At 39.1% G+C, this 70,982-nt stretch overlaps 6 protein-coding genes across 7 annotated transcripts in view; 1 reads left to right on the forward strand and 5 right to left on the reverse strand.

Moving 5' to 3' along the window:
- Window positions 1-5,382: 5,382 nt before the first annotated feature.
- On the reverse strand, window positions 5,383-7,352 carry LOC109060052 (putative threonylcarbamoyl-AMP synthase). Its single transcript, XM_042770692.1, has 5 exons — window positions 7,156-7,352; window positions 6,898-7,060; window positions 6,582-6,747; window positions 6,089-6,183; window positions 5,383-6,009 (listed from the first exon to the last, which is right to left on the reverse strand). The coding sequence occupies exons 2-5, from the start codon at window positions 6,962-6,964 to the stop codon at window positions 5,924-5,926; spliced, it is 414 nt and encodes a 137-aa protein (XP_042626626.1). The 5' UTR covers window positions 6,965-7,060; window positions 7,156-7,352; the 3' UTR covers window positions 5,383-5,923.
- Window positions 7,353-7,425: 73 nt separating this feature from the next.
- Window positions 7,426-9,872, reverse strand: LOC109060031. The gene is made up of 5 exons (XM_042769661.1): window positions 9,681-9,872; window positions 8,038-9,510; window positions 7,856-7,948; window positions 7,664-7,768; window positions 7,426-7,553 (listed from the first exon to the last, which is right to left on the reverse strand). The coding sequence occupies exons 1-5, from the start codon at window positions 9,835-9,837 to the stop codon at window positions 7,426-7,428; spliced, it is 1,956 nt and encodes a 651-aa protein (XP_042625595.1). The 5' UTR covers window positions 9,838-9,872.
- A 1,080-nt stretch (window positions 9,873-10,952) lies between these two features.
- On the forward strand, window positions 10,953-15,406 carry LOC109060032 (cis-aconitate decarboxylase-like). The gene is made up of 6 exons (XM_042769797.1): window positions 10,953-11,205; window positions 11,579-11,642; window positions 11,882-12,069; window positions 12,283-12,375; window positions 12,956-13,161; window positions 14,206-15,406. Exons 1-6 carry the CDS (start codon window positions 11,188-11,190, stop codon window positions 15,131-15,133), a joined length of 1,497 nt encoding a protein of 498 aa, XP_042625731.1. The 5' UTR covers window positions 10,953-11,187; the 3' UTR covers window positions 15,134-15,406.
- An 11,424-nt stretch (window positions 15,407-26,830) lies between these two features.
- On the reverse strand, window positions 26,831-29,667 carry glod5 (glyoxalase domain containing 5). The gene is made up of 4 exons (XM_042769800.1): window positions 29,465-29,667; window positions 28,130-28,282; window positions 27,874-28,029; window positions 26,831-27,057 (listed from the first exon to the last, which is right to left on the reverse strand). The coding sequence occupies exons 1-4, from the start codon at window positions 29,516-29,518 to the stop codon at window positions 26,935-26,937; spliced, it is 486 nt and encodes a 161-aa protein (XP_042625734.1). The 5' UTR covers window positions 29,519-29,667; the 3' UTR covers window positions 26,831-26,934.
- Window positions 29,668-30,672: 1,005 nt separating this feature from the next.
- On the reverse strand, window positions 30,673-41,712 carry LOC109060033 (E3 ubiquitin-protein ligase RLIM-like). 2 transcript variants are annotated; one of them, XM_042769798.1, is made up of 4 exons: window positions 41,551-41,712; window positions 40,628-40,821; window positions 33,806-33,910; window positions 30,673-33,705 (listed from the first exon to the last, which is right to left on the reverse strand). In XM_042769798.1, exons 2-4 carry the CDS (start codon window positions 40,794-40,796, stop codon window positions 32,075-32,077), a joined length of 1,905 nt encoding a protein of 634 aa, XP_042625732.1. In that variant the 5' UTR covers window positions 40,797-40,821; window positions 41,551-41,712; the 3' UTR covers window positions 30,673-32,074. The 2 variants fall into 2 exon arrangements, with proteins under 2 accessions (XP_042625732.1, XP_042625733.1); XM_042769799.1 differs by lacking the exon at window positions 41,551-41,712 and adding an exon at window positions 41,338-41,540.
- A 3,775-nt stretch (window positions 41,713-45,487) lies between these two features.
- Window positions 45,488-70,982, reverse strand: part of LOC109060054 (neurite extension and migration factor-like) — a 62,376-nt gene continuing 36,881 nt past the window's right edge. The window contains 3 exon segments of the mRNA XM_019077204.2: window positions 45,488-52,716; window positions 52,719-52,897; window positions 60,944-61,050. Of these exon segments, the coding sequence (XP_018932749.2) occupies window positions 49,021-52,716; window positions 52,719-52,897; window positions 60,944-61,001 (3,933 nt within the window). The 5' untranslated portion in view covers window positions 61,002-61,050 and the 3' untranslated portion in view covers window positions 45,488-49,020.

Raw genomic sequence — 70,982 nt, forward strand, 5'->3', positions numbered from 1 at the left:
CACAAACTTCTGGAGGGCACATAAGATTGAACTAGTGAGCTTAGGTATGTTGGTGCCGTGCCAGTGGGCAAGCATCAGTACCTTGAATTTGATGAGAGCGGCTACTGGTAGCCAGTGTAACCTGATGAGGAGAGGAGTAACGTGAGCTGTTTTTGGCTCATTGAAGACAACCCTTGCTGCTGCATTCTGGATCAGTTGCAGAGGCTTGATAGTACATGCAAGAAGGCCCGCCAGGAGAGCATTGCAATAGTCCAGTCTGGAGAGAACAAGAGCTTGGACAAGAAGTTGGGTGGCTTGCTCTGACAGAAAGGGTCTAATCTTCCTAATGTTGTATAAGGCAAATCTGGAGGACTGGGTCGTTGTAGCAATGTTGTCTGTGAAGCTTAACTGATGATCCATCACAACTCCTAGGTTTCTGGCTGTCCTGGAAGGAGTTATGGTTGATGAACCCAGCTGTATAGAGAAGTTGTGATGAAACGATGGGTTAGCTGGAACCACCAGCAGTTCAGTCTTAGTAAGGTTGAGCTGAAGGTGATGGTCATTCATCCAGCTAGAAATGTCACTCAGACAGGCTGAAATGCGAGCAACTACCGTCGGGTAGTTGGAATGAGAAGTAGATTTGAGTGTCATCAGCGTAGCAGTGATAAGAAAAGCCATGCTTCTGAATGACAGATCCTAATGACGTCATGTAGATGGAGAAGAGAAGAGGTCCAAGTACTGAGCCTTGAGGAACCCCAGTAGCTAGTTGTTGTGACTTAGAAAACTTCACCCCTCCAAGACACCATGAAGGATCTATCAGAAAGGTAGGTCTTAAACCACAGGAGTGCGGTTCCAGAGATGCCCATCTTTCTGAGGGTGGACAGGAGAATCTGGTGATTAACGGTGTCAAAAGCAGCAGACAGGTCCAGCAAGATGAGTACTGAGGATTTGGAAGCTGCTCTTGCCAGTCACAGGGCTTCAGTAACCGAGAGTAGGGCAGTCTCAGTTGAGTGGCCACTTTTGAAGCCAGATTAGTTGCTGTCCAGGAGGTTGTTCTGTACAAGGAACATAGAGAGCTGGTTGAACACAGCTTGCTAAAGTGTCTTTGCAATGAAAGGAAGAAGGGATACCGGTCTGTAGTTTTCTAGAAGTGCTGGATTTAGAGATGGTTTCTTCAGCAGTGGGCTTACCGGAGCCTACTTAATTGCTGAGGGAAATGTTCCAGAGTAAAGAGAGGAGTTGATAATGTGAGTAAGTGAAGGTATGACTGAAGAAGAAATCGCTTGAAGGAGGTGAGTGGTGATCGGATCCAGTGGGCAAGTAGTAGGATGACTGGACAGGATAAGTTTGGTAACGTCCGTCTCTGAGAGTGGAGAGAAGGAGGAGAGAGAGTGTGCATTAGTCGTTGTGAAGTTATCCTCAGTCTGCGGTGTGGAGAATTGGTCACTGATGGTTCTTGTCTTATTTGTGAAGAAAACTGCAAAGTCGCCAGCTGTAAGAGTCGATGGAGGAGGAGGTGGAGGCGGATTAAGAAGAGAAGAGAAAGTTTTGAAGAGTGTGCGAGCATCATAACAGTTGTTAATTTTGTTGTGGTAGTATGATGTTTTAGCAGTGAAGACATTTGCAGAGAAGGAAGAGAGAAGAGACTGATACACACTGCGGTCGGTAGCGTTTCTTGATTTATGCCATTTCCTCTCTGCAGCCCTGAGTTTAGAGCGATGTTTACAGAGAACTTCGGACAGCCAGGGGGCAGATGGGGTGGTGCGTGCTGGTCTGGATGACAGTGGGCAAAAGTTGTCCAAGCAAGAGGTTAGAGTGGAGCAAAGAGTGTCAGTAGCACTGTTCGTGTCCAGAGCTGAAAACTGCGAGAGTGAAGGAAGTGAGGATGAAACCACAGAGGATAGGCGAGATGGAGAGAGTGAGCGCAGGTTCCGTCGAAAGGTGACCTGCGCTGGAGTGTGTGCTGCTTCAGGAGTAAATGCTAGGTTAGCAGTAATGAGGAAGTGGTCTGAGGTGTGCAGTGGAGCAACTAAAGAGTTGTCCACAGAGCAACAGTGTGTGTAGATGAGGTCCAGTTGGTTGCCTGATTTGTGTCGCTGTAGTAGACACTCGCTTGATATCAAATGAGGCGAGTGGAGTGTTGAAGTCAGCAGCCTGGGGTTTATCTAGGTGGATGTTGAAGTCACCAAGCAGTACCAGAGGAGTACCATCTTCAGGAAAGTTTGATAGCAGCACATCCAACTCCTCCAATAAGTTTCCCAATTGACCTGGTGGATGATAAATGACCACAAAGTGGATTTTAACAGGGTGGGTTACAGTAATTGCATGTGATTCAAATGAACCATTACCTGTAGGTGATGGTTGAAGGTCAAATTTCCAATCTTTTGATATTAGGAGACCAGTACCTCCACCCCTCCCAGTCGTACGAGGAGTGTGGGAACAAGTGAAATTAGTGGAGAGGGCTGCTGGAGTGGCAGTGTCTTCAGGTTTGATCCAAGTCTCAGTTATTGCCATGAGGTTAAACCTGGAATGAGTAGCAATAGAAGAAATGAAGTCTGCTTTGTTAACAGCAGACTGGCAGTTCCAGAGACCAACTAATTATTGTCCTATTAGTTGCATTGTCTGTGTCTTTTATTTTTATTATTATTGCAAAGAAAGGCTTAGAAATGCTTTTAAAAGTATTTTAAAACAGAGAGGATAATGATGGTTATGGGAGTGGATGTCTGACGTATGAAAACATGTCAAACATGTCAACACTTCACTTTCCTGTGCTACACATAGGCAGGTATCGTTTTGTTTAATGACTAAGAGCTTTGGAATGACTTTGTATTTATTTAGTAAGGAAAAAGGAAATAGATTGCATAAAACTAGCAGGGTCACAGAAAGTTTTAATGTAATCTCATCAGTTTTCAAAAGTATGTCAAGTGTAATTCTACCACAAACACTTTTGCAAATGAACTGATATGGAAGTATCTGTGTATTTATGTGCTGGACAGTTTCTAAAGTAAATTCTTTCTTCAGTTCCCTATCCACCTTATTCCTGCGCCCCATGATGCTTTGCGCGAATTATGGGTGTTACGTCCGTGAGGCTGTGAACACTCAGTGAAAGGCTCGCTCTATGAATGCTATTATACATTTTATGAAAATGACATTTAAAAGTTTAAAAGCAAAAACAAGGTACTTTCAACAGACTTTGAATAACCCCTATTCTTTCCACAGCCAATATCACTGTAGTAATATATATCTGTATTATGTAACATATGTTGCCTTAATCAAAAATGTTCATTAACTTCAGCATTGCAAGATACTATTTCAAAGTGATTTCCGTCATTTTGACAGATAATAAATTGCATTTACCTGTGAAAACAAACAAACCTGGAAAGAGACGTGAGGATTTGAGAAGAAAAACAAGAGATTCTCTGTGCATTCCAGTGAATTATCGATGGAATATATGATAAATTAAATTGGGAGAACAGACCACAGATGTGCAGTATATGAATTATGCATACATTTGCGATCAGAATTATTCAAGGCTACAAGAAGACACTGTAAATTCCTAGACAAAGCAACTGAGAAAAACCATTTATAAACTTCCACAGACTTGCAGGATTACCTGATGAAAGGAGGAACAACATTTCACAAGAGTACAAGAGTGCATAGTACAAGAAGAACACTAGACACAAATGGCCTTCATGTCAGTACACCTTGCCGAATGCCACTCTTGACCAAGAAGAACATAAAAGGCCTTGTTGTGTCTTGTTATGGGTGCTTTGCTGTTGCAGGGAGTGGAAATCTTGTCTGTTTGAAGGGCACTATGGATTCTTTGAAGATGCCTTGGTGCAGAAAATGAAGCTTGATGATGAGTGAACTCTCCTGCAGGACGATCATCCCAAAGTACACATCCAAATCTACTTATGCTTGGTTCAGGGGTCAGTCGTAGAATATTCTTCAGTGGCCTGTTCAGTCCACTAAATCTTCAGATAGGTCTTTGGTGAGATTAGAAGAAGCCAGTGGAAACATGAAAACCAAAGATTATCAGCCATAATGGGCCAAGGTTCCAGTAGAGAGGTCTCAGAAGCTTCTAAGCAATTAAGAGCAATGTTTATTTAAGGTTAGAAAGAATAAAAGATTCTGCACAACAATGTAACTCTTGGGGGTTGAATACTTTTGTACTGGAATGTTTAGAGCCAATTTTATTTTTGTTCATTTTTCATCAGCTTTACACTCAAGAGGCGAGACACTGCAGGTGAATAGGGTAAAAAAATTAACTAATAGTTATCACCTTACTTACCAAGTTGATTGATTACATTGATAATTGCAAACATTTTTTGTATTACAAATTTTCTAAAATGTTATATTTTAATATGCAAATGAGGCATTATTTAATGAAATATGCGCTAATTTGCATAAATTTCTAGTACAGAAATCTGAACACTGGATGAAGTTAGTTTTAAAATTCTTGTTTATTTTTTTTGACATATTAGAGTCAAATGTTTTTACAGAAGGAATTCTGGGTATCTCTTTTTGTCACTCCATAATTCAGAAAATACTTTGAACAGCTAGAAAACAATATATTTTCAACGTTTTTTGGGGAATAAAATGTTTTATATAATCAATATAATCAAGAAAATTACATATGAACAAATCCCTCTGTAAAAACCTTCAGAATAAAGACAGGAATAAATATGTAAAGTTTGGTGTGCTAGAGTGCCACTAAAGTGGAGATATATGGCTCAGAGTTGGAGAAAAAACTCATTTTGAGAAAACGGCCTTTAAAAATATATATTGTAATTGAAATCTATTGACACAGAGAGAAAAAGTGCTATAAAAGAAATACTTAACAGTGTCTTTTGGATGTTTTCTTTCCATAAGTCTGAAAAAACACTTTATGAAAAGCCAAAAAGCCCAAAATCTAAATATTGACAGGTGCATGAAAAAACTCTGTTTTTGCCTGCAGTGTCTCCCCTTATTTTTGTTCATTTTTCATCAGCTTTACACTCAAATGTGTATTAATAAACTTTCTTTAATAGTTTACTGGTTCTTTGGTTGAATTGGTTTCATGACCCTTTTTTCATGGCAGCAGAATGTCTTGCAGGTCAAGGGGGTGGAATAATTTTGATTGCAACCATATTTATACAACTATCATCTCCAAACTATAATATATGGTTTCCTTTTTTTTTTTGATTTGGTCTGCACATTGCTGTATATTTACTGCATGCAGTGCATTGCATATTTTCTGCAAATTCTTAAATATCTTGCTTTGTGTTTATTTTTTATATTGTCCCTTGTGTGTTCTGTATTTGTTGTCTTAACTGGTTTTATAGCATGAACGCTTAATAGCTTGCTTGGAAAAGCATTTTAATATAAGCTCAGTAAGCTTTGATTTTCATGACAAAACAAATCTTCATGTCAGTATTTTATTAGACAGTTATAAAGCACATTTGAAAAAAGAAATCTCATGCATACAGTTTCTCAGTTCACAATACAAATACAAGCATACTTTGCAGAGATAATATTTAAATACATTTTCACTCTGGTTGAATTGCTCATTGATTTCTAAGTGCTTCTGTTTAGTATATTTACTCTTGATCAACAAAGGCATGATCCACTGAAAGAGTACATAAATAGCAATAAATTAATAAAAAATTACAGTTCAGTATTAGAACACTTTTCAAACTTCACAAGCATTGGCAAACATATAATACATTTACACATCTGTAACAGGTTTATGTAGCTAATGCTTACTTAATACGGGCTTCAACAATGCTCACTTTAACATGTTTTCAGGGTGATACTCACAATAGCTAATAATGTAGTGAAGTGATATCAAAATTGCTTTATATACATGTAAAGTTTAAGTTCTATCTTCATATACAAATTGAAACATCCTTCAAATTGAACAAAGCAAGTAAAAGTGCTGTCAATGCTGATGTTGGTAGTAATTCTACAACATGTTGCTTTTTACTCGTTCAAAAATCTGCCTCACTTTCAGTGCAGGCACACAACCTTCACGAAGAATGCTGATAGTTCCTAAAGATGAACAAAATGTTATTAATAATAATGGAATATAATGATAATAGGATATCAGGTGTTTGGGATATCAGCTTACCTTCATCAATTTTGAGGCAGTTCACTACAGTTGATGCCACCAACTCATTAGATTCACCATCACACAGGACTCCATCAATCTTGTGACCAAGACGGCTGTTTCAGAACAAAAGAAAACAATACTTTGATTATGCTCACTGCCACAGCGAAGACGTTTAGTATTGCAAATTAGTTATTGTTTTAAAATAAAATGTCAAGACAAGCAGAAAACACATCCTTCCTAATAATAAAGTTGGCTTCAGAAGAAGTATACTTTAATATAAGAGGTAAACCTTTAATTACAGAACACTCTGCTGTAATTAAGTGAAAGAATCAGTGCGCCTAACAATAGAGTGTTGTGGTTTGTTCTTGTTAAAGTTTTTTGAAGGTAGCAGAACAGCCTGGATTATGCAAAAAAAAAAAAAAAACATATTCACAGTGCATTTGTTTGGCAGAGTTTGTATTCACTTGCAGTACTTAGCCTCTAGCACTTGTTAGGGCCTTTATAAACTTACTTGATGACCATATCATGGTGGGTACTGTCAGCTTCTCCACTGGGATTGGCTGATGTAATGGCCAATGGGCCGGTGAATTCACACAGGTGAGCAGTAGTGGTGTGGTCAGGTACTCTAATCATAATGCTATCTCTGGTCCCCACACGGTCATATGCAGGACCCACACCTGCGAAAAATATAAGCAGTGAAAATGACTGGAGATGATAGAGAATCACAGATTTTGCTCAGTAAAGTTTTCTTTTGGTTTGGTGATATCCCATTTTTGATAATAGAGTTCGGTGTAAATGCAAAATGTTGTATCTGTTAATAACCTTACCAAGTTTGAGGAGCCATTCGCACTTTGGGACAATGCAACTAATGCCTCCGGGGTAGACATTTCTCATGAACTCCCAGAGCAGAGGGCTGAAAGGAGGTTTGGCGGCCACAAGCTGCTCCACACTTGAGATACAGATGCACACTGGCTTCTCTGCAGGACGGTCCTAACAGAGAGAAAAGTTTGTGGGTCAGTTTACAAGAGCGCAGGCATTTGATGATTTGTAAGACAATATTGTGTTGCTTTTCTGCAGGCATGTACTTTGATAGAGTAGATCTTCTCAATTGCACTGGGGTTCTTGCATGAAGCAGCCAAGGCATAGACAGTATCTGTAGGAATGCCACATACTCCATTGTTTTCCAATGATTTGGCAATCTTGAGGAGTCCGCTGGTTTCCCGAGAATTAGCGATGAAACATGGATATGTGGTCTCAGATTCCTTCTTTTTCTTGTTTTGGATAACGCAGATCAATTAGTCAAGGAAGTTTTTTTTATGATTATGAATGTAAACATAATCTTCATAAACATTTTGTCATAATTGAACTAATACCTTGATAAGGGAAGGTCCAACTGGAATCAGGGTTTTGGAGAAGATACTATTCACAAGGGATGCTAGCATGCCATACAAACATATGATGGCGAAAACTGCTAGCATGGCAACTAAAGAAAGAGTTTCAAAGCAGTGTGAGGTAACTTTTACATATTATTCATGTAGTTTCATCTTCATCTTCACAATACGTTTTCTTACAAAATGTATTTGTGTACAGTACCTTCTAGCTGATAGGGCAGTCGTCCAAGAGCAGAGAGGAGAAAACAAACTATGATGACCTCCATGATGGTGGTCAGTGCCAAAAGAACAAGATTGTTGTAGGCCGCTGTAAAGAAAGAGTCCAATTCGCAATGCTTAAAAACACAGGAATCAGTTGTGAGAGTTTATGATATGTATTTGTAAACAGACCTACCAACTAAAATCAAGAAAGCGTTAATGACCAGGAATGCTATTGCTCCAGCTGCAAAGCCATTTGCTGACTCTGTGGATATTTGCAAACGATGTCCTGCAGGAAAAATAGATCTTAGATTTCTACTCAAAATTGTAGCCAAGTATTTTTTTTTATTCTATCTATGAATTAGTACATTTTCATACCTGCAAACCTAAACCAGCTCCAAGTTGCCCAAATAGCCACATAAAAGGAGGGAATGACAGAGCCGAATCTCTGGCCACCTTGTACCTGTAGTCGACTGACGTAGGCCTGGATGATGGCTCCTGGGATGAGCACCCAAGGAACAGTTAGGTCGAAAAATGCCAGGCCGGGCTGAATGCTATGGATGGCTGAGAGTGCAGCCACTCCATTGGAAAGATAAAATAAAGCATCAGAGAGCTGTGCACCTTTATCCTCAGACTCATTTATTTTGGACCTCTTGAGGTAACTGAGATATTTCTGCAGGGATTCGGTGGAGACAGGCTGGGGTCCAACTGGGATCAAAGACTTCTCAGCAATGGTGTTGATGAGGCGTGCAAAGGTGCCATAGTAGGACAGGAGAGTGAAGAGGGAGCAGGTCACTCCAAAAAAGATGTAGTACCTCTCAATGGGAATCTGGGAGATGGTTGATATGGTCACCAGGACAAAAAATGAGTTGTGAACTAGCTCAAGAGTGTCTTTGTGTAGACTTGCGATGCAGAAAACCAATGCAGCAGACACGAAGAACCAGTTGCCAACCATGGCGTGCCTTACTTCACCAGCTTCAGTCCGGCCAATGGTTACTGATACCACATGCTCTTCCCAGGTCTTCACCAACCAAAACACGCAGTGCAGGCCAAACTTGGTTGCATGGTAGCAGTCTTGACGCAAGTATGCATAATAGCTAGATAGAAGCTGAGCAGCAGAATTGATGGTTATCCAGATGGCAGCTACTGAGACCGACGGGAAGTAGTTAAAGGCATAGAAGGCGAAGATAAATGGTGAGACTGTGTCGCAGAAGAACCCCAAGGCCATAGGTTCAGCATATTTTGTGTTTTTCTTCTTCTCTTGGCCCAAGCTTTGGGAGCTACTTGCGTTAGTGGTTCCTAGTAGCAGTACGTTGAAGAGAGGGTTTCCAAAACCCTTTAGCACATAGCGTTGGGCCAGTCCCTTGATTAGCAGTGCTGATGAGCCATATATGGCAAAGAGCAGAATAAGGAGCTCCAGAACCCCAGAAACCACCAGAGCCCACCCTGCTACCAGACCAATAGCCTCAAATATCAGTGTGAGGGTGATGGCCCCAAACACAAAGGGCATGATGTAGTTTACAGTTGCTGAACAGAAGGCCAGCAGAAAGGATAACAGAATGTAAGGTACCAGCCCAGCTATGGCAGACTCCTTGATGAACATTGGAATGTCGGTTTTGTTAATACTAGTGTCTGTGAACAGATCTTGAATGGTGTTATTTATCGATGTTGATTCATTGAACAGGTTTGGACTTTGTTGGTTGGCACCTAGGAAAATTCTTGTGGCCCCATAACTGCCCCACAGCACTGCGTATCCTACAAAGGACGTCCCACTCAGATGGTCATATTTTCGGAAAGAAATCAAGCCTGCCACTAGCTGACACACTCCACCAATTAGAATGAGATGAACACCTGTATAAATTGACATAAGATGCAAAGAAAAGGATGCATGATGTAGATGCTAAACTGAACTAGCATAAATGCATAACATGTATAGGTTTCAATTGTTTTCTGATATTAGCATATAATGGTATAATTATTGTTTGTTAATTTAAAATGACAAAACAATGATCTGCAAAGACCTGCTAATATGTTTTCCACTCCCTCTGCAGGAACGCCAGTCCTGGCCCCATGGAAGTTCTGCAGTAGGACAAGGAAAGCACTGATGCCATTGGCCAGAAGCCCAAGCACACCCGGCTCTCCATAAAAACTTGCCGGAAAGCCACTTGCTGATGCCATGAACTTCCCTTTAAATGTAGCTTTCTGCTGATAAGATTAAGTTGGGTAAATAGCACATAATGATAGACAGTAAAGGTTATACAATATATATACTTTCATCAGTCAAATCATCTCATAATCAAAAAAAAAATAATATATAATAATAATTCACAGCATGCTTAAATAAGTTTACCAGATTTGATCAGCCTAAATTATTTGATATAACTAGGTTAATAAAAATAACTTATAACTGATGGATATCAGCCAGGTAAACAGCATGCTAAAATATTCTGCACTTTTAGTGGTGGTTATATGCATACTTCTACAAACAAATTTAATGTATCATAAAGGACCATTAAACACCTTCATAAAATGAAGCAGTCAAAGCCGAGTTAAAATGTGCCTCGTAATTCTATGTGCCAAAAGACTTCTCATATCTTGAGTGTGCACTAAACAGCCTATTCATGGGTGTGTTTAGTTTCACATTCTCCCTCCCCTCTGTAGGTAAGCAGCGCAGGTGTCCAGTTCAGCAAACAGCTGAGCAGTAGCCAAACGCTTTTCACAGAATGGATGCTTCAGTCTTCAGGCATTAAAACTCAAACTGCCTTTCTAACACAGATGTCTGAAGGCTCTCAGCTGAACAATGATAATATTACATAACTGTCTAGGTGGTGGTTCAGTGACAACTGCAGAGATTTAATCTGTTTCATTTTAAACCACCAGCAGACAGGAGTCAACATAGACAGCTGTCTGTGGACAAGGCTTGAGGATAAACTAACAGTAAGTTTGAGCAGACTTTTATATATCCAGATTAAACAAAATCAAAACTAAATAGGCAGTAAAACTGTTAGTGTTGCTTTGTATATTTATGTTGCTTAGGTTTTTATTATATGGAACAAAAGAATTACAGAAATAATAGACTTACCTAGTGAAGATCCTTGATCTGTGATGAAGTGTTGAGATGCTTGTGAAGAATGCTTTAAGTTTATAGAAACAAACTCAATGGAGCTGGGAGGAGTTACAGAGATGTCAACCAACCCATTTCCTCATCAGTGATGACATCACTGACCCTTTCAATAAGACAGTTTGTTTCCTGCTGAAAAAATCCCACCTATTAATCTAAAAATAGTATTACTTTGGGAAATCCAGCCCTGGTTGTTCTTTAGGTTTAGTGGGTGTATCATTGTCTTTTGACGTTCAGTACTATATAAAAAGGACATGCAGACACTTGACTCTAGCACATCAGCATCCTCTACCTACAACCATTTCATCTCTACGCTGAAACAGGGAGAAGAAGCCAACATTTCTTCAACTTTACATCATTGACAAAAGATATCAAGCATCTTCATATCCTGAACAAAAACTGACAACATGCTTTCAACTTTACAGGTAGAGAAAATGTTATGCTGTCATGTTCTGACATAGTTGAGCAGTTTATAGGTTTATGTATGCTTGCTGAATTTTTAAAGAAAAACAGTGTTTGTTTTATTATTATTAATTAATTTGTTAATTAATTATTTTATTTTTTACTGAAGTGTATTATTGAAGCCAAACTATTTACAATAAGTGTTGTTGGGGTTTTTTATGTTTCATAGAAGGAAAAACTAGTATTACATAAAATGTTATCAAATAAAAAGGCATTTGACAAGCATGTCAGCTTTTTTAATTGGCATGCATAAATGAGAACAAAACATATACTATATACTAACTTCATATACTAAATGTATAGCTGAGTCACTCAAAGATAAATGTTTGTACACAGAGATCCACCAGATACTTGTCTGCTGTTTCTGCTGCTCGAGGACTCCATAAGTCTGCACTAGATGGTGAGCAAGCTCTACTGTCACAGCTTATTTGTCAATAAACTGCTGTTTGTTAACTAGTAATGGAAAAGAAAATACGTTGAAAGTCAAAGCTTTTGTTAGGGTCTGGAATTTAACATTTATACAGAATGACTAATTGACTAATCTAGAATAGTCACTGGCACTCAGAAGGACGGGTGCTATCCAGCAATGTCAAGTGTTTCAGTGTTAACTTACACTTTATCTTGTTACCCTGTTTTTAGTGGCAGAGCGTCCTGCCCCTGAGGAAACAGTGACCAGCAGTTTTGGCAGGTTCATTCAGAGTGTCCAGCCAAGGCATCTGTCACCAACCGTGCTGCAGCGCAGCAAACGCATGGTTCTGGACAGCATCGGCGTTGGACTTCTGGGAAGCACCACCGATGTGTTTGATCTGGCCCTTCAGCACTGCCAGGTAGGGCACGGTCCCGATAGTAAATTGTAAACTTTAGAGAAAACGGCCTGTGTTTTTCCATCATTAAGAGATGCCATTTTCAGTAGAACTGAGTGAAGTCAGGTCTGTGTAATCAGAAACAGTGGTGTACAAACATAGCCCATGTTTAAGCAGTAATTTTGACCATTTCTGATATGTTGATATGTGAATGAGTCATTTATCCTCTTCCCCAAGCACATGTATGCTCCTGATGACGTCAGCTTCGTCTACGGCCGCCGAGGCATGAAGCTCTCTCCAACCCTCGCAGCTTTTGTCAATGGAGTAGCAGTAAGTGTCATCACGTGCATTGAGTTGTAACTGTATTTCCTAGCTCAGATTACACTGGATGTGTAATTCAACATCCTGGTCACATACGCAGTGTTTCTCCAGAAAGACCTGTTCTGCAAGCCTGAAATTAGCTTCCAGACAAGACGGTCAATGAAGCATTAAATTCCAAACTTGTTTTGTAACATTCAGCACCATTTTTGGCAGCCAGTTGTGGTAATGTAAAAATAAACATCTCAAGTTATGAAACCTTAGCAATGTGGAACTTTCATGGAGTACAAAAACATCCATAGTCTTGTAGGAAAGTCTGCTGTGGACCCTCCAAATTGAGTGTGTTAAACCAATAACACTTGAGGAAGTGTTTCAAATAGAAACTAGACAGGCTGTGTTATTGGATCTTACTCATACCGCCGACAGTCATGCACAGGATTTTCCTTTTCCCTTGTAGGGCTTTGCCTATGCTAGAGAAGATGTCTGAAGGCAATGACATGACAATCAGACATGAATACCAATGTGTAGAAACATAAACCATCATCCCAGAGCTGTCACTCTAGACCTTGATTGACATGTCGGTTTTCCACAGGCTCATTCAATGGACTTTGATGACACTTGGCATCCCGCGACCCACCCCTCTGGAGCAGTACTGCCTGCCCTCCTTGCAATAAGCGACATGTTGCACAACAACAGCAAACCAAGTGGGCTTGACTTCCTAACCGCCTTTAATGTGGGCATCGAAATTCAAGGCCGACTGATGAGATTCTCCAACGAGGCTCGCAACATCCCTAAGAGGTTAGAGTCCATTTTTTATGTCTCAACTTAAGTGAGCGAGAGCAATAATTGCAAGTCTAAGTACAGCACAGCGTGAATAAAAGCATGGATATTCTGTGAGGTAAAACACACGGAGCTGGGTGGGTCGGAGCATCGCAGATGCCATGTGAAAGTTCACAAAGCTCCTTCAGACAGCTGTTTATGCAGAGCAGTTCTGTTTGTGCTCCGAGACACTTATAATTTGTTATTTCCTGAGTGCTGTGAAAACAGAATCCACCTGGGTTCTGGAATTATGTCCAAAGCTGGTTGAATTTTACTGGAGCTTGCTATTACTATTTCAGACTTTTACAGGGTTTTCACATGGCAAACAATAAAAAAAGAGTGTAAATATTAGACATACTCATTTTGAAGGAGGAAGGGAGACATATTTAGAGACCTGTGCCCTCATTTGGGTGTGGACAGATTTGATCTTAGAGTATGTGTACATTTTTTATGCATACGTTCGTTCTCTGAATTACACGTATGCACATTTGAGAAATGATTGTAAGATCAAATGTAGGTATGGTTTCTATGCAACATTTTAGAAATGAAGCCCATACAAACTACTGGAGACACAACAACAATAGAAAGCCGTATTGTGACGGGATTAGGAGAAACTCGCAACAGTAGTTTGAACAAGTATAAATACATATTTTATTGCAAAAGCAAAACTTTTGGACACTGGACGCATCGAAACTTCCAGTGTCAAATGAAGTATACTTTGAAAATCATGTGTTTGGCTGTCCCCAAAACTGAAGAACAATTTAAGCTTTAGATAAGAGTCAAGTCAAGTCACCTTTATTTGTATAGCACTTTATACAACACTGATTGTCTCAAAGCAGCTTTACAGTGTCAAACAGGAAAATAGTTTGCCAATAATGCAAGAGGACAATAACAAAGAGTAATTTTTCTGGTTAAAGTCAGTTCATTGATGATTCAGTGATCACGCTAGAACAGTTGTGGATAGTTGATTTAATCTAATCTGGTAAAATAATGACCATGCTCTTTCTCTGTCTTTCCCATCAGGTTCCATCCTCCCAGTGTGGTGGGCACTTTGGGCAGTGCAGCGGCTTGTGCTCGCCTCCTGTCTCTGGATCGCAATCAGTGCAGTAATGCCTTGGCCATCGCTGCATCTTTGGCAGGTGCACCAATGGCTAATGCTGCAACGCAATCCAAACCTCTTCACATCGGTAACGCCTCACGCCTGGGTCTCGAAGCAGCCCTGCTGGCGTCCCGTGGGTTGGAGGCAAGTCCTCTAGTCTTGGATGCAGTACCTGGTGTAGCCGGGTTCAGTGCTTTCTACGAAGACTATGCCCCGCACCCCATCAGTTCCCTAGAGGAGGACGAGCACAGCTTCCTTATAGAAACACAAGACATCGCTTTCAAGCGCTTTCCTGCACACCTCGGCATGCACTGGATCGCCGATGCTGCCGCTGTCGTGCACAAGACCCTAGTCGGCCTGAAAGAAGGCAGCATTTCTCCAAACCTGGTGCAGGATATCCTGCTTAGGGTGCCACTGTCCAAGTACATCAACCGTCCATTCCCGGAGACGGAGCACCAGGCACGCCACTCCTTCCAGTTCAACGCCTGCACCGCCCTGCTGGATGGAGAAGTCACAGTGCAGTCCTTCCAACCGGAGGCCCTCCTGCGGCCCGAGCTTCAAGCGCTCCTCTCCCGCGTCCGTCTGGAGCACCCTCATGACAACCCAGCCAATTTCAACATCATGTATGGTGAGGTGGAGGTTACCTTGGTAAGTGGAGACGTCCTGCGAGGGCGCTGTGACACCTTCTACGGTCACTGGAGGAACCCACTTAGCCAAGAAAGCCTTCAGAAGAAGTTCCGTAGCAATGCAGGCACTGTTCTGTCCAACGAGAGGGTGGAGAGGCTGATTGAAGCAGTCGAAGGCCTGGACCGTTTAGATGATTGTAAACCAGTACTGGCTCAACTACAGTAAACAGCATGGTGCTTTATTATGACATCAATAATGTAAAATGAATCTTGATTTTTTTTGTGGGGAAACACAACTACTTGTAGGATTTATTTAAATAGAAGTACTACTCATGTTACAGTCTGTCTCTTTCTCTCTCTCTCTCGATGTATATACTGTAGAGTAACTGTATTGAACATTTCATTTTCTTGCTTGTCTGTTTTCAAAAGAGTTTATACAATATTTATGTACAATATTTCTCAAAATGCCTAAAAGAATGTTTGTAAATATAAGTGAAAGTTTTTCTCTCATAAGCTCTTATTAAATATTGTATAATTAAATCTTTGTGATGACTTCTGTTTGAATTATGTAACGTTGTTTAGAATGAAACTCAATAATTTTTTTTTGCCATACAAAATAGTTTATCCACCACATATTTTTATACACACCCACAATACATATATAAAAGGACAAAATAAAAGAGGTCATCTTCCTTCATCATTCAAATAGTTGGGGAGTCTGTACTACAGACTGTATTCAATCAAAGCAATCTAACGTGTATTGCTAAAAAATTAAAGTAGCTATTAACACTAATTTGACAGCTACTTGGAGAGTTGGACTGTGCATCTGAGATCAGCAGGTTAAGCCATTGCTAGATTTATACTGCTTGGGGTTTAAGGTCAAAAAGACATTGACGATGGCAAATACATGAATGTCTCAGCATAATGGGACTGAATAGAAAGTGCAGGACAAATTTGGCATTTTACCAGAAAAGGCAAGAAATTATATTTTAATTAAAAAAAAAAAGTAAATATTTAGGTCTATGAAGCCCATCAAAATTAAATGATGATTAGGGACATGATAATAGCTTCTATATTAAAGAAACATTAACATTTTAAAATACAAACCCAATTCCAAAAAAGTTGGGACACTGTACAAATTGTGAGTAAAAAAGGAATGGAATAATTTACAAATCTCATAAACTTATATTTTATTCACAATAGAATATAGATAACATATCAAATGTTGAAAGTGAGACATTTTGAAATGTCATGCCAAATATTGGCTCATTTTGGATTTCATGAGAGCTACACATTCCAAAAAAAGTTGGGACAGGTAGCAATAAGAGGCCGGAAAAGTTAAATGTACATATAAGGAACAGCTGGAGGACCAATTTGCAACTTATTAGGTCAATTGGCAACATGATTGGGTATAAAAAGAGCTTCTCAGAGTGGCAGTGTCTCTCAGAAGTCAAGATGGGCAGAGGATCACCAGTTCCCCCGATGCTGCGGCGAAAAATAGTGGAGCAATATCAGAAAGGAGTTTCTCAGAGAAAAATTACAAAGAGTTTGATGTTATCATCATCATCAGTGCATAATATCATCCAAAGATTCAGAGAATCTGGAACAATCTCTGTGCGTAAGGGTCAAGGCCGGAAAAATATACTGGATGCCCGTGATCTTCAGGGCCCTTAGACGGCACTGCATCACATACAGAAATGCTACTGTAATGGAAATCACAACATGGGCTCAGGAATACTTCCAGAAAACATTGTCGGTGAACACAATCCACCGTGCCATTCGCCGCTGCCGGCTAAAACCCTATAGGTCAAAAAAGAAGCCATATCTAAACATGATCCAGAAGCGCAGGCGAACAACATATGCTCCCATCCAGACGTCGTCTCTTTCAGGGAAGACCTTGCATTTTCCAACATGACAATGCCAGACCACATACTGCATCGATTACAACATCATGGCTGCGTAGAAGAAGGATCCGGGTACTGAAATGGCCAGCCTGCAGTCCAGATCTTTCACCCATAGAAAACATTTGGCACATCATAAAGAGGAAGATGCGACGAAGAAGACCTAAGACAGTTGAGCAACTAGAAGCCTGTATTAGACAAGAATGGGACAACATTCCTATTCCTAAACTTGAGCAACTTGTCTCCTCAGTCCCCAGACATTTGCAGACTGTTATAAAAAGAAGAGGGGATGCCACACAGTGGTGAATATGGCCTTGTCCCAACTTTTTTGAGATGTGTTAATGCCATGAAATTTAAAATCAACTTATTTTTCCCTTAAAATGATAAATTTTCTCAGTTTAAACATTTGATCTGTCATGTATGTTGTATTCTGAATAAAATATAGAAATTTGAAACGTCCATATCATTGCATTCTGTTTTTATTCACAATTTGTACAGTGTCCCAGCTTTTTTGGAATCGGGTTTGTATAACTAAATTTACATTACACGCTAAATAGAGCTAAATGTACCTAAATTGTGTGACTAAGTTCAGTATCCGTTATTTATCCTCTTTAAGTCATGGGGACTAAAAATGTGTCTTTTTACCATAGGCCCATAAAAGACATCTTCAAATTATGGTATTAGAAATAAAATTGGTACTTTAATTTGGCAAATAAAGTTACAATCTCATTACAATGTTTTCAGGAACTCCATCTCTGATTACGAGTAATATATCTCAAAATTAAAAAAAAAAAAATCTTTATAATTGTTAATACATAAACTCTTGCTACAAACACAATATTTAGTTTGAACTCAGGAGACAGGTTGTGATGTAAATTCAAGAACAGCTAACACACTGTAAACAAAAACATTCCCCATTACCCTCAGAAAGTATCTGAAAATATTTGGAGAGTCAGTACGTGAATCTCAATCAAATATTGGGAGTAAAACAATGCGTTGAGTCTCATTGTCTCCTCCTCCATCCATTCCACGTCTGAAGACACAAAGACCAATGCGGTTAACTACTTGGGAAGTCAAGATTTTCCTATTATGGTGTTCTTGAATGTTGAAACAGCTGAATTGACAGAAAACCTATGTTTTATATTAATCCAGCAGTGGAGGATAGTGTGGCGAGGTTAAAGTTCAAGGCTGTTGTTAAATACTTGAAAGAAATGAGTCATGAACTTTTGAGAAAGGCACTCAGTGCTAGCTTGATCCAGGGATACTGTTCCTGTAATAAGTGTACTTTGGATACAAGTGTCATGCTAAATGACTATTTACTAGAAACTTGGATGAGGATATGGGTTTGATGAACAAAAGCTGCCTTTTGATTTTGTGAGGACAATACCAGCTAAATATGTATACGTTTGTTGAATTTCCACCATTGTTCCCAGTGACACATGCATTGTACACTGTTGAACACTCAATAGTGTGCTCTTTAGGGTACTCGGCAGTGTCAGTTTACCTGATGATGAACAAGTTTTCTTTTTGTTTGCTTTAATTCAGTTCCTCAACCTTTATCAAGATCCTCATCTTTTAGTATTCCCTATTTTGTTTATTTTGGATACAGCGTGCCATTATGGTGCAGGCTATAGGTAATTCCAGTTAGGTGACATGACACCCATGATAGACTATTGATGTACGTGAACTGTCGATTGTGAAGTGAAAGTGAGTCTTTGTTTTTTTAAACTTCCGTGGAAAGAAACCATAAACAATAGAATGACAGGAATAACGGATTTTTGTTTCTTAATAGTGTCACGTACCATCACATTTGTACCTGTTAAAAAGTAATAAAGTTATTAGGCTATAGGTAATTCCAGTTAGGTGACATGACACCCATAATAGTCTATCGATGTACGTGAACTGTCGATTTTGGTTTCATAATAGTATCACGTACCATCACATTTGTACCTGTTAAAAAGCAATCAAGTAATTATGTAATATAAAGTAATTATCAGGATTCATTTTTCTCACATTCTTAAAGAAAGGAGATTTACATCCAAAAAAGTTGTTCAAATATAAACAGAGAATGGTTTAAGAGTGTTAAATAACCAAATAAATAACATTGAGAAATGATTGAACAAACAAAAAGAAAGGAAGCTCATTGATTTGAGGGAAGGGAGTCCAATAAACTGGAGTTTTACAATTTCTCAAAAGCCTTATGACATAGGTCAGACTTTCCTTCTAAGATTTGACCTCAAGATAAAGCAAAAACTGAAAGTTTGTGAATGTGTGCTACAAGATATGAAGAAATCTGATCAGACGTCATAATACCTAAGTTACCATCAGTCATCCTAAGATATCATTAACACCAAAAATGTCCTTCACGAGAACTCTATAGCAACTCAAATTATTTAATTTTTTTGTCAGGTGGCAGCACAATTAACATTTCTAATCACATGATTTCAGTTATTAACTGATGAATTAAGGAAATATTTCTATAACTTGAGAAGTTTAGTAACTAGACAATAATCTATTGTTGAAGAACTAAAAACAGTTTTCCCCATAAATGAAAGTAAATGTTTCACCATGCTCTAACATAAATTAAAGATGTTTTGGGAAATACTAAAAGAAGTACTGAACTTTGTAACTGTAGCCTATGTTTCACATAAAGAATGTCTACAAAGTTGATCAAGGGCCTTAAATTCTTTGTCTTATCATGACCCTCATTCACGAAGTTTGCCGTAAATGCTGTAAACTTCAGACAATGACTCTCTTCTGTTTGATACGTCCAAAGAAATAAAACAAACAGATAAGCAGATAAGAGTTACTTAATCAGACCTAAAGATGTAAAATAAGACTCACATAGAGCTGATAGATTTACTGAGTCATTAAACTGTCAGTTACAGTAAACCAGATTAAACAGTTTGGAGAAATGGAAACTTAAGTGTATGATGATGAACGTCATAACAGACAGGAGATTCCTGGATGAGCAGTTATGGATGTTATATAATCAGTTATATAATGTGAAATCTAAGTAAAAAATCATTGAGGATCTGTCATTATGGATAATATTTATATTTATTGCATTAAAGGGGACATAACAATTTCAGCCAATCTCATGTTAATCTGCAGTACCTGTATAGTAGTATTGCATGCTTCATATCTCCGAAGAGTCTTTAGTTTATCTTGCTACGTATACTAAGTTAGGCTAACCGAGACCTGTCATTTGCACTTATATATTGCTGATCTTTTGTTAGTTTTTGATTGCTTCTACTGTCCTCATTTGTAAGTCGCTTTGGAAAAGCGTCTGATAAATGACTAAATGTAAATGTAGTTTTATCAGATTTATGAAAGAAAGATACAGCTCTATGATTCTCTCCAAAAACAGTCGTGCTCCTGGAGGCGTGCCGTGGGTGAAGCTAAAGAGTCAGGAATACTAACAAAACACAGAAATTTGATGCAGTTTCACTTACAGCCTTCGGTTCTGACTCGTGACCCGGGATCTTTTATTGCTAGGACTACTCCATCTATCAGTATCAAACAATCTGCAAATCGTACAGTAACGTAACTACTTTTTCGGGTAAAAACTAGTGTAATGCGCTACTACTGAAAATTTGGTAATGAAACGTAGTTCATTTTTCAATTCGGCGCAACGTTACTCTTCGCATGGTTAGATTTGACAGCGACGTTGCCATCTGCACACTTGCGCAATAGTCACAAGCTCCACACGGTACGTGACAGAGGCTGGTAGCAGTCTGCAAAGCAATCATGGCAAGTGAGAAGCAGCCGACGCTAACTTTTGAGGGATGGAGGTATTCCCACTACTTCAAACTCGCACCGGTGTTGGAGAGCAGGGAAGCTTTATTGGCTGCCCTGATGTTGCCGAAATGTAAAGTTCGGTGGATAGGGGGAGAAGCGGCGCGTGCGCTGCTCATAGCGGAGTGTCGCACTCTACCCCATGATGCAGAGCCGGCTGAGAATAAAAACAGAGAAGTTGCCGCACACAGCAGCGCCAATGAGAAGGACTTTTTTTTCTTTTGGTGAGGAGGAGGAAGACGCAGTGGCCTTTAGTGCAGACTCAGAGGTACTTGAGTACATGAGATCAGGCTCAGAGTTAGAAGTTCTCAACCATTTCCCCCGAGTGAAAGCTGTGTTCATGAAATACAACACTGCCACACCATCCAGTGCACCGTTAGAAAGGCTGTTCAGCCTGGGAGGTCTTGTGCTTACCCCCAGAAGAAACAGACTTTCAGATAAACGTTTTGAAAGACTGCTCCTGATGAGGTATAATCACCCATTTTGTGCTGATTTGGAATAGGTTGCCTGCCACCCATGCTATAGACAACTCAAGCCTATGCCTAATATCTTCTTTTCTATCTGCATATCATACTGTGAAGTAGGGCCAGCATATTCAGTTAACATAGCCTTTTTAATTCTGAGGCTAGTCATGCTTTAAGTTGTGCTTGATTTTATTTTGGTTAAAATGACTTTGCCTCTAAGCTGTTTTATGCCATTTTATTTTATTTACACAAGCCATCGACATCAAGCCATTTTTAAGTTATTCTTTTTTCTTTTGGATTTAGATGAGGCATGCATGTTTTATTTTGAGACATATGACCCATTTTGAGGTTACCATGTTGTTCCTAAGGAGCTTACTGATACTATTTTTTTTTATAATAAAGAGCACAAAATAAATACCTGTTATGTCCTCCATAGTATAACTTTATGTAGGCCTACACATTTAGAAACAGATATTGGGTTCTGCCCAAAGTCAAGCAACATAAAAGTAATGTAAAAGTAACGAGTAACATAAAAAGTTACTTTCCAAAGGGGGTAACTAAGTAACAGATTACTTTTTTAAAAAGTAACGAGTAACGAGCAAACACTACTTTTTAAAAGTAACTTCCCCAACACTGTTTATAATTGAAATGACGGGAACAAACAAACACACTTGCGAAACTCCCCTGTTGTCCCAGAAAAAAAGAACTGCATCCATTTTTCCTGTGATGCTGGGTTCTTTGGGTAGCTGAACAAGGTTATATTTCCCTCACAACCAAAAAAAGGGGTCCTTTGAAGACATTCAAAGTCCTGTGCAGCGCTGCCCATGACTTCTGTAACCCCAATGAAGCACATTGATGGGCTGATTTTGCTCTTTCTCGGGTTGATGTACAAGTGCTCTTTTGGAAGAAGTGCCTATAAAAGGAATTCTTCCCTTAATGACGTCATACAGGGCCAATGAGCCAACAATGAGACCCAAGCCATTTAGGATGAGGACTACATAACATAACCCTCTCCACTTATAGGGGGATTAGGTAGAATTAAGCAGACAAAGTCATCCAGATTACTGTATGAAACCTGGTGAAGGTAGACAGCAATGACCAGCCGGAAGCCACACAAATGGTACCAATAGAAATCCCGCTGGATCAAGCCCAGGAGGAGGCCGTTCTTCTGGTGAAGTGGGCTCTTGCACTTATAGGGCACTGCAAGCCCGCTAGGGTGTAAACCAAGGTTACAGTATCCATTATCCAGCGAGAAATCCTCTGCTTTATAACTGGCAGCCTTTTAGAGCGGCCTCCGAAGCATACAAAGAGCTGCTCTGAGCCCCTTTACAGGCCAAAGCAATCAACATACACTGTAAGAGCCTGAACCGGGCAGAGTGGACTGGGACACTGCTCACCATCTGAACTGAGGAGCGCCAGAAGGGTGATGACTTATGCTCTAAAAGGAGTGGAGAGTACTTTCAACACATACTGTAGCCGTTTCTTGGTTTGAGGATGACTCTGCAGTCGTTATGCCCAAACTTAAGACAGAAAGCACTGACTGACAGTGCTTACAGGTCACCCACTTGCTTGACCGACACTAGAACCAAAAGCGGGGTGACAGGGCCTGCAAGTCGGGTGACTTTTTTGAGAAAGGCACTCAGTGCTAGCTTGATCCAGGGATACTGTTCCTGTAATAAGTGTACTTTGGATACAAGTGTCATGCTAAATGACTATTTACTAGAAACTTGGATGAGGATATGGGTTTGATGAACAAAAGCTGCCTTTTGATTTTGTGAGGACAATACCAGCTAAATATGTATACGTTTGTTGAATTTCCACCATTGTTCCCAGTGACACATGCATTGTACACTGTTGAACACTCAATAGTGTGCTCTTTAGGGTATTCGACAGTTTCAGTTTACCTGATGATGACTAAGTTTTCTTTTTGTTTGCTTTAATTCAGATCCTCAACCTTTATCAAGATCCTCATCTTTCAGTATTCCCTAACCAATATTTTGTTTATTTTGGATACAGCGTGCCATTATGGTGCAGGCTATAGGTAATTCCAGTTAGGTGACATGACACCCATGATAGACTATTGATGTACGTGAACTGTCGATTGTGAAGTGAAAGTGAGTCTTTGTTTTTTTAAACTTCCGTGGAAAGAAACCATAAACAACAGAATGACAGGAATAAGGGATTTTTGTTTCTTAATAGTGTCACGTACCATCACATTTGTACCTGTTAAAAAGTAATAAAGTAATCATGTTATATAAAGTAATTATCAGGATTCGTTTTTCTCATATTCTTAGACAAAGGAAATGTAATATAAACAGTTTTTGGTCATATACAGAAATGTGATTTCTTTATGCTGTCAAAAGTGTTAATGGTTTATATTTTACTGGAGTATTTTTATTCACCCACATAAAACAAACAAACAAACAAACAAAAAAGCCTCATGTGGAAAAAGTGACACAGTCAGTAGGTAGTTATGAGGATGTCAAAGACACCCTTTAAAGAAAGGAAGCCAGAAGCACTTAATAAAAAAAGTTGATCCAATATAAACAGTGAATGGTTTAAGAGTGTTAAATAACTAAGTAAATGACATTCAGAAATGACTGAACAAACAAAAAAGAAGGAAGCTCATTGATCTGAGGGAAGGAAGTCCAATAAACTGGAGTTTTACAATTCTCCTCAGGGCCCCCCTAGAACTATAGACTATAGATAAGTCCCAAGTCAGCACAGTATGAGGACGAGGTGGATTCAATCTATGAGCTCCCGTAATTACTCCCTTATCGACTTAATGACTAAGTAATGTCTGCTGACTGATTGGCCAGCCTGAGAGAATGATTCGCCACGATGGCTGCTACATATACCAGTCAAAAGTTTTTGAACAGTAAGAATTTTAAGTTTTTTTTTTTTTTTTTTTTCGTTATGTAGTGTAACCAATAACTATAATTTGTTGTTGATGGAAGCGAGTCCACTGACCTCGATTTCTGCAGTCTCTAGATTGCTGGTGTCGGTGGATGATGTCTTTTTTGTTTGTTTGTTTGGTTTCGAAGTATTTTGCTGAGTTGTGTTGTTAGCTGTATCCATCATGCAGTGGTTGTAGTGGTGATCGATGTAAGCCTCTAAGTATGCTAATTCCTCCATTATGTACAAAAAAAAAACTTTAAATATTTTAAAGTGTAATTTATTCCTGTGATCAAGTCTTCAGTGTCACATGATACTTCAGAAATCATTCTAATATTCTGATTTGCTGCTTTAAAAAAACATTTATTATTATTATTATTATTATTATTATTATTATTATTAGTGCTGTCAAACGATTAATCACATCCAAAATAAAAGTTTTAGTTTACAAAATATATGTGTTTGTACTATATATTTATTATGTATATATAAATACACACACACACATATAAATTGATCCTTTGACACACATTATTAATAATATTTAAAATAGTTTTTTTTTTTTTTTCAGGATTCTTTGATGAATAGAAAGATCCAAAGATCAGCATTTACCTGAAATAAAGAGCTTATCAGTTAAACCATCTGGTGATGTAGCCTCCATTCTCCTGGAGCTACCATGTCCCTGGACAGCATGTCTGCCCCCTGGTTCAGTGTGAGTAAGAGGAGACTGCCTTGTGCCCACAGAAAGAGGCTTTGAACCAACCTGACTTGAGACTGCCTTGGTGATTTATAAAGGCTACCACTGTCATGTTGTCTAAGTGGACCAGGACGTGGTGCCACTTTAAGGCCAGCAGGAAGGTTTTTAGGGCTAGAAAAACCGCCATCATCTAGAGGCAGCTGATGTGTAAGTGCTGCTCCAAGTTTGACCAGGAGCTGGATGAAGACGTCCCAGGCACCAGGTGTGGGACGGAACATGGGCTTTGAGCCAATACTGAAGGGGCTGCATGTTGAGCAGGCCAAGAGGAATCACTTAGAGAGTGGCCGACATGAGACCAAGCATCATCTGAAAAGCCCCGAGGGGATGTGGGAAGTCCCTAATTTGAATGACACCTACATAGTCAGGGAGCTATGCCCATATTCAGGCAGAATCGATAACTGTCCCAAGAAAGACCACTCGATGCCTGGGAGACAAAAGAGCTCCCATCTGTCTCAAAAGGGTAAGACGCCTATCTATGCACTTAGGTTGAGTAGGGGCTGGCCACATCTTGATGAGCGGGCCATTGGCAGGAGGAATGTCGACGGCATCCCTTCAGGTACCACTCACCAAGGAGGCCATGGGTGGGCTCTTCTGGAGCTGACCAAGCCAGGCCGAGATCCTCCACAGCCTTAGATAGAATGTAGGTCAGCTCGCTGTCCACACTGGGACATGTTGTCTGCATCAGAAGTTGTCTGGCTCTTTGCCAGAACACACCCACTCTTCAGCATCTGAAGCCTTTAATGACATGGAGTCATCAACGACAGCTTCCTCCTTAGATGAGCCAAAGGAAATCAAGCCGCTCACAGCCAACGAGGGGCACTGATCCTCGTGTGTGAAGCACACCGGTGGATCGAGGCATTGGGTGGAGAGTGAAACACACAGGGGCTGTGCCGGTGTGAGTTCACTTGAGCCCGGTGTTAAAACCCCACTGCTCCACTGTTTCTTTCTCCTAGAGGAGAGAGGAAATGGGAAAGCAGAGAGGGGAGGTCTTCTTTAATGAAGGTGATCCACAGGCAGAGAAGTGTGAGACTCATGCTCTCACAATGAGAGCATGCTGTCCCAGTGAGCGTAGCCTGCATCAAACCACTGCACGAGCCCCACTCACAGCGTAGCATTTGCAACAACATCGCTGGAAATTGCTCAGAAATCTGCTCTGTAGAATGCCAGATGGCCCCAGGGGAAGGTCTCTGGCTTCTTCTGCTGCCGGGGGCTCCTTCTATGGATGTGCGTAGCAGGGAAGAGGAGATGATCTCCGTCGCTGAGGGAGAATTTTTTTTATAAAATGGCACTCAGAGCCAACTTATATAGAGGTCGGCTCCTCCACTTTTGGCGGGTTGAAGAGCCATGAGTAATTTTTTTACAGTGTAAGAATAAAGAAAACTTAAGTCAGCAAATTTGTTTTCGTTAAAATTCTTAGCATTTGCTGGTGCGATAGCAGTGTCATCCTCCACATGAGCCCTCCATCAGTAGTATCGTGTAATAAATTTGTATTATAGGAAACAAATTAAACATTTGGTAGAATTGTGATACTGTTTATTAGTGATAGTTTAGTGTGTAAATTGTTGAAGATTATTGAGAAAACAATGACGTCACATATTATCAGTAATGCATCACTGTCCCTCTTGACCAGCATGAATCTGACAGTACGAAATAATCTGTTAGTTTGTCCTTCTACATGGAAATTAAAGTCCTGTTCACCAACAGATTGATGACTGGAGTATTATTATAAATCACATCACCCGATGAGTCAGGATGTAGGCTATTAATTTATTTGTTTCTTTTACATATTCAGGCTGAAGCAGCAAAACTAGTATTGGTCCTGTAAATGCAACGAGTCTTCACTCTTTTTCATTTTGATGGACAAATCTTTACACTATGGTTACATCTCCAAACCTCCAGACACCTGATGAGCTCTCCAGATCTTAATGGCTTCAAATGAATTTACCCCACAGCATAATTATAATTTAAAATCATGCACAGAGTCTCAGTTTGCAGGATTTGTGCTTGGACCAAAATCGTTTGATATAGAGGAAGCCACATAAGGAAGTTATAAAAATAAGGAAATGTTAGCTCAGCTGAAAGCACAAGTTAAAGCAATTAAAACCATGTTGTTTTGAAACCTTGTTTATTATTACGTTTAAAACATCTTTGGGAAGGCATCTGAGTACATGTTCATATTCATCTTAAGGCAATGATACAGCGCCCCTGCTGTCTACTGTTGGTAATTGGAGACTTCAATCAAGTTGTCATCAGGATCACGAAAATAGAGGGAGCGGATAGGACCCACAGCGCCCGTCCTGTCAACGGGACCCTCCTCTATTGTCACTCCACATGCCTGGAAATACAACATCAGCATGTGATGAAAACTATCTGTTATGCTTCAGTGTTTTGTTCTCTAAAACCAGGGATGTCAACCATTCAGAACTGAATTTAGAAAGGAAATAAGGAAAGAAATCCATTTACTGCTGTACTGTACTGTATGTGTAGTTTTAATTAAACTTTTTATTTTCAGCATGAACTACCAAGGATATTATGCAGGATATTTTAGAAACGGTTGGGAGACATTAGTAATGACTGAAATGTCATCTATAGAAATATGTATTCAAATTAAATGCTTTATATTTAACTTTCATTTTATTTAACAATGTGTTTTTAGCTGTTGATTTTGATTGGCAGCGTTCAAAACCGGAAAAGTTCATTCAGAAAATAAACCCTTGCTCTAATATTTTGATTTGGCTTCGTTTTGGAAATATTTTTTGGCTGTTAAAATAGACAAAACAACTGGCAATATTGTTTCTTAAATGTACGTTACTCAATATGAATGTCTGGACTTATAGAACTTGTCCTGAAGTTCAAAAACAACAGCTTTGCTTGTGTGATATTGCTTAATTATTAAATATGGAGGAAAACCTTTTAAAAATTAACCTCTCAATCAGTGAATTATGTGGTAGGCATTCTGTGGTACTGTATGGTAAAATTAATAAGCATTAATAGTAAAAATTATTATTTTGTTTAATTTGCAAAACTTGTATTGGACTAATAAATTTATCTGTTGAGTAAATTTTAATTGCAATTTCATTCCAATTCAAATTCAAATCAAATTCCATCTCTTGAGCTGAGGGGCCAATTCTGTCAAACACATATAAGTCACCTTGAGGTGGGCAGCGACGGTTGTCAGGGGGGTTTTGGTAATCAGACACAGGTCAGCAGATCCTGGTGTTGGGGTTTTGGCTTTGGGCTCAAACTCCTTCCCAGCCTGATGCAGGTTGAGTTTTTGCTCTCCAAAACTCAGAGCTTTACGGTCGCCCTGAAACACACGCAGTGCGGAAGCGACAGAGAATGCTTATACTCTGCTGCCACCATGTGGTATTATTTGCAGTGTGTTTATGAATGGAGTGACATTCTACCTTAAAAGTGACGACCTCCATCCCCAAAACCTTGGAGTAAAAATGTGTGCTTTTGTTCATGTCCCGAACCGTGAGCACCAGGTGGTCCAGATGACTGATGTGAACTGGACAGGAACTTTTGAACCGGACGGATGAGAGTCCACCGAGAACTGACTGGAAGTGAAACATTTTTATACATACAGAATGTTTATTTTATTTTATTTTTTAATTTTCAGCATCATTACTCCAGTCTTCAGTGTCACATGATCTTCAGAAATCATTCTAATATGCTGATTTACTGCTCAAGAAACATTTCTGATTATTATCAGTGTTGAACATTGCTGCGCTGCCAAATATTTCTGCGGAAATCCTGATACACTAATATTCAAAATATATTTTTAAATATTTTTATTCAGCAAGGATGCATTGAATTGATCAATATATGCATTGAATATATCAATAATTATACATATAAATATAGTAATAAAGTTATATATTTCAAATGAATGCTGCTCATTGAGCTTTCTTCTCATCAAAGAATACAGAGAAGAAAAAAAAACCTGCATCAAGGTTTCCACAAAACCAATAAGCAGCAAAAACTCTTTTCAACATTGATAATAATGAGAAATATGATTTCTGAAGGATCATGTAACACTGAAGACTGGAGAAATTATGCTGAAAATGCATCTTTGAAAATAGAAAATTATTTTAAAGTATAATAATATAATAATAATATTTCACAATATTACTGTTTTGTTGTGTTTGTGATTTAAAAAAAAAAAGCCTCGGTAAACATAAGAGACTTGTTTCAAAAACATCAAAATATCTCAGTAATTCCAGACTTTTGACTGGTAATCTGTTTGATTCTTGATTCATTTGGAAAGTTGTGTGTACCACTGCCAATCAGAAAGTTAATTATATCAATATTTATCTTATGAATATTAATGAATCGCCAATGTCTCTTAGTAACTTTCCTACAACGTCCACTCACTCACATTAAACATTCATAAGGAATGCCTTTCACACAATCACTTCTGGCTTCTTGATTGTAATATTCTGAAGCGTGCATCTTCTGTGCATGATATGTATTGTGAAAAGCGCTATTCAAATAAGCGTGAACTAACTAACGTCTGCCTTTGAGCCAATCAGTGGCCAAGCGTCACGTTCCCTAATTAATATTTATGAGCCAAGCCTTAGTACGATTCAAAATTCGCTTCCAGGAAACATCTCCCACATTTTTACAGCAATGAAGCACTATTAATGAAGTGGTCACTTAATATAACACTTTTCTATAATATAACATTTTTGCCATGCGCTATAGCTTTCCTTCATAAATTGAGAGAGAGACTTTGTTACCTTGCCGTGGCTCGAGTAAGAACGCAGAAAAGTCCCGCATACGCGTAGAGCCATATTATCACCGGAAAGTCAAAAATCACTGACGATATCACCTGTGCTAACCTGTCTGGACTCACAAAACCACAGAAACAAGTCTAACTGGATAATGACAAACGCTAGTGACCCTGCCGTAATCACTCTATTACACCCGCCACCGAGGACATGTGTGTGATTACGAAGAAGAAAAATATTTTATTCTTAAATCAAAGAGGGAACAAAAGCTACGAAACAGAGAGAGAACTACAGTACAGTGTTCCTCGCCTAACGTACTGTAGAAAAAAAAAATCAACTACTTTATATTTTCAACACTCTTGAGGACTTGGTTAGCTTGTTATTACATGGAATACATACAGTAATGTCAGATCTGAAAATATGGGGTGGAAAAGTGATATTTAGGACCATAGAAACAGTGTCTGATAAGTCCAGCTGGTTCATGCTCCACGGTATCTGGTGTTAATGGATCTTATCCTCGTAGTTTAATGATCTAAATATGTAATGTTAAGCAGTTCCCATAAAACTAGGCATTAGATCATCATGCATAAGCTGCATTTTAAAATGGCAAGGCTTTGATGTGAACAGATAATTTAGCTCAATGAACAAATCATCTTAGATTTATGTTTACCATATACAAACTGGAAAAAGTGTTTTAACAAAAAGTTGCAAAAAGTTATCAAGGAAGAAATGCATCATATTAACGTTTGCAAAAATTGTAAACAGTACTACTGACAAAACAAATAATGAGTCAAAACACATTAAAAAAAAGTGTTCACAAAAAAGATAAATTAACTAAGCAAAACTTTCCTCTCTCTCTCTCTCTGTAATATAGAAATGGCTAATTATGAATTATGAATAATATTTTGCTGTTGTCTCTCGTCCAAGCAGAAAGTGTGCAACGTCTGTGTGCCGTAAGCACTGCTGGTGTGATACAAGCAAATGTCACCTAGAGACTCCAAAGATGATTCAAAATAACACTGAACATTTGTGGAATATCAGTATTATTGATAAATACACACCTTGAACCGGAATGTGCAAGAACCAACAAAAAACTTTCAAAGCATATTACACCGTATGCATTGCTAAATTGTTCTGGTTGCTAGCAGGCCTGTGAGATTGACTGTGAGCTCCTTTATTCCACAGCAGCACTAAACATGATGGCAAGGCCACAGAGAAACGGTGAGGAAATCATTTTATTCATTTTAAACACAGCAAACTGGAAGCTAATCAAAAGATGACTTAAAATATAAGCTATAAATATGATGCTGACAAAAGAAATTCTATCAAGTAACTCGCTCTTATAATACATGACCTCTGAACAAGAATATGAATTAAACAATGGTTGGCTTGCTTATGATACATGAAATGATCATGCTGGAGAACATTATGCTTAGGCTGAGTATCCCAAGTCAACACAGAAACGATAAAGACAGATATCTCATCTATTGTTTCTAAATAACACTGCATTTGTTTTCCTAGCACGGGACTAAAGAACCTAAGCTCCCATACGAGCCAACCATTACATAATGAGAAAAATAATTTCCTCCTCAGAGTAAGATAAATGATGCTATTCTCAATGTACAGAACTGTTAGAAAAACTTCAATTTTAAGTCTTCATTTTAAATGTATATATTTACAGACTACAACATACAAGTCTATTTGTCAAAACGTCCTTTACAGTATCCTTATTAGCATTGCACAACATTGCCTACATGTAACCAAGTTTATTTCTTAATATATATGAAGTACGTTTGAGTCAGCCAACTGATGCATCATCGTCATTTGGGAAGACAGGCGAAAACACGACCTGAAGTCTCCACGTAGCATATTTACAGCCTCTTCTGTGTTTGTTTGTGTAAAAAGTGTCTGGCCATGTTTTCAAAACCAATGTTACTGGACACTTTCAAAAGCCAAATCAAAATCTATTCTATACAGGATGACAAACTCAGAATTACTACGTGAAGTTTACTACAATTTATCTGCATTTAGTCATTTATGATAATGGTGCAACTGGTACAACACACACTATGCTTTCATACCAACACACAACCAACGGTATGAAAACAAACTCAATGCATTTTCTGATTGAAATGTATTTGTGGATGAGCAGATTACACTTTTCTTGATCCTTAATGTTATTTTTAAGACCCAAATGATTAACTTTTATTAAAAAGCAATCTTTGTTATAATCTGATATGGAATACTAGCTTAAAAGTACAACTCAAATCTCTCTTTTAGCATGAAAGTGTATGTGCCACTCTCTAAGGTATCTCTACATTGCCCCTCATCCAATAATTTTGTTGAAAGTTGATGTTCAAGACAATAAATGATCAGGGCTTGCAGCATGGTCTTCATCGGTTGCGTCATGCACCAATATTTATTTAATTTTAAGATGGGTCAAAATACACTGATGTGTAGTTTGGGAAAAAATATTGGCACCGGCAAATCTGATAAAACTTAACGATGGCTTCATATAGGATGTATGGGAAAATCTCAGTACGAGTTCTCACATGACTAGGTAATAAATGTAAAGGGACGGGACGAAGGGATGTCAAAGTGTCACAAAACCAACTTTGGCTAGACGACACTCTCGCGGTTGGTGGAAACCAGAACCGCCCTGCGGCAAATAGGGCAGGTTGAGTTCTCTGAAAGCCAGCGGTCGATACAGTGCACGTGGTATTCGTGAGAGCAGGGCAGCTTCCGTAATTTGTTGCCTTCGGCGTACTCCGTGATGCAGACGCTGCAGGTTTTGAACGCATCGCTTTCGCCAAAGTTTCGCATGGAGAGGTTGTCGATCTGCTCTTTGGTGAGACCTCTGGGCTGGTCGTCATCTTCCTCGTTGAGTAAGAAGAAGTGCGCGAGTCGCAGAAAGGGCAGAGATCCGGTTTCATCCAGGCTATTGGGCGCCCGCTGTCTGCCTCGGTTCTCCCGAGGACTGTTAGCACCGGACGCTCCACCATCCACTTCCCTCTCCTCTGTCCGTGCCTCTAAACCACCCTGGTTAGAGCCTCCATTCCCAGGAAGGTAGGAGTCCGCTTCACCTGCAGCAGCTCCGGTGGAAGCATCAGGGTTACCCAGTCCTTCAGCCAGCTCTGCAGCTGGGCTGTCTTCACGGTTCGAGTCTGGATAGTCCGAGTCCATAAAGTAGCTAAGTTCACCGAAGCCAGTCATGATCTGACGAATCATAGACTGCAGAGCCAATGAAGTGGCTTCCCCGAGTCCAGTGTCCGAGATCCTGCGAATGGGAATGCGGATAGTGCTGACATACGTCCTCACTCCTGCCCGCTCCGAACGGGAAAAGGTCCGGCGGAAACCCCCGCGCTCAGTCTCATACAGTAAAGTGTTGTTGGAGGTCTGCGAACGAGACCTGGTACGGTTAGCGATGCTGTCTCTCTGGCGGTACTCTCCGGGACGTACCCTGCGTACCTGCAAATCCAGCATTATGGTTGGAGGACGACGACCTGAGGCTCCTGCTTCTCCAGCAGATGCCTCTCTCTCCTGCGGTGCTGCGGGGACCTCGGGAGCTGCTCCCGATTCTTGAGTTTCTGTTTCCACTGTGCTCTGCCTAGACAAAAACAACTGCCGAGTCCTTGAGCTTCCCTCGACCTGGGGCTCAGGAAGGATCTCGGGATTGTGAGAAGGTAGGCCGTGCTGAGTTGGCGGAAGTCCATCCAATCTTTCGAGGTTGATCGGCGAGCGACCTCTTGTGGTGCGAGCCCTTGTTCGTCGCTGCTCTGGGCTTCTACTGCGAGCCCTAATTTGTCCCCTGCGTGGTTGCTCTACTGGGGGCAAGGTTGGGGGAGGTGAAGTTCGGGGATTTGGTGCAATTACTTCCGTGTTTTGAGTCAGGGTGATAGGAACTGGAAGCTCTGGCTCTACTATAACAGCCAGCTCCTCCACCACTGGTTCCTCAACCACCTCTGCAGTCTCCATAAGACTCTCCGGCTCAGACACAGGGACATCTGGTCTCTCCTGGCCCCCTTCTAGCCTTTCCGTCTGCGTTTGCTGCTCAGCTATGTTGCGGTTGACATTGATCTCCAAGCTGAAACGGAAATCACCGCTGTTGGGATTGGTTTGGCTCACGGCCCGCCATGACTGGTTACCCCGGTTACCGCTCCTCGTCGTATTCCCCGTCTGTCGTACAGTGTTGAGCCAGTCAAGAAGGCTCTCCCCACTGGGGTTTTCCTCAGTGCCCTCCAACTCTGTCGCTGAGAATAACAAGAACATGGTTTTCAAGAAATTATTACAGGAAAAGTCACCGTGATGATATTGATTCTATACAAACAGGAAAATGTACAGCTGACTTACCAGCAGGCTCTTCCCTTCTCTCCTCAGTGGAGCCATTACTGGGCGGCTCAGGGCCATCCTTGACCTGCCGAAGGCGGCTTAACAGTTCATCTGCCGTAATTTCACCTGACCAAGAAATGAATGTGTTAGAATTAAGATGCAAGAGAAAGAGTTGGGATTTTTCAGGGACATGTAAGCTTAGGTAAAGTCAGGCAGACCAATCCAATGCACTGATCACTGTGGTCAAATTCAGACAATTACATGCATCCAAATGTTTCTCCAGTTTGACCTTCTCTTCGCATGAAATTAGAATTCTGTGGCTTTTATTTCGAGGTCATCTATAATCCAGTTCCCTAAAAGTGAATCAACGAAATTTACTTTCAGAAGCTAAGTCATGTTCTTCTGAGAAAAAGATAAAAAAAAAAACTGATGCACTATGGGGAAGTTCCAAATGCTCATCCAATAAATTTCTCTCTAAAACCATTTCCCTTTTAATACCACCTGCCTCTGACTAGCAAAATCGAACTGAAAAATCACAGTTCACTGATGTGAGAAAGTCTATAAAGTTGCAACCAGACTTCAAAGTCTCAAAAGGAAATATGTCAACACAAAATAGAAAACGGAGCTTCTCAACCAATGGTGGCTGATAGGGTGAAATGTGAATGAAAGCAAAAAAAAATTCTAATTCTTTTAATAACTGCATGGCTTGCACAACAAAACATCCTGATCAATGGTTAAAAAAATACTTCATTACACATAAAAGAAATTTAGCAAAACACTGCATATCCGACTGCAGTAAGCTGTTGACAAGATGAATGTCCGTGTTGAAACACAATGAAACTGGTTGGAAATAGCATAGATGTATAATAACAGATAAAATGTTTACTATAGTACTAAAAAAAAAAAAAACGTAGTGTAATGAAGAAAATGTTATTAAGGGGATAGTTCACCCAAAAATGAAAATTCTATCATTAATTACTCACCCTCATGTTATTCCAAACCTGCGTTCATCTTCAGAACACAAATTAAGACATTTTTTATGAAATCCGAGAGCTTTCTGACCCTCCATAGACACCAATGCAACTACCACTTTCAAGGCCCAGAAAGGCATTAAGTTTTCTTTGTGAACAAAAAGTATTCTCGTAGCTTCATAACATTACGGTTGAACCACTGATCTTACATGGACTATTTTAACAATGTCCTTACTGCCTTTCTGGGCCTTGAACGTTTCAGTTGCATTGCGGTCTATGCCGAGTCAGAAAATATCTTTATTTGTGTTCTGAAGGTGAACGGGTTATGGGTTTGGAACGACATGAGGGTGAGTAATTAATGACAGAATTTTCATTTTTGGGTGAACTATCCCTTTAAGATAATTAAAATGTCACAAAAAGACTTTCAAATGGAAAAATACAAAATTATTCAGGAAGGAGTATTACATACACATATTACAACTTTGAGTATTATAAGAAAATAATGCAATAAATATGCACTGTCGAAAGCTCCACTCACTAAAATATAAATAATTATACAATGTTTATACATTTTACATTCCTAAAGCCCAGGTTAACGTTCTTATTCGCATTTTTCAGTGTCATTGACCGGATAAACATGTGTTTCTTCTCATGAACCCCTCACGATAATGAATATTGCAGCAATGTTACAGTAATATGTATTATGAGTCAAGACAAAGGGAGACTTTTTTTTAGGTGCTTTTCTTTGGGAAGAAAAATATCAGAAACAAGATTCCAGATGTAATCTAGTGAAGTAATTATATGGTAAATAATTAGACTATGTTTTATTGGCTCAGTCCAACAAAAGTGACATGGTTTTTTGCAGCAGTAAATATTATGTGGCTTCAGGGATCTGATTACAATCCGTTCGGGTGCGTTTACACCTGGCATTTAATGTGGTCAAGTGAGATCTGATGTTAATGCCAAGTGCCAAAAGGGGAAAAGTGTTTTAACAGTCTACAAGATCAAGATTTTCAATGGACATGGCACATGCATTTTTTGATACAGCACATCCATGGCTTCTTCTGACGAAGTTGGATATGAAGAATTTCACCATCAATTACACACTAAATGAAGTCTAGTCTTTATGCAGTAGCTGTCCAGAAAGACTTCTCGTTAAACAGCAACAGAACAGGACAGTACTGAAAACCACCGGACTTACCAGGACAAGAAATGTCCATTCAATGCCATCTCCTGGCAGGGCGTATGGCTAAAGGATGCTCCAAAATAACATTCCTTTCCACTGTCCTGGGACATAAAAGGATTGGGTGTCTTCATAAGTTTGTGTTATGTTCATTCAATTGTTTCTGAGCACAGAACCATTAAAATAAAATGCAAAAAGCTAAATTGGAATTGCTTACAAAAGAACCTAAAGCGGCTCTGAGAGACCTGTGAAAGACCTGTGGTTTCACAATATCTATATCAAAACAAAGAGATTAACTTGTTCTGGAGCTTAAAATGTACACACGGCTTGTGACTTGTGTTGAGTTCAAAATTGGAAAAGATGTTCTGCTGTGTTTAGTGATTTTGGCAAAAATATTGGACTAAAACAGCCAAAAAAATAAATTAAATTCAGTTTGCTGCCGAAATAATTGACTGAAACAGTGGTGTTTAATCAAGTGCTTTCCCAGTGGCTCATTTTGACCGCATCAGCATCTATTCCATGCATACAATGTGGTATAACTCTTTAAGAGAAGAAAAAGTCTCAGCTTTTCAATTTTGTCAATTTGATCATGAAATTCGAATAATGCATGTTTTTTTTATTGCTAGTTCACTACTAGTTGTAACCCAATTCACAATGGTGTTGAAAGAAACAGTACAACTCACTGAAATAAATCAGGTCTCATGTAATCGCTTATGTAATTGCTCAGTCATTCACGTAAAGTCAGGAAAGCCATTCAAAGTCCTTATCATTTTGCTAAATAACATGAATATGTAATATAGTGCATATACCAGTTGGAGACATCTTCATTATTTAATGTATGTCTGAATAAATCTGTCATACAATTTTATTTGAGAGTTGAATATTAAATCGGATTAATTCACTAATTATTAACTAAGCTTTAGTTTAAATTGTTGTCTAAATGGAAGCTTTTGGAGTTTCAGTAAACAATTCATTTCGGTGCATCACTAGCTGTGACTGGCCATGAATCACATGTGTAACATCACTGGCATCAAACCTGGTGTGATGCATTTTGAGTTGCAGTGGAAGGGGAGATGTTCTGTGTATAGTGACTTTGGCTTTTGGAGTCTTGTAACAGCACACACTATAGACTGAGCAGTATGGACTACTTCTGTGGTTCTGTTTTTTTTTTTTTTTTTTTTTTGTCATTTCAGGAGTCACAGTCGCTTTTGTTGCATGGAAAAGAGCAGCACAGACATTCTTTAAAATATCTGCTTTTTATTTTCGACAACAGAAAGAGAGTGAGTTATTTTCATTTTTATGATTAATTGAATGCGATTGTAATGCGCATCTCATCAGTAAAGCCGTGACTTGTAGTAAATCACCATCACCTGCTTTCAGATGGAGTGGCATTTACTACACAGAGCCGTAGTTCACTGACAAGCTAGGCAATATCGTGTTCATAATCACAGATGAATTTGCATTAAATTTACATGGCTTTCTAAACATGCCGCTCTCATGTGAGACGTGAGTGCAACGCTGATAGATGTCCCTCTAGAAAATGTGACAAATATGCATTCTGTGTGAACGGCTTGGTTTCAGTTTTGACGTAAACATCATCTCCCATTGATGCTCTCGTTTTCCATAATATATTGAATGAACAACATAGCAGCACAGCATCTAGTGGCTTCAACTGGATAGGCTAACAAAAGCATTAAAATGCAATGACACTTACATCGTCATCGCATTTTGTGCTCCACTGATAAGGCTGTCTGACAGCTAACGCAGTAAAATTCGAATGCAACATTTATGCATTCGAATGAGGAATTTTTTTTTTATTCGACGAATATTACATTTTTTACATTACCAGGGCTCCAGACTGTGACAATTTCTTTCTGCCGGTGCGACCACCGCATTGCCCAACTCATAAGCGCTGCCATTTCTGTTGCATTTGAGAAACATAGCGGCGTTTAGTTTCGCTTTCGTTTGCTGTTTCTCAAATGCAACAGACCGTTTCTCAGCTCGGGCCGCAACACAAACAAACTTGTCCGAACTCAGAACAGTTTTACTCGGGAGCCAAAGTTGATTTTGCGACACTGTTACTGCACAGTAGGCATGGGGCGATAACTGATTTCAGGGTTTGAAAAAGTCACGGTTTCAAAACCACTAAAATTTTCCGTTATACCGCTCCTGCAGTATGCACAGTTTTTTTATGTGTCATCAAAGACGGAAAGTGCAGGACTCCTTCAGGTTTGTGCAGCTAAGAGCGAGTCACACGACCCCTCCCTCTCCGCTTGGTGCGAGCAGTCAGTGAGAGTAACCTGTGTGTAGGAAGGCCGAAGGGGGTGAATCCCTGGAGCCATTCCCCCATCGTAGAAGACAAAGTCAGTCATATGGGAATTTTTTGGGTAACGTAGACTAACCATGTTCTGTACACAACGATGTTCCATACAGATGACGTTTTAGTGCTGAATAAATACTTCCAGTTCGAACAAACTATATATCTGTGTCATTTTCATTTCTCCCTCTTTCATCCACGATCAAGACAGAGACCCACCCGCTGTTTGTTACAGTGTTGAAATAAATAATATTTGGATTGCTACCGAGGCAGATAACATGGCTAATTAACTAGCTAACGTCAACTAGTTTCCTCACTCACGTTACTTCACAGAGCGGGGAATAGCAGTCTAAAGTACGTACTGTACTTTTCTGCTTTCGCGTTACAATAACGCGCTCTCGCTGCTGCTTCTGCACCACATACTGTATACGCACTGCAGACGGAGTACGTGTGAACCTTGAGCAATAAATATATTTCAGCACCTGAGGCACTGCTACAATGAGCTCTATGACCAATGCCTGGCAAAAAACAAAACAAAAAACAAAGCCCTGGACACGGGATTTATTATTTGTATTTATTTATTTATTTATTTTAATTTTTTTGCCATATGTCTAGACATTTTGTAACACCTTTACTTAGTGATTATTTTGACTTATGTCTGTTCTAGAGACATGTTACAACTTTTTGATGAAGCTCTAATTGGTTTTCTTTTGGAACTTTGTTTCAAATTCATACTGAATGCTTTTATGACTGTAAAGCATGTCTGTGTGTGTCAAAATCGTGATTAAAATCAAAATCGCAAAATTGATCAAAGAAATCGCGATAGGGTTTTTTTTTGTCCATATCGCACAGCCCTAGCTCAGAAGTGAGATGTCCCATTCACATGTTTTAGAGCTGTAATTGCAATACCATGATACTGTGATATTTTTATCTAAGGTTATCATACCGTCAGAATCTCATCTCAGGCCCATGCCTACTGCACAGATGCAACAGTGCTGCGAGATCCGGTGAGAAGCATTTGAATTCACTGCACAATGATAAGGTTGCTGCGAGATTTACTGAGAATCATTCAAATTCTGCACAGAATTCACAGTTATAAACAGCGCTGACGTACATCAGGAAACCGAAGCGGTAACATTAACTGTAACCATGGTGTTGTGTTAGAAACAGTCGAATGTATTACATCATTCATTTCAGGGTTTGTACAACCTTCTGAGAAAGAAATTCAACTACTATTCAGTGACTTTCAAGCATTTCACACAACAGTTTCCAGCACTTCAAAGCTCAAAAATGATCCAGTTCGGATGCTATTTTTAATGGGATGAACAAAATATACTTTGTGGCAAACAAACACTAATAGTTTTGCTAGAATCACACGCCGCCTGTATATTGCCTCGAATAATCACCTCATATCAAGCACAGTCATGTTACTTTCTGTTAACTGAAACCCGACAGCAACTATAACTTCAGCTGCAGTGCACACAATTATAATTATCCTTTATGTTTAGGTCTAAGAACACAATAAAAACATTACCGGAATTTCAAATCTTAAAACAATTAAATAATCAAACTAGGGCTGTGCAAAAAATCGAATGTGAGTTTCATGCGCATCTCATCAGTAAAGACGCTCCTGTGATTAGTAGTATATCTCCAGCACGTGCGTTCAGATCAGGGTTGCCAGGTTTTCACAACAAATCCTGCCCAACTGCTTCTCAAAACTAGTCCAATCGTGTTTCGTTCCGGGCGATTATAATACACGTTTTTTGGCAGGGTTCCCTTGTTAATATTCTCATTTTAGGAGCTAAATATCACGTTATTGGTATTGGGGTCGCTTCAACCCGCGAACATGAAAAACAACCACAGACTTGGCAACACTGGTTGGCATTTACTACACAGAGCCGTAATTCACTGACAATCTACACAAAATCGATTTTAAAATCGCAGGCGATTCTTTGTCAATTTTGTGTAGCTTGTCGGTGGACTACGGCTCTGTATAGTAAATGCCAACCAGTGTTGCCAAGTCTGCGGTTGTTTTTCATGTCCGCGGGTTGAAGCGATACCCCAATACCAATAACGTGATATTTAGCCCCTAAAATGCGAATTTTACCAAGGCAACCCTGCCAAAAAACGTATATATTAACTCCGGGATGCAATTTTTATTGGGGAACCTCCTGGAAACGCGACTGGACTAGTTTTGAGAAGCAACTGGGCAGGATTTGTTGTGAAAACCTGGCAACCCTGATCTTAATGCACGTGCTGGAGATATACTACTAATCACAGGAGCGCCTTTACTGATGAGATGCGCATGAAAATCGCATTCGATTTTTTTGCACAGCCCTAAATCAAACACAAACACAAACCAAAGGCTTTACCAGGTGTGCCAAGCAGATTGTTGTCTCTCATGAGCCGATAGTCTTCCTCGCTGAGATTGTTGACGAACTGGTAGAAGGCCTCTTCTCGGTCCAGACGGTCCAGCTGTCTTCGGCGTTGTGTTTCGGACTGATCGCTGCCGAGCTGATCTGCATTATCCTGACCCTCCATCACTGTGTCCAGCTGTCAGATACAACTACACACACACATCACGTTAGTGTCAATCAGTCCAGACACACAAACTGAGCCCAGAGCCATCGTGCTCAGCTCTACACGACATGTGACTGTAATAAATGAGCACAGCAATCATCTTTATCATATGATGCCAACACTATCAAATGATAACACAGATCCTGCATGTAAATACACGCGTTTCAAGTGTTACCTGAAGCTAAAGGAACTGGTTAAAACCTGAAAGCGCTCGCTGACTGATATAATCATCCATTAAAGAGTAAAACTGTGAGCTGGACACGATCTTTCGAGTCTGTTCAAATATATAATTACATGACTGCAACCAGAGAGACTGAAAACAAAATGGCATCAGCGAGCTAAACAGGCTAAAGCTCAATAATTTTAAGGAAAACAACCTTTATGTTTGTCCTTGGTGTCACATACAGTCAGCGCAATAAATGAAGTCGGATCATAAATGTGTTGCTAAAACATCAAAGCAGTATCACATCAAAGGTGTATTTCTCAATGTGTGACGACAAACCTCTCGCAACAACGAACTGAGGAGAAGGCTGAAGGCTAATGTTAGCTGTAGCTGAGCTCAAACTGGGCTTCGGTTAGCTCGCACAGCCGACGGACAAACAGCGAGCTTGTTCATGCTAAGCTAAGCTAACGTTAGCATTAGCACTAGCACGGCTGTGAGATAAAAACAGCCAGCAGTCGGCGAATCTCCGATGAGGAAAACACAGAAGAATACCTCAATAAATACGTCGAAGTCGTATCTAATAACCGTTCCGTATCCGCCTCGGTGATGTTTGTTAACGTTAATCTTGACAGCAATTCAGGAGTTCATTTTCTCAAACGTCTCTTCGGCGTCGACTCTACTTCCGGTGTGTGCGGAACTGTACGGAAACGCAATACAACTTAAAAGTCTGAACAGTCTCTGCAGGGAATATACGTATATTTAAAATGTAACATTTGTAGATCACAGTAAAAGAGGTTAATCTGAAAGGTAAGTCTCAATATTGCACAAAACAACACTGAAATGTATATGAATTTTCGTCCAAAATGACGACACACAGTTTTAAGCGCGCACGTTGATGAACTGTAATTTATAGTGGGTTTCAAAATGAAAAGAGCTCAACTTTTATTATGTAATCGTGCTAGAGACGCCGGAAGGAGCAAAAGCGGCTTGTTCTTCTGGTGAATGAAAATAATAACTCGCGGACAGATTTACTATGAGGTTAACATACTTTGTAAATTCATTCTAAACGTTTTATTCATTGTTTTAGTGCTCACATTACACCCTTATGAATGTGTTATTTCTGCAAGATAATGAATAATTCAAGTCAAAAATAAAATAACTCTGGAACATCCAACCAGATTCCGTAATAATTGTGTAGAAATGCAAAAAAAAAAACAAAAAAAAAAATCCTAACCAATTCTGTAGGGAACATTTTTCACTTATATCATACCTGATTGTCAGATGTTATTATTTGGAAGTATTTCATCAACTTGATCACAGAAAACTTCTGCCAATTTTTGAATTTCATAAAACATCATTTTGTATGTTTTTTAAGCCTTTTTTATGGGGACATGGGAAGTGTCCTCATAAAACATGTTTGCGTTGTAGTACCCATGTCATTATACATATTTGTGTCCTCATAAACCATATATACCAGCACACACACACACACACACACACATGCATTTTCTCTCTGAACGGGCTTTTGTCAGCATTTGATAATGTAATTAGATAATGTTGTAAGCAATATATTGGCGAACTCTGAATAATCATGATCAGGAAGTACACATATTATTATTTTTATTTTTTTTATGTATGAATTTTATATAGAAAAGAAATAAGAGAAACAGTAGCTCTTGACAAAAGGGAGGTGACTTAAACCTGCTTTTCAGTCCCTGTCCTGGTTATATTTAAAAGGTTTTTTCATTCACTTTCTTCTCCTAAAACTGAACACAAAGACATAGTTCAGTGTAGTTGTTTCAGAGGCATACGGCAGACAGTTTTATGACTGTAAATTCATTTAAAATGTACGCCAAAATAGTTCAAGCGTGAGTGTCTGAATGCCGCTTCCAGTAAATGCAGTTCTCTTGTTCTGACAGTAAGAAGAAAGAGTATTTGGAGATGTTGGTTGTTTTAAGCCGTGCTCATTTCTTTGCTTTTACACATATAAAGGAACGGTAAGGTTTTCTAATGTTATCTAATAGATCATCCTTTGAAAAGCCCATCTGTCCAAGTTCAGGGTGGCCTTGTTGTTCTTCAAAACTCATTTTTATGCTTTGTCCTGGACGGTCAAAAGGTCAAAGTCAGCACTTCTCAATCTGGTGGGTCGTGACCCATCTAAACATTGGTTGCAGATCTGTGGGTCAGAATCCAGACAAAACAATACAAATCAGAAGATGCAAATAATATAATAATTGTGCATTTTAGGATAGCAATACAAATGGGCTTATCAACTAAAAAGAAAAAGTGGAAAAAACTCTTTCCATATCTTTTATTGTTAGAGTCATAGACTGAGTGTCTAATCAAACTAATGGCTCAAAGCATTGTACAGGAAAGTTAGAGGCAGTATCTTTATCAGTGCATGTGGATTTAAGATTTTCATCTCTTCCTATGAAGATAATGAATGTAAATAAACAGGTATGTAAAGGAAAGGCTTATTTTATTAGGAGAGCTTGATGAAGCACCTGCTAAAGTGATTGACGGACTCCCACAGAGATCAACGCAGAGCGCTGAAGCCTTCCTGCATGTTCGCTCTTTTCGGTGCGCTAAGTAATTTAATTTAAAATAAATTCTGATCTGACATTTTATTTTGACCTCAAATTTAGATTAAAATGCAGATTGGTTGTTTGTCCATTTCTAATTCTTCTTCTTCCGACATTTGATTATTCTGGTGAACTCTTTACTTTATATTTTACTCGTTCATTAGGAATCTGTGTCGCTCAGAGTGTCTCGCGTCTGCGCTTTACACGGACCTCAAGGTCACAAACTCTCGAGTCTGATCATTAGTTAGAGGTTATGGCTACTGTTTAATAGGCTGCCTCATGCTTGCCATTCTTTAAATAGCTGTTCTGTTTAGCCCCCTAAAGTCACCTATGCAACAACGTACTTGGTTATCAGAGGATATGGCTAGCACTATGAAATATGCCGCCCCATGCTTGCCTATATTTCAGTATTTTTATCTAGCCCCCTATAGCTAATCTAATTATATAACAATTTGAATAAAGCTGAGACAAGAACCAGAGGTTGTGGCTAGCACTATGAAGTATGCTGAACCATGCTTACTAGTACCCCAGTAGTATTTTGTCTTGCCCCCCATAGTTAAAGTCAAGCAGCTAGTCAGAAATCTAGAATCTCACCTGATGTGCCCCGTGCTCCATCTAACCTGAGAAACTCTACTTAACCCTGGACGCAGATTCGCTGAAACATACGCCTTCTCTTAATCTGCTTAAGAAAATAATTTCAGTCAGAATAATAGAAAATGTGACTATTTATTATTGTATCATGCCAATTATATAGTCAAATCAGAGATAATCAATACATCAAATTCTCAAAGATAAATCTAAGAGTAAAATATGCATACCTCAGAAAAATACATAGCATGGAGTATATGGATGCGCTCCACACTGTGAATCGTCCCGATCTTCTTGCAACTGTACTCAGACCAAGACAAACATCCTCAAATGGAGACAGGAACTAACAATTGGAATTTGTATTGATCAAGGCCTAGACATGTTGAGTTTACACCTTTTGGGGACAGATGTTGATTTTCATGAAAGACACTGGGAAATGACACACCCTTTACAGTGAGCAAAACATCTCTAACTCTTAGGAACTGAAATGCCTTTTACTAAGATGAGACCATTCGAGACAATTCAGATGACACCAAACATGACTGAATATCGCTTGCATTCATGTAGAACATAATATTATGCTATTGAGTGAAGGGAAGGAGGTTTACGAAAAGGAACAGATGCGAAAAAGGTGAGAAAATAGTTTTCATCTCTCCGTGAGATGTGGAAACGGATGTCTGTATGCTAATACACTGTTTGTATCATCTGTATCTCAGAAGATTAAAGTGTCTGAGGTTCTTGCAAAACTACTATATAACAACCAGTTTCAGTCACTGTAATGATGACAGTTGAGATTACAGACAAAGTTGAACATTTTATTGAACCCTAATTCATGCCATATTACCATTCAGGCATTAAATGCTTGTGTGTGTGTGTGTGTACCTACTTAACCATATTCTGGGGACAAATTTGTACCCAAAAGTGAGCTTAACCTGAGAAAATATCCACAAACCTCCTTTCGGGGACGTCCTCATTTGTAAAACTGGTTTAAAAATGCAGAAAGTTTTCTGTAAGGGTTAGGTTTATGTGTAGGGTTGGTGCAGGGCAATAGAATATACGGTCTGTGCAGTATAAAAACCATCCATTATGTCTATGGAATGTCCCCATATAGATTGTTAAGTAACGTGTGTGTGTGTGTGGATATGTAGCACATGGAATGACACATTAAATGCTAAGTGTGGATATAACCAGTTTATAAATATACTTCCTTAATTGCACTAAGAAAAGTAATAGCATCAGCTACTATCATCTTTGTTGACATTTAATTCAGGCATTAACAGTGTAAACTGATGGAAGAAATGTGACAACATTCAAAAGGCAGCATTCAAAATCTCCTTTTAATTTGTATATGTACTCCATAAACATTATTACAAAACTCAGCAAGTTACCAATATTACAGTTCACCATACAGGCTTGTTCACAAATATTTAAAACCTTTGCAACAGATACAACATAAAATAATACAAGAATAATTTACATGAAAATCTATAAAACAGCAAATAGTTCACAATTTTTGTCTGTACTTTTTTGCCTATATGTGTTTTCCACAATACCACAAGACTCTCACAACAAGATAAGTTTCCTCTTACAAAACTTGCAACAAAATGTAGGTTTTTTTTTATTCCTTTTCTCTTTTTTTCTTAATATTTTGGTTTTTAAAACCAAAAGCTTGTCATTATACATCCTTTTCACTGCCTACAGAGGCACAAAAAAGGTTACTCACACACACACACACACACACATACTAATACTTCACAGCACTTTCTAAGAAAAATATACACTTACAAAATATCTTACAAATTGGCACAGAGAAAAATATACAATATTTTTGTGATGTCGAGAGTTAATTAAGAATCCCTCTGGTATCAACTCTAGACAATATTTATAAAGCTCAATAATTTCTCCAACAAAAAGGCAAAAGCAATTCCAATTAATGACAAAGAATTGTGTTGAGAATACATCAAACAGAACCATATATCGTACATTCATTAAGAGAGGAATAGGGTTTCATTTCTTATAATCCTTGTGTCATAATTACTGGGTGAATACAGTTAACCCTCGTAGCACCAGTAGGAGGAGGCAGCTTAACAGTGGCACATTGTAGAAAACTTGAATTACATTCAGTTGACAACAGGCAGAAATGAGAGAAGGCAGGCTAGACGGGCGAGCGGCCCATGTGCAGTTCCCTCATTGGGATCATCCTGCTGCTGCTTAACATGGCCGGCTGGAGGCAGAAGGGGACGGAGTGAAATCTTTCTAAGGTAAAAGCTATAGGTAAGGCATTACTTTACCTGAGATATCCTCCTAGAGCAACTCTTTTAAATCAAAGGTGTCATCTTTTAATCTATATGTGGTAAATGCCAATGGATTCAGTGCTTTTGAAAGGACGAATTTGGTTTCAAGTTTTTCGAGCTACAATGAATTGAGATGAAATTTGTGACAGAAACCTAGGGGGCGCTAAAGCACTAATTTGCCACTAATAAAACCTACCAAGGCTCATTGGAAATACTTTGCCTCTACCTACATTTCTGCAAAACTCAAAAACAGTACCTATACTGTACGTATGAATTGAAGCAGTTTCCAGTTGAAATGAACACTAGAGGCAGTAAAACTCTGACAACTTTTATTATTTGTCACACTCAATTATTTACAGGGCCAGAGTTTTGATTTAGAAAGCCTAGTTTTCGCACAAATTCTTTGCACAATATTGTGTTATGACTCCAAAACTATTTTAACAAGCTGCGTGATTTGAAATGGAAACTTTTGAACGTTAGCCCCACATATCCAGCTTCGTATGTTTGGGTTTTTAACTCAGTAGATTTGCTCGGTAGCTCACGTGATACGGCATTGCACTTGTGAGGTGAACCGCTCCAATACGAATCCTGTGACGCTACTATGCGTCAGTGAATGCGTTTTTTTTATCACTTTTGCATTTGTGTAAGTTTAGGGTTGGGTTTAGTGTAGGGGCATGTTATTTTCCAACAAAACAGAGCATTAACCTTTCAGCGATACTTCCCGGACGTTTGAATTCTGAACGGTCGTAATACATCCCAGTGTCAACATAATAAAAATGCCAAAATATGTGCCCGTGTCAACATAATAAAAACATATCACAGTCACATATTAATCATGATTTTAGCGTAACTCACTGGACATTTCACTCTGAAACTGCCGCAAAACATGCAATAAGGTACATAATGTCGCATTGCAGAAACTTCGCCACAATCTTGTATTTTCAATGAGCCTGGGTTGCTGAAAACAAATTAAACAAAACACCATGTTCCCTGAAAAACTTTTGTTTCACAACAGAACCACTGGCAAAAAAAACAAAACAATAATTGTTGTTTTCAGATGTAATTGTCAGCACAGGATACTACTTAACCATTTATGGAAGCCGTAAGGGAAATGTGTAAAAGTGGGCTAAAGTAAAATGGACATTCTTTACAGTTTCTTAACCATCAATACTCCATTCAACAAATATGCAAAATATAAAACATTGTGGGCACAGTTCCTGTTACAGCAGATTGTGAAATGATTGCTTGCTGACCGATACCAGAAAGATGTCATCCTCAATTAACATTATCCGTGTCCACCTTTCTTATTTTTCTTCCTTCTATGTTTATAAGAGTACATATTTGCTTCTCTTTTTGTAGTAATGCTGAGGTACATTGAATTTGGTAAGTAAGGTGACAAAAGTTAAAACAAAAAAAAAAGTTCAGGGTTGTTTTGGTAAAGTGGTTGTACCACTGTCAGCTGCAGGTGCTCTTCAAACGGTGGGGTCCCCAAAGAAAACTAAATTACTAACCAAAAACAAACATCGGATCTTGTTAAGTCTTGAAAGAGGACAGCCAGCATTCATCAGGATAGTAAAAGAAACAGCCAGTATTCTTACAGATTATTAATGTGCACAGAGAGTTTACATTTGGCACACGGATAGAATTCATGTTTTTCTTTGAACAGTGCATTTCTGTACAGTGATACTAAATAATAATAATAATCTGTTAGTAGCAATATATTATTTCAGTCAATAATCAATATCATTATTATCATAATTATTATTATAAACGAAAGCATAAAAAAGAAAACAAAAATTAAGCGTTTTGGGATTTCCATGGCATAGAAATGTCCCTCTAAGACAATTTCCAGTACAACTCCTGTAAAAAGCATAGTAGATAAGAGAAAATCATGAGTACATTCCAACAGTAAGAAAACAACATTAATCTGATATGTCTTCAATACAGAGCAGTCCCATTGTGTGCTGTTAATGTTTAGGGATCTGCCAAGGATGTTGTTATCCTAAACAAGGGGCTGAGCATTTCACACTTAAAAAAAGTCAGGGAGTAAATGGATAAAAAGAGAGGAGGGCATCTGTTTCAGCATACATAATCAAAAGGGGGAGCTTGTTTCCCACAAAGACACTTTATAATAGCTACATCTTTGAAGAGAGAAATATAATTACATAAGGGCAGCAAGATTCACTGAGAAATGAACAAAAAGGGTCCAAAAAGAGAATTTGCACTTATCAAAGTTTTTTTTTTCCTTTTCTTCAGACAAAAACTATTCAGCAACTGCAAGGGGGAAAAAATAGCAAAAACAAGAATACAGAAGAAAATGCAGCCACGGTCATTTAAAATCTCAATCAAGCCTTACACAATCAATCAATAGGTAGTTTGCGAGTACAAGAAGTTTCTCATGCAAGATCAATATCCTCTTCGGGGGCAAAAACAAGGAGGGGGTACTAAAGGATAACATAATTCCATGCATCTCTGGTCTTGAGTCAGTGTAGGTATGTCAAGAAATGAGGAGGAAGTGGGAAAGTGAGGATCGTGCATCAGCAGCTAGATATAAAATATTACCTCAGTTTCTCAAAAGAAGCCATTAATGATATGTCTTTATTTGGGTCTCGTTCAGGTCGTGTTTCCTTTAGATGTTCAATCCGAGGAAATTTTGCACTGGTTTTGTGACGGTACATCTTTTTGTGCGCGGGCCCATTTATACCAGGAACGCCAAGGTTAGGCTTATCGAACATGTTGCAGCCCAAAGCCAACTGAGGGGAAAAAGGTAAGGAGGCATTGAACTTTGCCTGGTTTTTGCCAGCTTTATTCCCACCTTTTCTGCCTTTTGTGCCCCCAGTAGCCAAACTGCCTTTCTTCTTGGGGTCGGATGAAGTTCCTGCAAGGATTTTGAGAGTCTTTAACTTGAGGCTGTTAGCCTCTGAGGGCAGGCAGATATTTGCTGTAGGGCCCCATATTGGCTCAACAGAGGCCATCATGAATTTCTGTACTTCAGCCATCCCTGAGACAATATTTGACAAGATGTTGGATGGCTCTTCAAACTCTCGCTGGTCATCGTGGACTTGACATTTGCTCTCTGAACAACCTATTCCTGTCCATTCATCAGAGCCTCTGTCCTTCAGCGGATGAGCAATGCCCTCAGTCTGGCCTTTGCCACCCTTCTCATCCAGTAAAGCCTTTAACTTTTTCGATGCTCGTGAAGTCTGACGTGGAACTTTGCCCTTCTCTGTTTTTGGAGCTCTTGGGGCTTTGCTTTTTTTGGTACCCTGCCCTGTAGTTTGTTTGTTGCTATTTTTCCTCTTTTCCTTAGTCCCCTTGATTGCACTCATCATATCACCATCAAAAGTTAGATTTTTTTCTTTCATCCCCAGGCTTAAGTTGTCTTCGCCATTGAAAATGTGCAATTGATAATCGTGACCATCTACTGAATATCTATCTAGATCTTCCTGCTCGATCATTTTGCAGTTCCAGTCCACGTCTTTGGTGCATGGCATCTTAGCTCCATCCTGGAGATCACCAGCCTTCCCAACTATCTTCATCTCACAGCCCACAACTTGAGGGGATAAATTAGGCGTCTCTGGGGGAGAGAGTTCTGACAATGATGTGTGTCTGAATTTATCTGGAGTGAAGTTGGAGATATCCAGCAAGTCTGTGGACTCCCTCAGGGGTGTGATTGCATCAATACTCTGCTGAATCACCAGTTTGGGACTGCAGTGGGCAAGAAAGTTCTCGTTCACATCATCCTCGCCATCTTTCTCGCAGGACTTAAGCCTCAGAGAGCTGTAATTGCTAGAAGTAGCTGACAGCGAGCCAACTGAGTCAAAACTGATGAGCTGGCCGTTGTTGGTGTGCAGTGTGGCTCTTTGAAACTGTGGCTGCCCCTGACGAGCCTGAAACTCAGGATCAGGGGGCAGTGGCTGCTCAGGCATGTAATTCTTTGCATAAAGCATTCTGTTGCTCTCCAGACTCAGCTGGCTGTAGCCTGACACGGTCAGACTTTCAGACAATGGCATAGCCATCTCTCCAGCGAAGCTGTTGGGTTGGATCGCAGATTCAGCAATATCTGCAGCTGCAAACTGCTGGTTGGGACCAAGCTGGGGGTGCCACATCTGGGCAAGAGTTGGACAATTCTGGGGTGACTGTTGGAGCTCTGATTCTGATGGTGGGGAAAGAACACAACTTTGCGCTAGCTGCATTGAGGTGAATTGCTGCTTTTCCAAAGAGAGGTCCAGAGAGTGTTGGGTCTGCTGGGCATAAAACGGGATACCAGTGCTACCTGAAGAATCAGAGGCTTCTAGCAACGTTTGCAGATAGCCACCCGGGATAACGGAAACACTTGCTGCCACATTCTCAGATGATGCCTCTTTGTTAGGGGAGCAGGTGATAGACACAAAAGCAAATTTTTCAGTGGCATTAGCCGTTTGACTCTCACACAAATGGGTACTGTGTGCAGCTGGGCTGACGTTTTTATCTTCAGCACCTCCTACTGTGTCCATATTTTTCTGCAACGAGCAAACTTCTGTCAGGTCTGTCACGCTCTTGCTATTCTCCACAAGGTCTCTCATTTTCTTGCTCTTGAGTCTGGCTTCACTTCTGAATTTCTGTATTCTGAATATTTTATTCCCTATTCTCCTTTCCGCCCTCTCTTGTGATCTGCTCTTCCGGGTGGCAGTGTCTATGATGTCATTTGGGTCTAATGTGCTTGCACAGCTGGTGGCTATTGTTAATGGCATTCCCATGGAGGCAGCTTCATCTGTAGAAGCAACCTCCTGCCTGGGATCAGAGGCAAAGGGGCCCTGCGTGTTAGGTGATTGCTCCACAGTTTGAATTCTCTGAATTCTGATTCTGTGTGCTAGCTTGTGTTTCCTTTTGGCGGGACTGGAACTAAAGGCATGGTGGTGAGAACTGTGTTTATCTCCTGCTGCCAGCTTAAGCTGTTCCTCTCTTTCTCTCTGTTTCTCCTGCCAGAAATCTTTCAGAGGTGCAAGCTTCTCATATTTGTTGATTGTATCCTCATTTAAGCTTACCATCGTGTCGGCTGAATCGATTCTGCCTAGCTTCACAGCCATGCATTTCTCTCCTTTGAACCTGTTGACGATAATGTATTTGATTATTACAGGTGGATCCTTGCGAGAGTATTTTCGTCTCTTTTTAGGGCACCAGTCAAGATCCTCTTCTTGCTTTGGACCAATTGGTGGTTTCTCTCGCTTTTCAATGTTTCTTTCTCCTTCGGTGGACTCAACATAATACAAGTAGTCATCACTATACCTTACTTTTCTCTTAGCCCGCAATCCATAGTTCAGATGGTTGGAGCAGCTTGCGTTTTTTCGTGAGAACAGGTTTTTAGGCCTGTTGTCTTGGAAGGTGTCAAAAGAGGAAACGGTGGAGGAGCTGTCATCACTATAGTCCCCTGAGTCATCAGCTGAGTTGCTTGAATCAATAAAGTAGTTCATTTTGGGGCTGTAATCAGGTGTCTGCTCTACGGAGCAGTCATTTTCATCCTCTTTGCAGTCATTTTGAAATCCAAGCTCCTCTGATTTAGGGGGTAGCTCATCCATAACTCGTTTTAACACACCACCCTCTTTCTTGGTGCAATTTACCAAGACACTTGGGAAAAAGTTGAACTGGGTTTCTTCTTGAAGAACATTGGTTTTGTCCCTCATGTTGTCCTGGAAGGATTCATAACGGATCTTCAACGAGCACACGTCGCTGCTCAGAGTGGAGTCATCATCATCATCAAACATGTAATTGTCCACGTCCTCCTCAGTGAAGAGATTTACAGATAGCTCGTTCTTGGAGCAGAGATCCAGCAGTTCCATCTTACTCTCACTAATGAAGGACTCGAAGTAGCCCCAGTCCTGATTTGAATTAGTAAGCAAACCATCCTCTCCGTTGCACTTGTCTAACAGCAGGCCCTCATACAGATTTTTGGAGGCCACATCATCCAAGTCTGTTTTCTCCATGTCCTTCTTCTCCACTAGCTGAGTTTTGGGGACAGGAAAGCTCAAAAGCTGATCCGAGAGGAGCTGGTCTCCGTAACTTCCCGTCTCACTCGTGCTCATGCATTGCATGTTAATATCAGAGACAGGGCAGGTGCTGTAATCTCTGTTCATGTCAGCCATTTTGAGGTTGATACTAGCCTCTACATTCGACATATCCTTGGTCTCAATGAAGCAGCTGGGACAGGTGCGACTCTGCTGAATCAAACAGTCCTGTGTGAGCCCAGGAATGCTCGCGGGTTCAATCATGGTGAAATGACACTGACTGCGTTCTTGGAAATGCCTAGTGGGCTCAAGCCCTTGAAAGCACAGGGTGTGAGGGATATCGTGTGGTTTGAGGACTCATCAGTTGCTGAAGGAGTCCGTGTTGACAGTGTTCGTGGTAAGTGGTGCTTCTTTAAGGCCAATTTAGCAATAAGGCAGAACGAGTCGTCTCCTAGACAAAGAAAAACAATATTAATCATTTAATATATTATTAAATACCACAATTACCCATTGCATATACAATAATAACATTTTAAAGACCACTGCAATGCATTTACATTTGTTGTGATGCGACATAATTGAAACAGTGGTACCTAAGGCTGCATTTACACAGCAGGTCTTGATGCCCAAATCCGATTTTCTGACTATATCCGATTTTTTTGACGACCGCTTACATCATCTTTTAAAAGTGACCCGTATCCGATTTTGCATTTACACTATACACTGCTGAAACTACCAAACTTCGACGTTCTGACTCGGAAAAGGAAGTAAAACAGCACGAAATACAATGGATGCAGATGCAAATAATATTATACAGTGTTTGCTTTCCCCAATATTTTGAAAAGTCAAACAAAAAAATCAGCAAAACATTGGTTTCGTACGGCGCGGCGGAGAAAAAAGCGCTTAAACCGTGCCTCCCCATATCTCGTGAAATGTCTTCAAACACGGATTTATTTCTGTAACAACCCTGCATTTTTGCCTGCACTGTCTCTTCGCCCCAAAGACTTAAAAGACATGAAACCTTGGCATTGCTCCACTGTGTGTATCCTTCGTCCTCCATCGCGCCTATAGTAAGTCATGTGATCTCAGTTGGTGGTGGTCCACCTGAGTTGACGTCACTTTTTTAATGACGTACGACTCGCATTTTACTGGGGAATATCCGATTTGTCTGCTTACATGGCACACGCAAATGCACGTATCCGATTCATATCCGATTTATTACCACATATGAATGAGGCCTGAATCCGATCTGAGAAAAATCGGAATCCATGCGGTTTTTTCCTGCTTGCACGTTCACCGGTCATATCTGATCTGTGCCACATGAGAGGAAAAAATCGGAATTGGGTCACTTGAACCATGCAGTGTAAATGGGGCCTAAATAAGTACCATCTGAATTTGATTGGATCATGGGTGTTGATATAATTGGAAAATATTATTTTTAAAAAAAAGTTATTACATTTAGATGAAAGATTATATAATATTTTTTTTTTTTTTTTTTTTTAGAAAAACATTCACTGATGAATCACGCAATTAATTAAGAAAGTACATAGGATGAGCTTTTTTTCCTTTTTAAAATCAACAGTTAATAATGAAACAGAAAGTGTATTAGAGATATGAGGCTAGATTTCTAGATTTTGTGCTCACTTGAGCTACAAATTGTTAAGTTTCTAAAACTTTTGTTTCCTTTTATCTAAACATCTGTTTTGTGCCATATATGCCACCTTTATTATTTTCCCACATAGCGTAATAAATGTGGATGTAAAAGATTTAGCTATAATAAAAAAAAAAAAATAAAAAAATAAAAAAAAACTGATTGATTAATGATTGATTCAGAAAAAATCTTATATTATAGAAGTGTTGTGCATACTTAGTAGAAGTGATTACATCATGCAGTTGCAACTTGTGCCTTTAAGGTGATATCTCCATTTTATTTGGCCCTTCATGTAATTAAATTCTTTTTATATCATGATTAAATCAACACGCTATTAATTCAGAAGATACTAAATGAAGCACATTTAGGTTAACTAAGAAAATGTTAACAGTGCTGTTAACTTTGCCATTCTTTTTAAATTCTATTAAAAACTCATTTAAAAAATGTAATGCACAACAGTTCAATAATAATATAATATAATTGAATATAATAAAAACAAATTGAAGAAATTAAACTGAGAATGTTTGTGACAACCATAATGTTTGTCATAATTTTTGGCTACAGAGAAAAAAATATAATATAATATAATATAATATAATATAATATAATATAATATAATATAATATAATATAATATAATATAATATAATACACTGTATAGTATAATATAATATAAAAAACACCATTTGGTTATAAATTAGCAAATACTGAAAAGTCTTGGATTGTATCATTATTGCTGTGATTAATATGTTTCTGGCATGTTATATGCTGTGCACCAATTCTTTTAACCCTTACTGTTGCGGAGTGTAGCTTTTCATTTCTCAAAAGAACCATGTCAGAACAAATACGGCGTATATATTCTAGGATGACAATGTCAAGATTCAAGCTCAAATTGTGAAATAGTGGTTCAGTGAGCATGAGGAATCATTTTTATGTATAAACTGGCCACCACAGAGTCCTGAGCTCAACCCTATTGAAAGTCTTTAGGATGTGCTGAGTCGACTTTACAGAGTGCTTCAACTCTACAATTGTCAATACAAGATCTCAAAAATTAATGCAACTCGTGATGTAAATAAATGCTGTGATGTTGCATGATGTTGTTGAAACAATGGCAGCAACGAAAACACGATGTTATCAAATATGTGACTCTGGAGCACAAAACCAGAGTTTTGGGGTATATAAGTCGCTGGGGTATATTTGTAGCAATAGCCAAAAATACATTGTATGGGTCAAAAATATAGATTTTTCTTTTATGCCAAAAATCATTAAAATTAAGTAAAGATCATGTTTCATGAAGATATTTTGTAAATATCCTACTGTAAATATATCAAAACTTAATTTTTTGTTTAGTAATATGCATTGCTAAGAACTTCATTTGAACAACATTAAAGGTGATTTTCTCAATTTTTAGATTTTTTTGCACCCTCAGATTCCAGATTTTCAAATAGTTGTTTCTCAGCCAAATATTGTCCTCTTAACAAAACATACATCAATGGAAATCTTATTTATTCCGCTTTCAGATGCTGTATAAATCTTAATTTTGAAAACTTTACCCTTTTGACTGGTTTTGTGCTCCAGGGTCACATATAAAGGCAGTCCAGTGAAATATTAGTGTCGACTTCAGCACATCCCAAAGACTTTCAATGGTGTTTAGGTCAGGACTCTGTGGTGGCCAGTCTCTCACAGTTTGAGCCTGATGAATCTTGACGTTGTCATATTGGAATATGGACATGGGTACATCTTCTGACATCATCTGGCTGTTTGAGAAATTAAAAGCCACACACCGCAACAGTTACGATTGCCAAAAACACAACATGCCAAAAACATATTAATGTTTCAATCCTAAAATCTTGAGTATTTTCTTATCTAAATCCAGATGGCAAACTGACGCATTTAAATAGATCTATTATATTATTTCAAGAAATGTTTAATAATCTAATATATGGTGATAATATCTTTGTAGCGGTTGACCTGAACGCTGCAATTATTTCCCCACACATTTTACTAGCTTTTTTTTTTCTGCACAGTTGTGACATCTGAACATGCACCGCTTAGAGGAAGCGCTGATGCTGATTATGTGTTGGTCCAGAATCCTCAGCTGTTCAACAGATCTGCTCTAAGCTTGCACCGGTGCATTATGGGGAGCTGTTGTAAGCTCACTAACTGCTTCTGACACCGGACGGAAAGCTAATTTTCTCTTTGCTATGAATTATCAGGGAGTTCACCAATCAGCCAGCATGTATGAAGAATAAATGTGGAATCTCTGAGGATTTGCTGTGAATCAGATGCGGAAAATCTTGTTATCCTTTCTAGGATAATGTATCGAATCAGTTGACAACTGACCGGATCACATAAATCCACACGGGGAAGTACAGGAGAGCATATGGTCTTTTGGCAGGTGTCAGTACACATAACCTCTGCCAGACTCGCTGAACATCGTCTGCTATGCTGCAGCATTAGGACTGGGGTCACTTACACTAGAGAAGAGGGAAAAATATGCCCAAATGGGATTCGTGTTTACAGAAGCTTCAGCTCTCGGGTGCTGGATTATCCACACATGTGGCCTTGAGCTACACACAAACCTCAATAACTACATTACTGTAAGAGGAACACAGATGGTGAAATTGGAACATGAATATGATTATAAGCCAGTTTTGCTTTTCAAATATGAAAGCCACAGATCTTGGACATCTTTTGAGGAAGAAAGAAGCTAATTGTCTGTGGAGATGTCAATGACTCTGACTGTCAGGGTCCACAATGACAGATTTGATGATGACAAGACTTTAATTTGGGGTTAACGATCCCTTTAATGTGCGCTGTGATGCACTCTGTCTGCTGCACACAGAAACAGAAAGAGCCTTCTCTCATTCTCTGCTTTACACAGTATTCAGAGTCAGAGTGCACAGGTTTTTATCAGCCTGCTGGGATAAAATCATATTTACTGTCTGCTACAATGAGCACTTCTGAGGTAGAACTAGCTGCTGGATTTGACAAAGATATTCAAGAGTTTTGTTTGCACATGATATCCTCAAGGCCAGTGGTATATTGCGGCATATTATGACTGTGAACTAATCAATACTTATTATTTCTGAATGGAAGGATGATCTTATTATTTGAACATACAGAAAGCAAACTCATTATATGTTATGGCAATTGCTCTAGATCACCACTGTTATAGCTCTACTACCACTGCTAGACATCTACCACAAGACGGTCAGCATCATCACGAACCGTCCCTGCCATCTACCTTCCAATCATAAGCTATTGATACCACTGATCTATCAGATCCAGGACTACCAGACTCCCCACAACCCCATACAATCACATCTCATTACGTGAAAATGACTTCTCCTGAAGTCCAAGATCCCACTGTTCTCCAAACAAAGTCTTCACACATACTGTACACGATCTCCTGCACTACAAAGACATGACAATAAAGAACTTGTCTTGGCTTGTGTGTGTGATTGGTAGAAACAAAAGGTGTCTGCTTTTTCACATAATAGTTTCTTAAACCACAGAAATAAGTAGCTTTCAAAAATCGAATGTAAAGTATTAACAAAAGCAGAATATGATTGTCTTCTCATCTTCTTACAAGACAGCACATCACATATCAATAGCACATAGTCTACGTGATTTTTGCCAAAATTACAGTGTAGCTAATATAGGGCTGCACGATTTGGGGAAAACATCTAATTGAGTTTTCTTAAAAAAAAAACAAAAACAAAAAAAAACATTTGGGGTGGGGGGGAGAATCCACACTTGTGGATATTTGTGATTATATATCAGTATGTCTATACAATTTTAATAAAACAAATATTAGAATTATGAATAATTTAAATTTATTATTACTACTACTACTACTAAGTAAAAGTATAAAATAAATACTAAATTAAACAAAAAGGCATTCATGGAAAAAAAATATTAATATTATAATACGTTACTGTAAAAAAATTATAATATAACTTAATTATGAAATAGTCTTTATAATTCTAAAAATAAATCTTAATTTCCTGTTTTTCAAAAACTAAACTATCAAAATACAAGTTTGATGGTTAAACTTTTGAAAACGAAGAAATTAACTGCAGAGCCATTAAAGATTCTCTTTTATTGAGAAGCGCTTCTGGTTATTAGTTTGTGAAGATCACATGTAAATGAACACAGTGCCGTGCTTCACTCTGAAACACACAGCGCATATATACATTCAATTAAATCGCAGCTTTTGCGATTTAATAACTACACTAAGCCACATTGCTTAATATTTCAATTAATTGTGTAGCCCTGCATCTGACTGAAAACTGTATTTGGCACCTTACTGGAGTCCTTTTTCCACTCTCTCATCTCAGTGAGGCACTTAAATACCTGAGGTGTGGAAAACAGATCCAACAGCTTCCAGATGTAAGTCCAGTGCTTAATGGTCTCTTGCATTTGTGAATGGAAGCAAAGGATCAATTTATCTGCACCAGATGTTGGTAATGAGAACAAAAGAAATGTTGGATGATTTATTGGCCCTCTATCAAAACTGAGAGCTGTAGGAAGCTGTTTTTCAGTCCGGGGGCCTTCTTTCTGTACTTATCTGTGTGACTGCCCCAGTTCCCTGAGCTGGAACTGAGAGGAGTGTGGTTATGATAAACTAAAGCTTGCAGTGCCGCTGACAGGCCTGAATCACAGAACAGAAGCTTTCAGGGTTTCTGCAGGCTTTATGAAGTTAAACTTAAGACATTTCTAACGACCTAGTAAAAAATGTAATTAAGGAATGAACTGAAAGGAACACAACACATCAGTATGGTATCTAAATGTAAATGTCTAGGGAGATACAATGAGTTGTATTTGCAACACTGCGAAGTTTTTAAAAAATACAACTTCCCAAAATATCTGCAATACTTTTCATTTATTTGATAAAAAAAAAAAATAATAATTAATAATAATAATAGGTTAATGCTTGAATATCTGCTCCAAGCCACTGAAATATGAAAATAAGTACTGTACCTTCTGAGCCCAACTTAACCAAATGCTTATCTCCTCAACAGTGACTTCAAACTTTATTATTTTTAATAAAACATCAACATCTAAACCTCTGTTAATGCTCAATAAGAAGTTTTGCATTAAATAAATAAAGTCAGAATGGTTTGTAATAAGTGAAGATGCTGAGATTTAGAGAGATCTGTTAGCGTTTAATGTCCAGTTGGGATTTAAAGAGTTTCTGTTGTCTGAGTTTTGTGGGTTACCATTGTTCTGAAGAGTAGTGTCTGTGCTTCAGTCCAGTAGAAGACCAAGAAACATTGGTGTTCTGCTGCATGTTGCTTTATTTAAAGGCAGTAATGTGTAGTGGCTGATGCAGTGATAGTTACATCAGCTCATGCATGTGTGCGGTTACTAGCTAATGATTAACTGCAAGAGATTTACATTTTACAGAGAATGTTTCACAATGATGAAAAAGCCTTTAAACATTATTTCCATTAATGGTAAACGTTTGGCACCCTGTGCTGCCATGATTTCACCATTTTTTATGTTTACTTTTTCTTACAGTGTGCTCAAATGAAAGTGTATTACAGCCAGTGTGCGAGCAAACAGTGCAAGGTGACGTTCTCTTGAAAAAAAAAAAAAAAGAAACAATTAAATGACAATAAATATGATTAACCATTATCATGCAACCCTATATACCGCTCACATTTTCATTGTAGTAGTTATTGTGTACAAAAATGATTTGAAATGTGTATTTAAAGTCTCATCCCTTTAAAGTACGGCTACTTGTGTTTAATTCCAGTGTTAGGAATGTAAACAGCACTTTATACGTCACATCTCTTTCTGTTATCCTTAAGCAGCCAAACCTTTGTCATGCCTACAAGTAAGTTAGGTTAGTGGCTTTTAGCTGAAAATGTGCTCTTTGGTGATTAATAAAATGCAATACCTACAGTTGCTTTCAAGTAAAGTATATACAGGCAACACACAATGAATACCTGTGGCTCCTGACGATATTTTGAGATCTTATGAAGCAAACTACTGGTCTGTGCAAGAAAGGTTTTTATGGTTTCTCATGGTGAAGACTATGATGAAGACTAGTTTATTCACTTTATATTGCTTTAGACATGTAAAACATCCATGTTTCACATCATTATAGGGTGCTTTAATAATATAATTGCATATACTGTATGTTATGTCATATGTTATACCCAGATCAGTTTCCCTATTATGGAGGTTCTGGATTACAGGTAATAATGTTGTAAATAATGATCAGACCCATCGTTTCACTTCATAAGACCTCAATATATCGTCTGGAGCCACTGGTATTAATTTCGTGTTCCTTTATATGCTTTTTTTTATTCTCAAAAATGGGCAGCATCTGACTTGCATTTTATGAATCGGCAAAGAGCACGGAATCAGCTAAACATCTTCTTTACTGATCTACTGAAAAAAAAAACAGTCACCAACATCTTGAATGGCCTGAGGAAATTGACAGCAAATGTTCATTTTTGGGTGAACTATCCCTTAAAGTGTTTGGTTTGAAACACTGAGCAATAACTAAACCTCACTTTGTTTTCTGTTATGTCAGTGAAATAGTTTGCAATTATACATTTTTTGACAGACAGAAATTGTGATCAAACAGTCTATACACATTTAGACTGTTTTATGCAAAACTTCTGTACCATTATTTAAATAATATATTTAATCTATTATGGTTGTATTAGCTTCTTCAGATAACCCTAGTGGCAAGAAGAAAAACAACACAAACTGTGCTTGGTCTCTTTAATGTTGCTGTAATAAGAACATAACCAAACCAAAGTGACATGACATTATAAAGGAGAAAATAAGCTATTTTACAGTGAAATACCGTGGTTGCTTTTCTTACCTGTCTGGTCCAGTTCACTGGTTTCTGTTGAGCTGATCCGGACCTGTTTGCTGTCCATCAATGGGAGTCTGTCCTGCTCGAGTGGGACTTTGTTTTATCACTCCTGCCTACACAGACAAACACAATGACGTTTGATGTCAAGTTTATATATTAGTAAATAATGTTAAATGGTAAGCTTACAAGGATTTACTAATAAGATGAAACAAATCAAGGACAAATGTTTTCTCTCTTTTAAACTAATTGTAACCAAGACATTTACAGTTTGAACTCGAAAGCTGCAAGGCAAAATGTTAATAAAGAAACAGAGCTTCCATCACCACAGCAACTGCATGCAACAATTTACTATTCTAGGCTCAATTTAACACCCATAGGACAGTTGTTAACCCCTGGAAGCTTTGTATGTATATCTAGCGCTCAAGATATTTGTTTATGGTAATTACTCCAAGCCGTCACGATTTATTCACTGCAGGCAAAAAGAACTGGGTGAAATGACTTCTGAGACTCAAACAACTCGCATGAACGAAGATAAGTGGAGTAACAATATTGTATGGTGCAGAATGAACGTGTAAGTTCTGACTTGCTGCTATAAGAAACAGGACATATAAGTGGTGTCCAAGATTCCACACAGAAATAGAGCACATCTGGATCTGGTATTTTTTTTCTTACAACAACAACGACAACAACAAAAAACACTATACATGTTTTGTGTATTGTTTTATTGTATTTAACAAAGGAAACAAATGTTTAAAAACAGATTAAAACGCAAAAAAAACGAAGAACAATAGGTAACACTTTACGATAAAGTCTCATTAGTAAATATTAACATTAAAGCGCCACCATTTTTCCATATTCCACAATGTTCTTCCCTCAACTTAGACGAGTTGATACATACCTCTCCCGTCTCAGTGCGTGCGCGCGGTGCCACTATGCTAGCATTTAGCTTAGCACCATTCATTCTTTAGGATTGAAACAGGAATGAATTTAGAAGCTACCAAACACTTCCATATTTTCCCTATTTAAAGATGATTACATGAGTAGTTACACGAGTAAGTATGGTGATACAAAATAAACAGTGGCGATTTCTTAACAATAGGCCAATAAAGAATCAGAACATTTTCAATCATTGTTTTGGACATGTTGTAGACCAGATTAAAATGTAAAAAAAAACTGTTTGAAAATAAATAACCTATTAAGTGTTAAGTATGCAATAACAATATCATGCATGTTCATTATTAAAGCAATAAGTCCCGAGAACTTCAAAGCCAGTGGAGCCTTCCGGAGAACAGGCTGGACCCTCAAAAGGGATACCACTTGTATCTTTCGATACTCCCCCCGACAGTCGAATGTCGATCGCTGCATTGGAGGTTGAGCCAGACATTTCTGGAGAGGATGATCCGGAAGCGATGCCACCCTCTGGGTGGCCAGCGGTGCCAGATTCGAATCCGGAAATGATGGCTATGCTTTCTGAGACCGCCAAGAGTGTCGGGCTCAAGTGGAATCCTCCACCGCATCCCGAACCCTCAAGGCTGGATGATTGGTTTCTCGGGGTGGCTCGTGCTGGTTCTCAGGGCCCCACTCTGGTACCTTTCTTCCCGGAAGTGCATGATGAGCTCACTGGGTCATGGACGGCACCTTTCACTGCCACAAACCCTCGATGGTGGCACAGCGCGGGGATATACGGAAGTCCCTCCAGTGGAGCTTGGACTTGCACGAGGGTGGCCACAACCCAGAAGTTCTCAAAGAACTCTGCACCGCTACTGACCTCACACTACGAGCAAAGAAGGTCACTTCCCAGACCGGCCTTTTCGGTGACACAGTGGAGAACTTTGCCCAGCATTTCTTCACTGTCCGAAAGCAGACTGAAGCCATCAGGTACATCTTGCCCCACTCTACCCGTCCAGGCCCCCGCAAGAGCAAGAGGCCCTGAGACGGGGGACCCAGAGTTGGAGGGACCTGCTCTTCAGGAGATGGTGAACGCACCACTCCCTCCCCCGGAGGACGGCTGGGCGGATAATCTTTCGTTTCTTTTTCCCCGCCAATGACCTCTCGGTCAGTGGTACCCACAGCATTAACCATTCAAGATGCTCAAGCAGAAGCGCATCTCCAGGTGCATCCGTCCCCAAGATGCATACTTCCATGTATCAATCCTTCCGTGCCACAGGCCATTCCTGCAGTTTGCGTTCAAAGGACGGGCATATCAGTACAAGGTCCTGCCTTTCGGGCTGTCCCTGTCGCCCCGTGTCTTCACGAAAGTTGTGGAGGGGGCCCTTGTTTCCCTAAGAGAACAGGGCGTTCGCATTCTCAACTACCTCGACGACTGGCTCATACTAGCTCAGTCTCAGGATCAGTTGTGCGAACACAGGGAGCTGGTTCTTCAGCACCTCAGCCAGTTGGGCCTTCTGGTCAACTGGGAAAAGAGCAAACTCTCCCGATGCAGAGGATCTCTTTTCTCGGTATGAAGTTGGACTCAGTCGAACAGACAGCATGCCTCACCGGGTTCAAGTCACACTGGCCTGTCGCCAAACCTTCACCCCGTGGTCAGACCTTGTGTTTCTCTAGACCAGGTCTCCAGGCCTGCTGTGGTACACATGGATGCCTCTACCACCGGCTGGAGGGCCACGTTCGACGGGCTTGCAGTGTCAGGGGTTTGGACGGGGCCCCAACTGCATTGGCACATCAATTGCCTTGAGCTGGTGGCAGTGCGCCTTGCCTTGATCCATCTCAAAAGGCGCTTATGAGGCAAGCACGTACTAGTCCACACGAACGACACTGTAACCGTTGCTTACATCAACCGACAAGGTGGTCTGCACTCCCGTCACATGTCGCAACTCGCCTGCCACCTCCTCCTTTGGAGTCAGAAGCATCTGAGGTCGCTTTGTGCCATTCACATTCCTGGGCTGCACAACCAGGCAGCCGACGAGCTGTCATGAGCTAAGCTTCCGGGGAAATAGAGGCTCCATCCCCAGACGGTCCAGCTGATTTAGAGGTTTAATCCTCCACGGCCCCCCTCTATACCCTCTCGGGACCTGACTCTAGTGCTCACAGCACTACAGCAGGGCCCATTTGTGCCTTTGCAGACAGTCAAGCTGAAGCTTCAGCTATGGGCCCAAGGTTCCCACTACTCCCTGTAGGGATCAGGTGGTGAACCTGCAAGCGCTGCCCCCAGAGGAGGCAGACCCAGCCCTAGCTTTGCTCTGTCCCGTCTGAGCCTTAAGATGCTACATAGACCGGACACAAAGCTTCAGGACCTCAGACCAGCTCTTTGTCTGTCATGGAGGCTGGCAGAAGGGGAATGCCGTCTCCAAGCAGAGGATGGCCCACTGGATAGTTAATGCCATCACCCTGGCTTATCAGGCACAGTGTGTGCCCTGCCCGCTCAGGTTGAGAGCCCACTATACTACAAGTGTTGCATCCTCCTGGTCGCTGGCTCATGGCGCCTCACTGGCAGATATCTGTAGAGCTACAGGCTGGGCGCACCCTAGCTCTAACACGTTCAGCGGCAGCTGGATGCAATAATCGCATGCCAATGTGCATTGGCTCATTTAGTTTACACTCAAAGTGGATTGGTCTCTCTAAGTGAGATCCCAATTCGTTGGTCATCCGACGTGACATCTCTGTTCCCTCCTTCAGGGAATGAGGTTTACCATATGTAACCTAGATGTTCATTAGCAATGGCAATGAGGCCGAAACCAGATTATCCAGTGCAAGAAGACTTTGACTTTTTAATTTTACTTAACATTATTTTTTCACTATTCTCCTGTATTCTAATCCTTTTATTACTGTAAAAGTTCAAAGCAAAAAAAAAAAAGCTTGACATTATTTTATTTATCTGTTATACTGAAGAGATCTTTTTGGTGGATTTTTTTTTTTTTTTTTTTGATTTAGAAAATAAGCATGATTGCTCTCCTCACAAATCAACTCTTTTTTGTTTTTCACTGGCATGTTTCTGTGACACGTGCATCTTTAAGCCTATATTCAGTATAAGTAAAAGTACTGTTAAAATCATATACTCTAAGACTTTTACACAAGTTGTTTTGGAATTAGTGACTTGTAACTTGTAGTGAAGTAATTTTTTACTGTAAGGTCTCTGTACTTTTACTCAAGTATAGTGTTCAGATACTCTTTACACCTCTGCAATACATCATGTGATTCAGATTTGCACCTTTGTTGTTTAATTCATTCTTACATCAGTTTGCACTCAGTTTCTTTTCCACTTTAAACAGGCATTAGAATTGACATTTAATAAATCTCTGTAAATCACCAGATCTGGAGATCTGCTGGTTCTATACCTAACCCCAGTGACCATGATAGGGGAAATTACATATAGGCTATCTTTAAAATAAACTTTTTACCTTTTATGAGTGTTTTGTCTTTGGGAGATAGATTGCATGTATGTATGTATGTATGTATGTATATTACATTTACATTTAGTCATTTAGCAGATGCTTTTAGCAGACGCTTTTTAGAATTTTTTTTTTTTTAAATAGAATTAGAATAGTAAGTGGGTTAGACAGGGTCAAATAAAGATGGAAGAGATGTGTTTTAAGGCGATTCTTGAAGACGGCTAAGGACTCAGCTGCTCGGATTGAGTTGGGCAATATTATTACATTAATGGTGTGAGATAATAGTTTATTTAATAGTTTATTTTTTTTTCAGATCTGTGTGTTATAGGTCTTAATATATAATATATATATATTTATATATATATATATATATATATATATATATATATATATATATATATATATTATATATATTATATATATATATATATATATATATCTATTTTTTTTCAGATCTGTGTGTTATAGGTCTTAATATATAATATATATATATTTATATATATATATATTATTTGTTTTTATTCTTAATAATTAATATTATTTGAGGAAAAACTAATGGATTTGGAGTACTTTTTTAAGTTAGTCCAAAGTATATTTTTTAAAAAGCGTAAAATAAGGGACCCTAGCTGGTCAATATTATTACATTAATGGTATGAGATAATAGTTTATTTAATAGTTTATTTATTTACAGATCTGTGTGTTATAGGTCTTAAAGTGACAGCAGCCTAATAAACCTGCTGTTGTCTGTGGCATTAATCTTAATGAAAAAAAAATAAAAAAAAATAAAAAGGAAAAATAGAATTTTTGCTTGTCTTCAGTAAGCTTGAGATCCTTTTACTTTTTACTGTACATTAGTTAGGCTAGTATTAGTTTTTGTAACGACCTTATTTCCAGCAAAAATAACTATGTTGTGATATACATTGTTATTGTGAAATAAATTTACTGGAATCGTGATATTATCGCCAACCCCTACACTTGAGCTTCTATTCTAAAAGGATCATAAATAAATAATAACGTCTGAACAGAAAAGCTGTTGTTGTGTTTCACTACTGAGTCAAAGCTGTGAATCTGGTGCACTGTGCATGTGAGAGCTGGAGGCAGGCAGACAGGAAGGATTGAATTAACCATCTGTTCTCATATACCTCTCATTATTCCTCTGCGGACGCTTGCTGCCTCATTCAGAGAGGAGCCTTCCCCTTTTGCATCTTAAAAAACACTTTACATGATTTAGCACAACAGAATTAGTCCATTGTTCTTCAGATGGTCAATAAAACTAACGGCTTATGTGTTTGAGAACTAAATGGTACATTTCCCCCCAAATTTCCTATTATTTCCCATATTGTGTAAGTGGGACTGGCAATGGGTAGATGTTGTATTTTTACATTTATGTCAATGTTCTTATTTAGAAAAGAGAGAGAGAGAGAGAGAGAGAGAGAGAGAGAATGTGAGGGGAGAGAGAGAGACATTATTATTTGTAAATTAATTTATCTATTTATTTTTTGACAAATAAGCTCATTTCGCCATGACATTTTCAATATCACAATGCAAGAAATCTCATTACTACAATGTTAAATAAATAAAAACAAACAGTGTTTATACATCATGGTAGTATTTTATGTACTGCTTTCATGCTGATTTAAACTGAATAACATACTGTATTACAAATTAACTCTTTCCCTGCTGCTGAAGGAATTTTACGCCTTTCTGTGTTTTCACTGGTGTACGTTAACTTAGAAGGCACTATTACACATCTTCTAAAATAGTTTTGAACATCTGGATCAAAACATGCCGAAGAAGAAGCAGAAACAAGCGATCGCTTATGTAAGCAGATGCATATGAAAAATAATGCGATCATCAAGCATCAAACAGCACATGAATAAAAAACGCCTTACCTTACAGACTGCAGTTTTGACTCAGTAAGTGGTAAAGGACCGTGCAAGTGTTGATGGAAGTGATCTATTCCATCTATGTTTTGATCATCATTCTGAATCTGATCCAGACGTAGTCTTTCACAAAACTAGATTTTCTCAGCTTTTTTTTTCAAAATGTTGCTTTTTCATTAAACTTACCAACATTCAAATGTTCATAATATTTTTTGTTTGTTTACAAGAGCAGAGGCTCTGTTCTTTATTTTGGCATGCTGCTTGTTTAGATAATCATACAACAAAATATTCTGAGTGCCATTAAACTTTTGTGAAAATGATTGCAAAAACGCTGGCAGGGAAAGAGTTAAAATGATTTACTGTATTATTGGTAGTACAAAAAATCCAGTTTAAAACAAGAATAATAATCACAAACAAAAAAAGAGGCAAAATATCTTGACACATTACAGTAATGCAGCTTGCATGGGAATGTCATGAAAAACATCATGCATGATTATTCTAAAAAAAAAAAAAAACTTTTTAAATAGTTTTAGATTATATATATATCGTTACACTGCTGACATGTCATGTCAATTCATCCCTGGAAAAGAAGAGCGCCTACTTGCAAAATTATAATTGTTTCAAAGACTATATTTGACATTACTGATAAAAAAATTGTGTAGAAAGATTCTGACAAGCAATTAAAGAGAAGTTAAGAAACTGACACGTACTAACAATAGTTTAAGATCTGCCACCAAACGCAACCGCTAATAGTGCACACTGACCAAAAGAGTTTGTACAGAAGCAATTAGATCTTGATAAATCGTGCTGGTTCCCAGATCTTTATTTGTCTGTTTAGTTGTTGTGCAGATCAGATTGTTCTTCTCAACTCCTATAAAAAGCCTCTAGCTTCACAGAGATTGCTGCTGAACAAATTTCTCCAGCTGAAGCGACACCTCGGGGGCCGACGCACTCGTATCGAGCAGATTGGGTGATTTCAGCCGCTCGGTCATCTTCCTCTCACTCTCTCTGCTGAGGAGACCCAGTGAGGTGTTAAAAGTTGATTAGGTGTCTAAAGGTCATATAGCCGAAGCTGTCACTATCCCAGAGGACTGCAGTCACGGATTTAATGAGCCAAATCCTGCTGTATTTACTTAAAACTTAAAAGTTCAATCGTTCATCAGTGGACCACTCCCAGAAAGGGGAACTAATGTTTTCATGTTTGCTTGGGCTAAACACATGGCTACAAATATTCTGCAGTTTAAAAGGAGTAAATTTCATCAACAACTTTAATCTTTTCTGGGGCCATAGACAACTGTTTAAACTGGATGGCTAAAGGACAATATCTACTTCTCCCTCCATCATCCTTCATTAGTGTGTGCCAAACTACTCAACCTGAATGGCACACACACACCTAGGCATGGGCCGATTACCGGTTTCAAGGTATACCGCGATTTGAAAATTTCACAGTTTCAAAACCACTAATATTTTCCATTATACTGTTCATGCGGTATGCACTGTTTTCCAGGTCTCCTCAGTGACACAAAAATCTAGGCATAGGATCACATCACTTCACATTCAGCGTTCCTTTCAGTCTGGCGCACAGCCGCGTCCACACAGCTTTCAAAAGTATACTCAACCGCAGATGAGCGTGGACGGATAAGCTCGACACATGCACAGTACCACGGGGTGCGCGGCTGTCTGCGAGCCCTCTTGATGACGAAAATAACGTAATGCCGACGGTGCGTGGACAGCCGAAGTATACGCAATACGTTTTTTGCCTTATTGCAACTCTCTGTTCTGGACTTGCACAAACTGCGTTGCTATGCAATCATTTTCCAAAATGTAATTTATGTGAAAATATGAAGTCTGTTAACGCCCGGTAACACAGGCCAGAGACGCTGAAGACGGACGCACAGAGAAAAATACTGTAGCAGGCAGATCACTCACTGTTCATGATGCACAAACTATTGGAAGAAAATCCTCAATATTGATTTGTGGGTTTATATGAATGTGTTTCTGAGGGGAACTGACTGTATTCTGAAAAGTTTACGTGGTATTTTCTTTTCGTCTCATCTCTGTTTAGTTTATATTAAAGCAGTGTTTCAGCACAACAGCTTTGTTTACAGCGGTAACCAAGAAAACGCTGTATCTGGTCTGTATCTGTGTTCCAGAGGCGCCTCCTGCTGTCAGAGAGTGAATCTGCATCTCATTCAGAGCTTCTGCTGTTTGTTTCCTTCAGGCATGTAGTATAATTTCATAAAGCTTGTCAGAACATTCTGTTTTTGCTTCAAATTGGGTTATTATTAAATCAAATTATGTGTATGATTATTATTATATAACTAAATGATATTAAATGATATAAATGATTTGTATATGAATTAGATAAAATTAAATAACTGTAATTACAGATTTAGGTTAAATAAAATGTCAGTCTTTCTTTTTTTCTTCTTTTTATGAAACAAATCAAAGAAAAAATAAACAAATTGTACTGTTTCTAATATTCTGTTTCTTGCTCAAAAACAAAATATATTGTGTCCAGCAGAAGAAAATATATTTTTTTTACCCAGTCATTTAAAAATAAATAATTTCAGAGCTGTAACAACAATACCATGATACCGTGAAACTATGATATTTTTGCTTAAGGTTATCATACCGTCAAAATCTCATACCGGCCCATGCCTACACACACCTGGACAAAGTATGAGTGACGACAGGACTTCATATCAGCTTCTGAGTCATCATGTGTTTGACACATCCCACAAGGACACCGATAACACCACGCAGCCAAAACAAGCACTGCTCATGGACAAAATCATGGCTGAGCCCTGCCCACAGAGCTCCTCACAGACAGACTGTGATGTATCAGAACGGCTCCAAGACTCAGCACCCAAGGACGACTTTCTGTAAAACAGCCAGGGAAGCCAGGACAACATATTTCAGCCACCGGAAACACCAGAGCCATAGCTCCGCTCACCAGACACATTATCCCTCTCTCCAGCATCTCCGCTTCTAAGCTTCTCACGGAAAATGGAGGAACTGGTTTATGCTGGGACCAAACTCTCCCACTCTTTTGCTGCAAGCCCCCAGATATCAACTGAAAAATGGTGGGCCCCACAACCACCAAAGCCTGTGGCCCCAGCTCGTCCTACTTCTCCTGTGAGACCTCTCCTGCCCCAACGCTAGGGCCCAAACCCTCCATCTGCTGTAGGTGAACCAAAAACAACTGATAGCAGCTCTCAGTGATATGTGTTGGGTTCCCACTATAATATCAGGAACCCAGTGTGCCTGTAGTTTTATCACGTCATAAAAAGTCTAAGGCCTTCTCAAACCGTACAGCTGACCCATCTAATCTGAGGCCTATTATGCATCAAACAAATATTGCTGTTGAGACAAAATGCAATGCCATCAAGTTAGCATTTCTAAACATTCGCCCACTAAAATAAATCATTTCTAATCAATAACTAAATAACTACAAATAACCTGGATTTTATGTTTCTAAACGAAGCATGGCTAGAAGTCCTCAATGAAACAGCCCCCCCTTTCATGAGTGTCTGCAGGACTGTTAGGAGAGGTGGAGGTGTAGCTGCTCTATTTAAAGATGTCTATTAATGCAAGCAATGAATATTTTAAATATTTGGATGGTGTTGAAAGGTGCTCCATGCATTCTGTTTATCATTATTTACAGGCCTCCAAAATACTCTCCAGCCTTTGTTGAAAATTTTACAGAAATGCTATCAATGATTTCCTCAGAGTTTGGCTGTTTTGCTATTGCAGGGGATTTTAATATTCACATATGGTGCTTTTCCACTGCATGGTACGACTCGGCTCGGC

The sequence above is a fragment of the Cyprinus carpio genome, chromosome A14, assembly GCF_018340385.1.
Source record: "Cyprinus carpio isolate SPL01 chromosome A14, ASM1834038v1, whole genome shotgun sequence".
NCBI classification, from domain to species: Eukaryota; Metazoa; Chordata; class Actinopteri; order Cypriniformes; family Cyprinidae; genus Cyprinus; species Cyprinus carpio.

Excerpts from the sequence above, each read along its gene's own strand:
- LOC109060052 (XM_042770692.1), bottom strand. The coding sequence starts at position 6,964 with ATGAGAAATGTCTACCCCGGAGGCATTAGTTGCATTGTCCCAAAGTGC. Across the intron at positions 6,748-6,897 it reads CGAATGGCTCCTCAAACTTG|GTGTGGGTCCTGCATATGAC; the intron begins GTAAGGTTATTA and ends TATTTTTCGCAG. Across the intron at positions 6,184-6,581 it reads CACCATGATATGGTCATCAA|CCGTCTTGGTCACAAGATTG; the intron begins GTAAGTTTATAA and ends GTTCTGAAACAG.
- glod5 (XM_042769800.1), bottom strand. The coding sequence starts at position 29,518 with ATGGCTCTACGCGTATGCGGGACTTTTCTGCGTTCTTACTCGAGCCAC. Across the intron at positions 28,030-28,129 it reads TGGAGGTCGTCACTTTTAAG|GGCGACCGTAAAGCTCTGAG; the intron begins GTAGAATGTCAC and ends CGTGTGTTTCAG. Across the intron at positions 27,058-27,873 it reads CCGTCGCTGCCCACCTCAAG|GCATGTGGAGTGACAATAGA; the intron begins GTGACTTATATG and ends TTGTATTTCCAG.
- LOC109060031 (XM_042769661.1), bottom strand. The coding sequence starts at position 9,837 with ATGGCATCAGCAAGTGGCTTTCCGGCAAGTTTTTATGGAGAGCCGGGT. Across the intron at positions 9,511-9,680 it reads AGTGGAAAACATATTAGCAG|GTGTTCATCTCATTCTAATT; the intron begins GTCTTTGCAGAT and ends CAATTTATACAG. Across the intron at positions 7,769-7,855 it reads CGCTTTCTTGATTTTAGTTG|CGGCCTACAACAATCTTGTT; the intron begins GTAGGTCTGTTT and ends CTTTCTTTACAG.
- LOC109060033 (XM_042769798.1), bottom strand. The coding sequence starts at position 40,796 with ATGGAGGGTCAGGATAATGCAGATCAGCTCGGCAGCGATCAGTCCGAA. Across the intron at positions 33,911-40,627 it reads CAATCTGCTTGGCACACCTG|GTGAAATTACGGCAGATGAA; the intron begins GTAAAGCCTTTG and ends TTTCTTGGTCAG. Across the intron at positions 33,706-33,805 it reads GAGAAGGGAAGAGCCTGCTG|CGACAGAGTTGGAGGGCACT; the intron begins GTAAGTCAGCTG and ends TGTTATTCTCAG.
- LOC109060032 (XM_042769797.1), top strand. Across the intron at positions 12,070-12,282 it reads TGGCCCTTCAGCACTGCCAG|CACATGTATGCTCCTGATGA; the intron begins GTAGGGCACGGT and ends CTCTTCCCCAAG. Across the intron at positions 13,162-14,205 it reads GCTCGCAACATCCCTAAGAG|GTTCCATCCTCCCAGTGTGG; the intron begins GTTAGAGTCCAT and ends CTTTCCCATCAG.